The sequence below is a fragment of the Pelobates fuscus genome, chromosome 3, assembly GCF_036172605.1.
Source record: "Pelobates fuscus isolate aPelFus1 chromosome 3, aPelFus1.pri, whole genome shotgun sequence".
Lineage (NCBI taxonomy): Eukaryota > Metazoa > Chordata > Amphibia > Anura > Pelobatidae > Pelobates > Pelobates fuscus.
This window is the reverse complement of record NC_086319.1, coordinates 114,403,251-114,475,339: the sequence shown is the minus strand read 5'-3', so window position 1 is coordinate 114,475,339 and position 72,089 is coordinate 114,403,251.

Genomic DNA, 72,089 nt, shown 5'->3' with positions numbered 1-72,089 from the left:
CTTTCCCTCCTCTCACTAAGCATGCAGCTTCAGAATGAATCGAAAATGGATGCTGGGAGGGAGGTTGGAGGGTGTGGAAGGGAGGGAGTGCTGCTGATTGGCTGGAATGTGTCTGCTGACCGAGAGGCACAGGGTCAAAGTTTGCCCAATGATGACGAATAGGGGGCGGATCGAACTGCGCATGTGTCCGCCCGCCGTGGCGAACGCGAACACGCTAAGTTCGCCGGGAACTGTTCGCCGGCGGACAGTTCGGTACATCACTACCCGGAGTGGCTGAACCATTATTTATTATATAATCATGGAAATTTACTAATGAATCTCTGCTCATATCATGAAAGGGCTACATTTTCATTAAATCTTTTCACATTGTACTTGAAGGGTAACTCCCATATAATGGGTTCCAACTGATCAGTTTTAATGCTGTTTCAAGAGGTACATCCTTGGGAAAAATCCGATGTCAGATATTTGTGAAGTGGCCATGTAATATTTATCCTTTCTTTATTTCACAGTGCTGGAAAATATGGAATTTCTGTTGTGTGTGCCTTTTTTTGACCCATAAAAGAAACTTTGGAATTATTTGTTTACATGTTTCCACACCTAGTCTCTGCAAAAACCTAAGTTTCTGCAAAAAAATCTGTTCTCCCAGCATGGTTTGATGTATGAGACTATATTTTGGAACAGGGGATTATTCATACATGTGATTATTTATATTCAGTTAAGTCATATGTTTACATTCTCACAAATTCACAGTTCACAAAAATCCTAACAAAAGAAAAAGGCCATCACCCTTTTAATCATGGAACAGAATAAAACACATCTCTAACATCTAAAGAATTGACAGTCTTATCTTTAAAGAAGAAAAATAAAAAAATACATGAAATAGTACCTAATTATAGATTGTATTATATAATATATCTCAAAGGGAGAAACTAGTATAAGTTACTAAAAGTTATGGAATTTGAATTCTCTGCGGTAAGAATGACTGACTATATTTAGGAAACTCAAGTTATGCCTGGGAGCAGGAAAGAGAAAAAAAACAAACGATGCTGAGCTTTGATTAGCTACTTCTCCGAGCTACAGTAGAAGTAGAAGAGAAAGAAATGCGTAAATAAAAATAAACTAATAGCAACTTACTACTACCAAAAATATGAGATCTACACTGATCATTCACATCATTAAAACCACTGACAGGTGAAATGAATAACACTGATTATATCATTCCAATGACACCAGTCCGGATATGGGATATATGAGGCAGCAAGTGAAAAGTAAATTCTTGAATTTTATCTGTTTGAAGCAGTAAAAATGGGCAAGGTCTGAGTGACTTTGACAAGGGCCAAATAATGATGGATAGACAACTGGGTTAGAGAAACTCCAAAACGGCTAGTCTTGTGGGTCCCGGTTTGCAATTGTTAGTACCTACCGAAATTGGTACAAGGAAGGACAACCAGTGAACCAGCATTATGTCAAGTATGGACAACATATGAACCGGCCTAAGCCTGATTGATGCATGTGGGGAGCGAAGGTTAGCCCATCTGGTTAGATCACGCAGAAGAGCTACTGTAGCTACTGTAGAACATACAGTGCATTGCAGTTTCAGAGTGTCCATAATAACCCCTGCTCACCGCTGAAAGTACCTTCAATGGCAATGTGAGGATCAGAATTGGACCTTGAATCACATTTTCTTTCAGATCAGGTGGATGGGCGAGTGCGTGTGCATCGTTTACCTGGGGAAGAGATGGCAGCAGGATGCACTATGGCAAGAAGGAAGGCCAGCAAAGGAAATGTTCTGCTGGGAAAATTTATATGGATGTTACTTTGACACTGACCACATACCTAGAAATTGCTGCAGACCAACCATTCATGGCAATGGTGTTCACTGATGGCAGTGGTCTCTTTCAGCAGTATAGTGCAGCCTGCCACACTGTAAACATTGTTCAAGAGTGGTTTAAGGGACCTAATAAGGAATTAAAGGTGTTTTATTGGCCTTCACATTCCCCGGGTCCCAGATATCCAATTGACAGAGCCGCTTGAAGGACACTGACTGGCTGCTATTAGCTTACACTGGAAACCTTTTTTTCTTTGTAAAAGCACGCTATAGAGACACCAGATATGAGTGGCAATTGTCAAAGTACGCTGGCAGGGTTGTGCAGGGCACACGCTGAAGGAAGGCCTGACAGAGCCGCTTGAAGGACACTGACTGGCTGCTATTAGCTTACACTGGAAACCTTTTTTCTTTGTAAAAGCACGCTAAAGAGACACCAGATATGATTGGCAACTGTCAAAGCACGCTGGCACAGGTCTGCAGAGCACACGCTGAAGTAGGCCTGACACCCAGACGCTTGCAGACAACTAACTGATCTTCTATTACAGTGAAAAAAAATGATTTCTTTAAAATCTAAAGCTTAAGCTATTGTTAAAACAGATATGAGTGGTGGCACTGACTGTGCAAATGGGCAAGGCATCCAACCTGACACAGAAGCTGGCAGGCAGGCAACTGCTCTTCTATTACAGTGAAAACAAATTATTTATTTAAAATCTAAAGCTTAACCAATTGTTAAAACAGATATGAGTGGTGGCACTGACTGTGCAAATGGGCAAGGCATCCAACCTGACACAGAAGCTGGCAGGCAGGCAACTGCTCTTCTATTACAGTGAAAACAAATAATTTATTTTAAATCTAAAGCTTAACCAATTGTTAAAACAGATATGAGTGGTGGCACTGGGCAAGTAGGCACAGTATCCAATGTGAACCTCACACAGAAGCTGGCAGGCAGGCACCTGCAATTACATTACACAGGAAAAAAAAAAAAAAAGCAGCCTGATGTTATAGCCCTAAAAAGGGCTTTTTGGGGTTCTGTCCTTACAGCAGAGATCAGATGAGTCCTTCAGGATTGTAGTGGACACTGAATACCCTAGCCTAGCTATCAATTTCCCTATCTAATCAGCAGCAGCTAAACTTTCCCTCCTCTCACTAAGCATGCAGCTTCAGAATGAATCGAAAATGGATGCTGGGAGGGAGGTTGGAGGGTGTGGAAGGGAGGGAGTGCTGCTGATTGGCTGGAATGTGTCTGCTGACCGAGAGGCACAGGGTCAAAGTTTGCCCAATGATGACGAATAGGGGGCGGATCGAACTGCGCATGTGTCCGCCCGCCGTGGCGAACGCGAACACGCTAAGTTCGCCGGGAACTGTTCGCCGGCGGACAGTTCGGTACATCACTACCCGGAGTGGCTGAACCATTATTTATTATATAATCATGGAAATTTACTAATGAATCTCTGCTCATATCATGAAAGGGCTACATTTTCATTAAATCTTTTCACATTGTACTTGAAGGGTAACTCCCATATAATGGGTTCCAACTGATCAGTTTTAATGCTGTTTCAAGAGGTACATCCTTGGGAAAAATCCGATGTCAGATATTTGTGAAGTGGCCATGTAATATTTATCCTTTCTTTATTTCACAGTGCTGGAAAATATGGAATTTCTGTTGTGTGTGCCTTTTTTTGACCCATAAAAGAAACTTTGGAATTATTTGTTTACATGTTTCCACACCTAGTCTCTGCAAAAACCTAAGTTTCTGCAAAAAAATCTGTTCTCCCAGCATGGTTTGATGTATGAGACTATATTTTGGAACAGGGGATTATTCATACATGTGATTATTTATATTCAGTTAAGTCATATGTTTACATTCTCACAAATTCACAGTTCACAAAAATCCTAACAAAAGAAAAAGGCCATCACCCTTTTAATCATGGAACAGAATAAAACACATCTCTAACATCTAAAGAATTGACAGTCTTATCTTTAAAGAAGAAAAATAAAAAAATACATGAAATAGTACCTAATTATAGATTGTATTATATAATATATCTCAAAGGGAGAAACTAGTATAAGTTACTAAAAGTTATGGAATTTGAATTCTCTGCGGTAAGAATGACTGACTATATTTAGGAAACTCAAGTTATGCCTGGGAGCAGGAAAGAGAAAAAAAACAAACGATGCTGAGCTTTGATTAGCTACTTCTCCGAGCTACAGTAGAAGTAGAAGAGAAAGAAATGCGTAAATAAAAATAAACTAATAGCAACTTACTACTACCAAAAATATGAGATCTACACTGATCATTCACATCATTAAAACCACTGACAGGTGAAATGAATAACACTGATTATATCATTCCAATGACACCAGTCCGGATATGGGATATATGAGGCAGCAAGTGAAAAGTAAATTCTTGAATTTTATCTGTTTGAAGCAGTAAAAATGGGCAAGGTCTGAGTGACTTTGACAAGGGCCAAATAATGATGGATAGACAACTGGGTTAGAGAAACTCCAAAACGGCTAGTCTTGTGGGTCCCGGTTTGCAATTGTTAGTACCTACCGAAATTGGTACAAGGAAGGACAACCAGTGAACCAGCATTATGTCAAGTATGGACAACATATGAACCGGCCTAAGCCTGATTGATGCATGTGGGGAGCGAAGGTTAGCCCATCTGGTTAGATCACGCAGAAGAGCTACTGTAGCTACTGTAGAACATACAGTGCATTGCAGTTTCAGAGTGTCCATAATAACCCCTGCTCACCGCTGAAAGTACCTTCAATGGCAATGTGAGGATCAGAATTGGACCTTGAATCACATTTTCTTTCAGATCAGGTGGATGGGCGAGTGCGTGTGCATCGTTTACCTGGGGAAGAGATGGCAGCAGGATGCACTATGGCAAGAAGGAAGGCCAGCAAAGGAAATGTTCTGCTGGGAAAATTTATATGGATGTTACTTTGACACTGACCACATACCTAGAAATTGCTGCAGACCAACCATTCATGGCAATGGTGTTCACTGATGGCAGTGGTCTCTTTCAGCAGTATAGTGCAGCCTGCCACACTGTAAACATTGTTCAAGAGTGGTTTAAGGGACCTAATAAGGAATTAAAGGTGTTTTATTGGCCTTCACATTCCCCGGGTCCCAGATATCCAATTGAGTATCTGGGAAATGTGTTGGAACAACAATTCCATGTAGACCCTACCTCGCAACTTGCAGGACTTAAAGGATCTATTGCTAATATCTTGGTGCCAGATATCACAAGATACATTCAGAGGTCTTGTGGAGTTGAAGCCTCAGTGCATGAGATGTCACAATAAAGTGACCACAACACGCAGAGTGAAATCTAAAATAAAGAGAACGTATTACTAGACCCTAGAATGACTGTTCTTAGCAAAAGAATAGTCAGGGGATAGCGAAAGACAAGTAAACCAGATATCAAGATAACGATAAGAAGTTGCCGAGTCAGGAAACCAGAAGACAGGATAAACATATAAACAAGCCAATTCAGAGATACCAGAGAAGCAGGATAGTCAAATTACAAAGTCAAGTTGAAGTACCAGTAAGGAACTCTCAGAAAACACAATAGCACTAAAGAACAAGTGAACCACAATAGGGCACTGACCAAAGGCAAAAGATGCTCTATTTATAGGGCAGCAACTTTTGCTTTAAAACCATTGATTATCTGCGGCATTGCCACTATGAAGTCGGCCTATGACGTTGGCGCCTAGTGAAGTCGACAACAGGAGTCTCTCCACGTGGGCGCATGGTACTTAGCTAAGGTTTCGTGACATCAGAGCTATTTTCCCAGCACAAGGGGCACCTACAGTCATGGGAAAAAGAAAGTATACCCTCTTTGAATTCTATGGTTTTACATATCAGAACAAAACAATCATCTGTTACTTAGCAGGTCTTAAAATCAGGTAAACAAAACCTCAGATGAACAACACATAACATATTAGACTGTGTCAGGATTTATTTGACAAAAATAAAGCCAAAATGGAGAAGCCATGTGAGAAAAACATAGTACTTCTTATGATTCAATAGCTTGTAAAACCAGCTCGAGCAGCAATAACTTGAAGTACCGTATATACTCGAGTATAAGCCAACCCGAATATAAGCCGAGGCCCCTAATTTTACCCCAAAAAACTGGGGAAACTTATTGACTCGAGTATAAGACTAGGGTGGGAAATGCAGCAGCTACTGGTAAATTTCTAAATAAAATTAGATCCTAAAAAAATTATATTAATTGAATATTTATTTCCAGTGTGTGAATATAATGAATGCAGTGTGTGTGTATGAATGCAGTGTGTGTGTATGAGTGCAGCGTGTGTATGAATGCAGTGTGTGTGTATGAGTGCAGTGTGTGTGTGTATGTGTATGAGTGCAGTGTGTGTGTGTGTGTGTATGAATGCAGTGTGTGTGTGTATGAATGCAGTGTGTGTATGGGTGCAGTGTGTGTGTATATGAGTGCAGCGTGTGTATGAGTGCAGTGTGTGTATGAGTGCAGTGTGTGTGTATGAGTGCAGTGTGTGTGTATGAATGCAGTGTGTGTGTATGAATGCAGTGTGTGTGTATGAGTGCAGTGTGTGTGTGTATGTGTATGAGTGCAGTGTGTGTGTGTGTATGTGTATGAGTGCAGTGTGTGTGTGTATGAATGCAGTGTGTGTGTATGAATGCAGTGTGTGTATGAGTGCAGTGTGTGTATATGAGTGCAGCGTGTGTATGCGTGCAGTGTGTGTATGAGTGCAGTGTGTGTGTATGAATGCAGTGTGTGTATGAATGCAGTGTGTGTATGAATGCAGTGTGTGTGTGTGTGTGTATAAGTGCAGTGTGTATGAATGCAGTGTGTGTATAAGTGCAGTGTGTGTGTATATGAGTGCAGCGTGTGTATGAGTGCAGTGTGTGTGTATGAGTGCAGTGTGTGTGTATGAGTGCAGTGTGTGTGTATGAATGCAGTGTGTGTATGAATGCAGTGTGTGTATGAATGCAGTGTGTGTGTGTGTATGAGTGCAGTGTGTATGAATGCAGTGTGTATGAATGCAGTGTGTGTATGAATGCAGTGTGTATGAATGCAGTGTGTGTGTGTATGAGTGCAGTGTGTGTGTATGAGTGCAGTGTGTATGAATGCAGTGTGTGTGTATGAGTGCAGTGTGTATGAGTGCAGTGTGTGTATGAATGCAGTGTGTGTATGAATGCAGTGTGTGTGTGTGTATGAGTGCAGTGTGTATGAATGCAGTGTGTATGAATGCAGTGTGTGTATGAATGCAGTGTGTATGAATGCAGTGTGTGTGTGTATGAGTGCAGTGTGTGTGTATGAGTGCAGTGTGTATGAATGCAGTGTGTATGAGTGCAGTGTGTGTATGAATGCAGTGTGTGTGTGTTTATGAGTGCAGTGTGTATGAATGCAGTGTGTATGAATGCAGTGTGTGTATGAATGCAGTGTGTATGAATGCAGTGTGTGTGTATGAGTGCAGTGTGTATGAGTGCAGTGTGTATGAGTGCAGTGTGTATGAATGCAGTGTGTGTGTATGAGTGCAGTGTGTATTAGTGCAGTGTGTGTATGAGTGCAGTGTGTGTATGAGTGCAGTGTGTGTATGAGTGCAGTGTGTGCATGAATGCAGTGTGTGTGTATGAGTGCAGTGTGTATGAGTGCAGTGTGTGTGTATGTGTGTGTGTGTGTGTGTATGTGTGTGATGCAGAGCCTTGGGGGGGGTGGGCAATTTTATTATTATTTTTTTACATTATTTTAATATTTTTTTTCATTATTTTTTTTTATTTACTTATTATTTTTTTAATTATTTTCATATTTTTTATTATTATTTATTATTTGTAATGTTATTTTTTTTATTATTATTTTATTATTAATTTCTTTTTGTTTCGTCCCCCCTCCCTGCTTGCTAGCTGGCCAGGGAGGGGGGCTCCTTCCCTGGTGGTCCAGTGGGGTTGGTAGTTCAGTGGGGGGGGCTGTGGGGGCTGCAGAGATGCTACTTACCTGTCCTGCAGCTCCTGTCAACTCTCTCCTCCTCCGCGCGGTCTGTGCAGCTCCCTCTGTCAGCTCCCAGTGTAAGTCTCGCGAGAGACACTGGGAGCTGACCGAGGTGCTGAACGGACGGCGCGGAGGAGGAGAGAGCTGACAGGAGCTGCAGGAGAGGTAAGTAACATCTCTGCAGCCCCCAGTCTGTATTATGGCAATGCAAATTGCCATAATACAGACTATTGACTCGAGTATAAGCCGAGTTGAGGTTTTTCAGCAGAAAAAATGTGCTGAAAAACTCGGCTTATACTCGAGTATATACGGTAATTGTTTTCTGTATGACTTTATCAGTCTCTCACATCATTGTGAAGGAATTTTGGCCTACTCATCTTTACAATGCTGCTCTATTTCATTGAAGTTTGCTGGCATTAGTGTATGCACAGCTCTCTTAAGGTCCACCAACAGGATTTCAATTGGTTTGAGGTCTGGACTTTGACTGAGCCATTGTAACACTTTGATTCTTTCTTATTTCAGCCATTGTAAATTTGCTGGTGTGCTTGGGTCATTTTCCTGTTACATGGCCAAATTTTGGCCAAGCTTGATCTGACAGACACATTTGACTCTAGAGTACTTTGGTATACAGATGAGTACATTATCGACTCCATAACTGCAAAACAAGCGGAAATCACCACACCTCCACCACCGTGCTTAACAGTTTGTTATGAGGTCTGTGTGATATGCTGTGTTTGGTTGTCATCAAACATGATGCTGTACATTATGGCCAAACACGTTTCTGTCCTAAGTCATGTGGTTTGTTCAGAAGCAACTTTGCAAACCTAAGCCATGTTCTTTTAAGAGATAAGAGGCTTTCTGAGATGCAACTCGTGGGTTTTTTACAATTTCTCTGAGCATTATAAGGTTTGACCTTGGGGTGAATTTCCTGGAACGGCCACTCCTGGGAAGATTGGCAACTGTCATGAATGTTTTCCACTCTTGAATAGTCTTTCTCACTGTAGAAAGATGGCTTTGTGTCAAAACACACCTGAATGCTCCAGACCAGCAAACTGCAAAAACATTGGCTTTTATAGAGTTGGTCACACTTGCTGATGATTGATGAATAAAGGGAATTTGAACTTTGTGTCTTAGTTCCTAATGGAAGAAGTAAGGGTGTACTTAATTTTTCACACATGGTTTCTCCATTTTGGCTTTATTTTTGATAAATAAATCATGACACAGTGCATTATGTCATATGTTGTTGTTCATCTGAGGTTGTATTTAACTAATTTTAAAACCTGTTAAGGAACAGATGATTGTTATTATGTTCTGATATGTAAAACCATAGAATTCAAAGAGGGTGCACTTTTTTCCCCATGACTGTACATGATATTAGGCAGGTGGTTTTACTATATGTGTGGTGTGTATGAGTATATCAAAAATATTCACAGCAATAAGGGTCACAGTAATGGACAGAGACAAATTTTGAGATTACTTGGAAAAGACTAAACTAGAGCATAAGTGGAAGACAGAATAGGGACAGAGTAAGATCAATTAGAAAATGTGGAATACAGGGGAAAGGCCTGACTGCCAAGGGATGCATGGTGGCAGAGCTCCTCTAACAATTCATGGAATTTAAAATACAACTTTTGGGTGATTCCACAAAATAAATAGTCCAATTCCAGTTGATAATCACTTAAGAAAGACTCTCCATCCTTTAATCATGTATTGTCTGAAGTGGATTTCTCTGTTGCACTCTGGGCAATTATTGACAGTTAAAGTGGCCGACTCCTTGTTCGGAGGTGCCCACTCTCTCATTTTTGCTATATCCCCCTCCCCCAAACACCATGGGCTGCCTACACCGATACACTGACATGTGGCTAGTTCCCGAAGGCACTAAAATAATCTGTCACAGCGCTTACCTAACAGTCACAGAATACTGCAAAATACATGAAAATAAAAATGTCTCTACTCAAAATTGCTATTGAAGTGGTTAATGTGGCTTGTATGAGTGGGAGTTAGTAGATTTGGTGAGGTTTATATCCCTGACTAATGCGTATCTGAGTTTCAGTTTTAGCTCCTGAAAAGAGATGAAAAGAATACATGTGGGCCTTATTATATACTATCCATTAGATTTTGGTACTTCTAGAAACAAAGCATAAGTCATGTTAACATTAAGAAATAGTGCTATCTATAGTCTTTAAAGTCATTTTATGATATGTCATTGTTTTTAGTTAGGATTTCTGTACTTGTACTCATACTATATAGTGACATATCTGTATTTTTATATTCATTTATGTTCCAAGTATAAATGATTAGAATAGCACATGATCACACATTGTGTCAAATGTGTTATGTATGTTAATATTGTAAAAAAATTTTATGGAATCAGCCTAAACACATTAGGAACATTCCACAAGGAGAACTATTTGTTTAGTTTGGCTCGTACTAGCAAACATTTTATGCTAGCTTTAAAAGGACATCTAGAGGCCAATACCAAATATATCAGATGTTGTTTGTAGCTAGCACATCTAATATATTTCCAGCATTCTAAATGTAAAAAGATTCAGGTAAAACAAAATAATCAGTAAAATCTGTAATGATAAAGAATTCACTACCTGAGTGCTGAAAAAGGAATTCCCTCCAAAATAATGATATAACACACAACATAATACAATGCATAATATGAGGGGGGGAGGTGGGAAAACCATTTTGCGAGTATTTATCAATATATATGATTACATAATAAGGAATAAAAAATGGATTGCATATACAGCTTTAATGGTAGATATATTAATTCTCAGATGTTTTCTACCCTCCTTTAACTCCTATCCATGTTTTACTCAGTCCCACACTGCCCTTCTTCAAATCTGTCCCTGAGCCTGAGCCAAATTATGGCCAAAGTCAAATTTCAGGGGTGGAATCCAGCAACCCAACAACTTAAAAAACTTCTCCAGATGCCAAATGTAGGGGAGTGCCAATGTGATGTGACGCATGCATCTACACCAAAAGTCTAAACAGGACAACAAAACTCAATAGGCAAAAATGTTGATGAGGGGAGCAAATGTTGGCACAAAGTACTGGAGAATTAAAGTAACCTGTTTGGCAGAGAAAATAAGAAATCGACAACCTGATGGCACTGAGAGGCATGAGAGAAGGATGATTATGCAGTCAACACTTTGGGTGTCATGAAGGAAATTATGAGCTGACTGCAAGAGAACCGATAAAATCAAGTTATGAAAAGTTGTACAGTAAATATTAGAACAAGAAATTGAGCTGAGTCATGTGGGTTTAAGGAAAAAGATGGGGGGTAACCACAAAATGAAGACACATCATGAAAGAGAAAAGTTTTTTCTTAGAACATGTACCTATTTATATTAAAACAACTTTTATTTGTATAACAGTTATAAAAGGGATATGTCAAAGTAATGTTAAAAACAAAGTAAATAGAAATGTTAATAGCACAACTAGAAAAAGCAGATATGTTGATACATTAGTCATAAAAAATATTTTGCAAGTGGGATTAAGGTAATGTGGCCAATATGTGACGTCTCTGCAGCAATGTCACTGGTGCAGTATCAAATGTCAAGGATTATTTACAACGATAAATCTGGTGCCAGCATAAGAAATGACTGTTGTGACAATCAGAGGGGGAGGACAAAGGAGAGGCCAACTCTATGCTTAAAAATGTATCTAGACTCCCTTAACGTGGTTTCAAAGGCACCTGAACTTTCAGACTAAGTACCAAATACCAGCTGAAAACTGAAAACCAAAGAAAACTAGCTGGACTCAAGTAATTGCTATAAACCTATAGCTGTATACACTGAGTATCAAAGAGCTCTAATGTCTGATCGCGAATCAAAATCAACAATTTAACTAGGATATAGATGAAGCTCTGACATGCATTTAACGAGTGAAGCAACTGTTCATGGGGGAATGAGCATCTGATCTTGTTGCCTTATAACAGGTGCCCTTAGAGGCAATTGGGTCATAGTGTTCACCAATCAGAAAGTAGTAAGTTGATCAGCGTTGGAATGGACCAATTAATATAGTAAGAGGGAGGTGGCCGGAGGAAAGGAGGAAGAAATGGGGTATGGTCCACCATGTGTGCCCCCCCAGCTGTCGGACCCACAATGTCAAATTTAACCAAAGACTGATCAATGAATATAATAACAGAGGACATAGGGACAGAGGTATGTAACTATATTGGAATTATTGTAAATCCTTCGTCTAAACTGACGAGTTATTTTGGCCTTGTATTGCAGTCCACTGCTATAAGTAATCAGGTACATTAGTTGTGTGGAGCTGCAGTTGATAATGTAATTAATCTGATCTATTGCTCCTGTTTGGGAGCATAAAATAGACATGCATGGTTTGATGTATTTACATGCTTTATTGTATCCACAACGGTAGACACCTTAAAGGTGTACTAACCACTCCAAATTTAAATTGTGTGGTTCAAGATGACTATGAGATTACAGAAACTTCTAGACCTCCGAACCAAAAAGGTTAGTGCTGGGGTAGGGACTTCTTTGAGGTCCTGATTGTGTGATAGAATTGGCCAGTTATGTGCCATAATGTGTTTGACAGGATTCCATTCTTGGTCAAATGTGCCAATGCATGTTTGTTTTAGTTTATTTGGTCTGGAAGTTCTAAGGCAGCTGGCACAGACCTTTTGAAATGCCCACTTTATGACCATACTTGGGTAGCCCTGAACTGTAAACCTAGACCTTAACTCATTAGACTCTTAGGAAAAGCCACCCAAGCAATTTCTTCCCACCATTGAAAATGAAAAGGTTATTCATTAAAACATAGTACAGAAGAGCCAAAATGAAATCTTTTTCTTGATCATTGTAATGCTTCATCTAAGATGGAGGAACACACCAGGAGTCATTTGTCAAGAGGTATAGTACTGTATAGTGATAACACATCCAGGGTGGACAACATAGTGTATGGGTGTACCAGTAGGTCCTACATGAGGTTTGTTAAGTGTCCTGAATAAATGATGGTAACTTAATTGCCGAAGGGTATACATTTGTTCCTTATATTAACTGGCTCTCTCAGTCAAACAATGATTCCCAGAAACAAGTGGTCTGCCTGGAGGATTCTGCATCTCATGAGTTTTGGCTAGGTAATAGAAAGTAACTATGGAAGGATTGTTATGTGAGAGAAGGAATTTATATTCTTCAGATAAATCACCTTCTACTGCATGGCCAGAATTAGTAATGATTTAAGTTCACTCGAAAAATTCCAAAGTAGCTAAGGGCAGTGGTTGGTAACAGGAGGTATTATTGAAGTGTGATGTGCACATATTGACATATGCTGAATGGTATTGCCCCCCTTATCCGATGGTTTGATAACCCCATTGGTGAGAGTGTTTAGTTCAGGTAGGGCTCTGTGTTCATTGGTGTTCAGGTTGGATTTGGAATGGTGCATAAGAGGTGAGTTTTTAATTTTATTGGTCATCATCTGTATGAAGAGATGCACATTAGGGAGCTCTTTAAGTTAGGTGTGTACCAGCTAAAGGGTTTAGAATCAGTCAAGGAGTACATGGATATGCAGATGTCCATATTCTTGCAGAGATAAATCCAGGTATTTTGCTAATCTATGGTCTTTTCTTATATGAAAAACATTTAAAGCCAGTTTGCAACTAAAATGATTGACAACTTTAACCAAATTGAAGTTATTCATGTTGACAGCGGAAACAAATGATAGGCCTTTGTTTAATAATGTCAAGTAGGAACTAGTGTAACATCAGATAAGTTGATAAACTTATTATGTGAACCTAGGGTCAATTCTTTTGAGTCATTTGATTTTTGTATGCCCATTTCCCCATGTCTCTTAATCTTTCTGTCTGAAGGTGAGGCCAGTTTTGATCTAAAGAAGTTTGGATAGTGTTGGGGTCGGGGATGTTTCCAAGAATGACATCAGTAACCCAGATAATGTAATTATAATCAAGAACTATCTGTACCTGGAAGTTTAATTTCCTCCATTAGAATTCACCAACAAAGTTGTTTTACTGCACTTGCAAAAGCATCTTGAGTTAATTCTGCTGAAATAATGTTGAGCATATAAGAAACCACTGCGCTTCCTGGTTCCTATGCTGTTACTATGATGCTCTGTGGTGCACTAGGAGACCACTAATATGTTGTCAAGATTAACTTGCAATGCTTTTACAAATACAGTACAATAATCATGCTAGCAAAATCTATTGGGGGAACATAAACTTGCAGAATGTAGCCCAAGGAGCAGCGCAGCTAAGTGGAACAGGCCTTGACATGGATAGGAGGGGTTAGAGTGGGTGTTTGGTTGTAGAAAGTGGGGGTGGGGTTTGAGACCTGGAGATGGACCCCCGGTGCAGAGGGGGGTGAGCCAGAGGCTGTGGATATCGATGGGAAGCCCAGGAGGTCGCGACTGGTGTCGTTGTATGGCTGCTCGCACTGTGCATACGCCTGGCTGTCCATTTGGGCCGTGCCTGCAGGACTTCTAAGGCGGACGGGAGAAGCACTGGTACAGCATTCTCTGCAGCAGGTGGGAGAGGAGCTGGGAGTGATGTTGATTGCAGAGGAGCTACGGATTTGGCTGGCATACTACCAGCCAGATCCGTAGCTCCTCCGCAACCAACAGCACTGACTTGTCCCCCATACTGAGGTGTCACCAGTCACGGGGCTGCGGATGGGGAGCTCACAGCTCAGCATTAGGTGCAGAGGCGATGGCGGGGTCCCCTGTTACTAGTAGATGGGTCTCCCTTCCACCTGGCAGGTCACGGGAGCGGAGCATGTCCCCAGGGTCACCTCCCGGATCGCTGTCACGGTCACCAGGTGGAAGCTGGGGTAGCCCGCACTGGGATAGGAGGGCAGGGGACCTGAGCTAGGACACGGGTAGATGGGCTTCTACGCCTCATACCATGCAGAACTGGTGGTCAAGCCCGCATGGGTGGGCTAAAAGGGTCGCACTCAGCACAGGCACATTCAGCCCATGGGGGCGCTGACAGGCACGGGATGCAGGATAGGTCTCGGAGTGGTTGTAGTGACCGAAGGTGCAGCCACGGCAGGGGATCACCCAGGGACCCTAGTCAGGGATGTCGCCAGGGTTCCCCTGTTATGACAACGGGAGGCAGGTGGAGCAGGTCGTGATCATCTGGCGGGAGTTCCACCGGGGCGCAGGGAGGGGCGGTCAAGGCCCTAGGGGTCAGGATGATGGGGATGGTTGAGCAGGGCAAGGTGTGAGAGCAGGCAGGTCAGGAACCAGTCACACGGCCTACCCACTGTGCTTTCTCATTCCAGGTCACCTAGACGGTCGCCCTCAGTTCGGGGGAGACATTGGGAAGTGGACCTACAGCTGGGCTTGGACATCGGACACAGGGATGCAGCCTTGCGGCCTTCAACGGCCAGAAGTTCACATGGTGAGCTGTCTTTCATTAAACAGTCTGGGGATCTTTATGAAGGTCTTAAATCTTTGCTGGAGTCTTGGAATGGGGGTTCAAGCAGGAGTGCATTTGGGAATTGGTTGCAGGCTTTTTGCATCTTGGTAAGTGTCATGGGGGAAAAAGCCCCCGACCGTTGCTCGCAGTTGTTTTGTTATTTGGACGGTGTTTGGGAAGCGGATCGCACGTACAGGGGCTTGGTGTGGTGGTGGTACGATGAGCAAATGGACCTGCCATTGTGGATAAAACTCATGATGGTTTCTTCGTCCGAATTAGAAACTATTCAATGATGATGGCATTTGGTTTTCAGTGTTTGAGGTTTTGCTGTTTTCTGTGGCATTTAGTTGGGCTTCCTATGGGGCATTCCGAATTAGTGAGTTGGTCAGCAGCAACCGTGCGGGTGAGCAGCATCTACGGTGGTCGGAGGTGGAGCTTTATAATCTGGTTGTTATTCACTTACGTCGGATCTGTCATATCCACGCCCCCAAAACATGAGTGTATGGGAAATGTGGAATGACAGGGGCCAATGGGAGACCGTTTTACTTTTCAGCTCCCACTGTCCCCGATACGTGCGGCACGCTCTTAGAGCTAGGCGGGACACGTGAACTTCAGGCAAGCCGCGCGCGGCTCGTGCAGGACCGCGGGCGGCGGGAACAGAGGACCTCGGCCGGCCCCCGGATAAGGTAAGTACCGCTACACACACATGCAGATAAACAGAAAAACACACACTGACATACATGCAGATACACACCATATAACACATATAGATACATACATGGAGACACACATGTTGATACACAGACACATACAGATACAGACGCACAGATACACACACTGACACACATGGAAATACACAGACACACAAACTAACACACATATACACTACTTGCACTTACAGAGACCTGGCTGTCCCCCTCTGATAGTGCTACTCCTGCCTCTTTATGTTTTGGTGGGCTACAATTCTATCACACTCGCAGACTCAACAGTAAAGGAGGTGGTGTAGGCATCCTTCTCTCCCCTCAATGTACCTTTCAACCAATCATAACTCCCCCTGTTCTAGCTTTTTCTTCTTTTGAAGTTCACACTGTCCGCCTATTTAAACCCACTCCTTTAAGAATTGCTATCATCTACTGCCCCCCTGCCTCCCCCCCTGCCTACTAATACTCGCTAGAGCTAGAAATCCTTTATTTGTTTTATTGACATTATACTACACATTTTGTCTGTCAAAGTAATAAAATAAAAACCATATCCTGAACAAATGTATTCCTAACTGTATTTTAAAAATACTATCATATCTTTTCAGATGGCTATTCTTATCTTTTGAATACTGTGTTTAATACATGCATAGTTATGGCAGATGCAAATATAGTGTGCATCTAGTTGTTGGTTGAGTACATTTATCACTCCATATTTTAAAATAAATCCTTGGAAATATTACTTGATTTATGAATATTTCACATAATGAATGAAAAATAATATACATTTGAATACCTTTTAATTATGTTCTTTAATTTTTTTAAAGTAAGCCTGCTTAGAAGCATTTTTGATTAAAGCATGTTTATGTATGTGCTATGGTTTTAGGAGCACTTAAACCTTGGTTTGACATTTTGATTGCATAATAACAACTCATGTGTTTGATCCATAAACATTTTATGTATTCATTTTATAAGAAACATTGCCTACACAGAAGGCAAGCTGTCATGTATTTGTTTTAATAAAGCATGCAGAGATAATTTTAAAAACATTTACAAAAACAATCTCATGTAAAACACATGAAATTAAACACAAAATGCAAATAAAATATCAGTTATGTTCAATTGATGTATTAACCAGTTCGCTACCTAAATTAAGTTTATTTTACTTTATCTGCTCAAATGCAGGCATTTTTTACAATCTGTTGCTTTGTTTAATTAACTATTTTGCTAGTAATACCTTCATGGCCCTTATGCATACAGCTGCAAGAAAAAAATTGTGAACCCTTTGGAATTAGTTGGTTTTCTGTATGAAATTGCAATAAAATCTAATTTCATCTTCATAAAAGTCACAAGTATAGACAAACTCAATGTGCCTCAGCTAACAGCACACAACCTACTATAATAATCCATGTCTTTATTGTACACATGCCATTAAACATTCACAGTGTGTGTAAAAAGTAAGTGAATATTGGAATTAGTAGCTAGTTAATCCTCTTCTGGCAGTATTAACCTCAACAAAGCTTTTCTGGTAGCTGTGGAGTAGACCGGCATAACATTTAAGATGAATTTTGGACCACTCTTTCTTACAGAACTTCAGCTTGAACCTATTCCACAGTATCTGTATGGGCTTAACATCTGGGCTCTGACTAGGACACTCCAAAAGGTAGACTTTCTTCTTTTGAAGCCATTCTGTACTGGATGTATTTCGAAGTTTAGGATCATTGTCATGCTTCATCATCCAATGTGTACTGAGCTTCATCTGGTGCACAGTCACCATGAAATTACCCTGTAGGATATCTTGATGCTCGCGTCTCCATACTTAAAAGGACACCCAGGACCCCTTTTATGTCTAAAGATTGTGTTCTTTTTTTCATTTTACATAAAGTGCAGATTTCAAGAAATTGGCACTTTTATAAATTAACTGGTTTTAAATCATACAACAAGTCCTGTTACTTCCTGTTGTGTTTTGCTCAGTGGAGCACCTACCTTGTAAAGACTTCTCATTGAGCTGCACTGGGAAGTCTGTGCTTGGACAGTTACAGAAAGTCAAGATGAAGGCTTGCAAAGGCTGCAGTTTTTTAAAGCTATATTTAAGATATGCCTAAAAAAAAAATTAATAAAAAAAAAAAGCATAATTAAATATGCTGCCGCCCAGGAGTAGTGGAAGTTTGTGTATATGTACAATACTAAATTGACTCAATTTATAGACAATTTGTATAACATTGGACAGATGAATATCTAAACTATGGGGATAGACAGCCTTCGGCACTCCAGATGTTGTGGACTACATCTCCCATCATACTCTTACAGCCATAATGCTGTCAATGCTGTCAAGGAAGATGAAGTCCATAACATCTGGAAACCTTTCTAGCTGCAGGGCAATAATCCTTGATTACAGGTCTTCTGAGAGCTCTTTTTTTAGTGGCATGGTTCATATCAATAGAGTGTTTGATTGCTTTTTATAATTCAAAGTACAGTGGTACCTCGGTTTACAAACACCTTGGTTAACATAATTTTTGGTTTACAAATGAGAACCCATTGAAAATAATGCCTCGGTTTACAGTTTTTTTTCGCAATACAAAGCAAGTTTCCCCAGGATGCATTGCGCCTGGGAGGTTTATAGCGTCGCCCCATATATGCCGGAGTCTGTGGGTAGCACGTGACGTCGAGTGTGGTGTTGGAGGTGTCGAAGTGGCTTTTGCATCGCGTTTTGGAGCCATTCTTGAAATAGTTTGAAGCAGTTTTGGGATTTTTATAAATTTTTTGGTGCGTTTCTCTAGTGGTGTAAAGGTAGGGAGCTGAGCTTAGTCGTTTGCATGCCTTTTACTGTGTGTCCTGCATTGTGGGTTGGTTTCCATGCCAGCTTATTGACTTTTTTTTGACCTCCAGAATGGATTAATTGGTTTTCAATTGTCACTGTACCTATGAGAAAGGTATTTTGCCCTTTACTGTATGTGACAAAAATTGCAGTTTTGCTTTATACTAACATGACATGAGTTGTTTCTGCTGCATGGGCACTAACCTTACCCTGAACCCCGTTAAAACAATGACAGGTTTTATTGCTGGAAATATTATTCCACAGCTTTATTCAAATATTAAATAATATATAACAAAATAGGGTCATTGCCAACAAATCTTTTAATAAAACCAACATCCCCCCATACATAAAATACCCCTGGCAATGACTGACCAACATTAACAATAAATAACAATATAAATAACTTTTGTATCACACACAGCTATGTTACAATGCTGCTGCCACCCCGTGTGTTCCCTATTAAGGGTTAATAAGCATGTAAGGGTTCAGAAAAATACCACTCTCTGTCTCATTAGAGATATCTTTGCCAGAAGCTCAAGGAAGCAAGTCTAGGACCCACCTAAGAGGTTTGCCCTGACGTGGAAGGTGGGCATCCTCTCTAACTAAATGACTTCCATTTGTTTAAATATGCATAGGGATTTGGGAAGAGCGCATGTAACTTTTTTCCTTTGGTTTCTACTGTATGTATTGGGGCTGGTGTGTACTTTGGTCATTGCTGCTACCCAAGGGTAGTGGGAGTTTGAGCACAGGACTGGTGTATGTGTATTAATATAAATAACAGATAAAACATAACATGGCCATCGAAATGGCCACATTTTCACCAGACTAAACTGTTTGAACCTACAAACCAAGTGTAACACTGCTTAACCCACACTAAACCTAAACATGCCCACTTCCACCTCCAACTCCATCTACCCCCTGATTTAACCTGCCTGTTCCCTATCTCTGCTCAGGGCTTGACTCCTAAAGCTCCTGAGCACCCCCATCACACAAAAACAGGGTCTCTTCTGAAGATCCAGAATAAGGAGATCATAACCAACAAAAATGTACATCATCCCGCCAGACATACCCAGGAAGAATGCCTTCAAATTCCCAATGCCTCACTGCCACATTTCCTATTCGCCTAACAAAAAAACGCCATCATCTTATTGATTTTCCCCCGACACCGTGCTACTGCAGTAGTGTCCCTAGTCTGCCTCCAGAGGAACCATCACGGCCCACACTACCACTACACCAGGAACCAGCTCCCCTCTTCATCCATCTTACTAACTCCCGTTGTGGGAACAGCCCCAAATCAGTACCCCCAGCAAGATTCACCAATATGTCAGGGGCAGAACCCACGGCCACCCTCCGGAAAATCTCCTCACAATGAAAACAAAGTAAGTGAAAAAGCATAAACACGATAACAACATCCCCACTCCTTAATCCCATTTAAACAATGCAAACCAGCTGCAAGTAGGGCCTAAACCGTATTGATTCCCACCTACCTATCATTTTCACCACATCATCCCCAACACCCAGGCGAGATGCCTTTGTTGCCACCCAACTGCTGCAAATCCATCCAAAATACCCTAAAAACAATAAATCTCGACAAAGCAGAACCATTGTCATGTACCAAAAAAAAAATAGCCAGAAACCCCTGCGTGAATCCCCAAATATACAAAAAACAAGTCCTACACTCAAACTCCCACTACTCTTAGGCAGCAGCAACAACCGTAGTACACATCAGCCCCAAAGAAAAAAAGTAAAAACCAAAGAAAAAAGTTACCTGCGCTCTTCCCAAATCCATATGAATATGTACACAAATGGAGGTTATTTAGCTACTCCAATGGCCATTAAAGGGATGCCCATCTGTAACGTCATGGCAATCATCTTAGGTGGGTCCTACACTGACTATTCACCTTGCTTCCTTGAGCTTCTGGCAAAGATATCTCTAATGAGACAGAGAGGGGTATTTTTCTAAACCCCTACCTTCTAAGTAACGCTTAATAGGGAACACATGGGGTGGGCAGCAGCAATGTAACATAGCTGTGTGATATGAAAGTGAATACTAATACACAAAAACAAGTCTTGCACTCAAACTCTCAAACTCAGAATCCACAAATAGCTTAAAGCACAGAAAACTGGGCAAATTCCTGCCCCTGGTAGGTAAAATATTGTCATCCCACAATCTTTGCCAAACACATCTGTCTTGGAATGGCACAACCGAATAGCCACCCTATCTGTACGTAAGTCGACGTCCGCCAGCTATACCCCACCGACACCAGCCTGAATGCTACTTACCAGTTCACCAATCCAGAAGGTCCCAAAAAATGACCATGATAAAGAAACCAAAATATTAATTAGTGAAGAAATATAGTGTGGTTAGAGTTATTGAGAGTTTGTAGGTAAGAGGTATCAGAGAAGTGATGAGGGAAAAACAAACCTGAAAGTAGCACTCGTGTGCTATACATATATTGCTTTACATACATGTTATGCTCATTATTTTTATTTTTTATTATTAAAAAGTGCTCTGTGTTGAATGGGTTAATGGGAAATTGATTTGTGAAAGAAGTCAAATGATTTAAAATTACTATGCATTAAGTGTGCTTCTTTAGGAAAAGATTTACAGCAAACTCTTAGAGATAAACTAGCTTTCGGTATAAGTAATCAAATTGGTAAAAGGATTTGTAAATGTTTACTTCTAAAGTCTTTGGTAAAGAACAAACATTAAAGATGGCCCTAATGAAATGCATAGTCTAATCTGGAAAAAAATGTCCCAGTAAATGTAATTTTTTTAAATGATTTTTGATAATCGGTTATAAAACAAATAGGAGAAAACAAGGATTTGGCTGCACTCACCTAAACATACTTAAATGGGGTGCTGCTGGGGGCCAATAAGTACAGTAAAAATGAAAATCCAGCGCACTCACTTATCTACTAAATAGTTATTTTAGTGCTGAACAATTTTGTTAGTTTTATTAAAAACACCTAGTCTAGGCAAAAAATAATGGGGGTTTAGTTACAGTATATGATCATACATTGCATAAGCCTGCCATAACGCCAATGTACCCCATCTTTGGCAGGTCCTACTCTGTCTGCTAAATGAGCTACTCACTTGGGGAAATCCTTCCATCTCGAGTTCTCTGCCGCGCATGCGCTTTAGATCTCCCCATAGGAAAGCATTGAAAACGAATTTCAATGCTTTCCTATGGGGAAATGAGCGACGCTGGAGGTCCTCACACAGCGTGAGGACGTCCAGCGACGCTCTAGCAAGGAAAATCCTTGCTAGAAATCAGGAAGTGACGTCTAGTGGCTGTCTAGTAGACAGCCAATAGAGGTGGAGTTAACCCTGCAATGTAATTATTGCAGTTTATAAAAAACTGCAATAATTACAGTTGCGGGTTAGGAGTAGTGGGAGTTGGCACCCAGACCACTCCAATGGGCAGAAGTGGTCTGGGTGCCTGGAGTGTCCCTTTAAATAGGGTCCTGAGATGAGGCACCTGTAACAGAGAGGGGTGCAAAACCCAAGGAGCTGGCTAGACTCCTAAATAAATACATATAGAAGAAAACAAGGGTTTGGCTGCACTCACCTAAACATACTTAAATGGGGTGCTGCCGGGGGCCAATAAGTACAGTAAAAATGAAATGAAAAAATAAAACAAATGAGTGACCCTCTCACAAAGACTATCGGGAATTCATCCATTTTGTTTAATGCTCTTACATTATGTAATAAGTAATATATTGTCCATCTCAAAATATAGGGTTCAGTAGACCATTAAAAAAAATTGCTCTGTTCAATATACTTGTTCGCTTCAGAGATAAATAAATAGAAAATAAAATGGTCTATTTAGAGAGTAAACTTACGAGACATGTTCCTAAGCACTTTGTATAGAAGTTCTGTAATTGCTAGATTGTAAATTTACAGCAAGGTTGCCTGTTCCTTTTGTGTCAATTTGTATATATTGTTTGTCTACATTCTGTATAATTACCAATATTATATTTTCACAAATTGTAAAGTGCTCTGCATGAGTGCAAAATAAGAAATGTTAGATAAATAAATACATTTACCGTATATACTCGAGTATAGGTCGAGTTTTTCAGCACATTTTTTGTGCTGAAAAAACCCAACTCGACTTATACTCGAGTCACTGTCTGTATTATGGCAATTTACATTGCCATAATACAGACTGGGGGCTGTGTAGGAGGGGGGCTGGCAAAGAGTGGTTACTTACCTCTCCTGCAGCTCCTGTCAGCTCCCATCTCCTTCGCGCCGGTCTGTTCAGCACCTCTGTCAGCTCCCAGTGTAAGTCTCGCGAGAGCCGCGGGGTCATAGCGCGGCTCTCACGAGACTTACACTGGGTCTTGCAGAGGGAGCTGACCGGACCGGCGCGGAGGAGAAGAGAGCTGACAAGAGCTGCAGGAGAGGTAAGCGCTCTCTGCCAGTCCCCCTCCACTGAACTGCCAATGCCACTGGACCACCAGGGAGTGAGAGCCCCCTCCCTGCCATGTATCAAGCAGGGAGGGGGGACGAAAAAAATAAGAAAATATAAATAATAATAAAAAAATAATACAACAAAAGAATTATTAAAATAATTAAAAAAAATAATAATAATAAAAATTCCCACCCCCCCCACCAAGGCACTGCAACACACACACTGCACTCATACACACACTGCATTCATTATATACACACACTGTAAATAAATATTCAATTAATATATTTTTTTTAGGATCTAATTTTATTTAGAAATTTACCAGTAGCTGCTGCATTTCCCACCCTAGTCTTATACTCGAGTCAATAAGTTTTCCCAGTTTTTTGGGGGTAAAATTAGGGGCCTCGGCTTATATTCGGGTCGGCTTATACTCAAGTATATACGGTACATTATAATCACAAAATAAAATCCAAGACTAGATGTTCTCTGCATGTTCTCACTTTGGTTTTGGCCTAATAGTCATGCAATACTTTTCTCTTTATTCAAAATCTCTTGCTTTATTTAAATATATATGTTTATTCTTTTTGTAGCATAGTTCCACTCCCTGAGTCACTCTCCACCTTTTACAAGATATCTTCCTGATCTATACTATATATATATATACATACTACACTCTATTCTAAGCCAATAAGAGATCATTGAATATTGAGCTGCTGACATAACTCAGCATCACAGCCAATCACTGTCCTCTTATTATCTAACCATTATTCCATTTGTAAGCTAATTGGCTGAGGTACATTATTTACTTTTAAATCAGAAAAAAAATTGTTGAGAGAAGTGTGGTTAGGGGAATTGTGTTATGTAAGCAGCAAAATATTTTCATTTTACAAGATTAAAGATATTTGAATACAGAAAAAATACAGCATGATTATGTGCCCAAAGCCTTAGATGCACTTAGGATATTTTGGTGTCTGGGGAGTTCCTTTGAAGAAGCAAAATGGTGGTCAATTTGAATCACTTTTAGTAATTCGTGACCTTCATGAGATAGCAGATGTTCTAAATAGATGGGTTTTTTTTGTTTTGTTTTTTTAAAAAGAAAATGGCAACAAGGTTGTATCTTAGCAGGAATCTTTAGTCACTAATACTGTATCTACAGCTTTTGTTAATTGCACCTCGCGGCAGACAATTACCTATAAGGATGAAAACAAGTTCTCAGTTGCAGCAAATTGCAAATTGCAAATTGTGGGCTAAAATAGCAGAGTTATGAACATTCTCCAGATATTATATTTTTCCAGGTTAACTATTTTAATGTAAAATTAGCAAACTGGACTTTAGTTCACCAAAATCCATTAATTAAATCACCTTATCTTTATGTTTGCATTTTCATTGTCTCCCCATTAAAAATACCACACAAATGTTTTAATTAGTGGCTACACTGTTAGCAATAACTATGGTTTCTTTTGATATCAAGACTCATTTTGTAAAGATGTATTTTTGTGGCATTATAAAAGATGTTCTTGTGATATTTAGTTGCTTTCTACACCTGTCAGTGACTTCAGTTTGTGACCAGTGTTCCTGTTTGCCAATGCCGTTTGTTTACACATAACATAACATTACATTTTTGAAACTGCTCTTCTTGACATTAAATAATTCTGCAGATTTGTGTTCAATAAACCAGTAGTTAGGACAATAAGTATTGGGCATCGTTTAAAGCTTTGTTAATTGTCTGTTATTGCTGGGAAACAGCCATATTACAATATTTCTGCGTGTATAATTGTTATTTAAATGTTACCTCAAATTTTTTTTTTTAATAATAATCTGTCATTACATATCATAAGGAAATAGATTTGTTTTACAATAAAGTATATGTAAAAACTAATTCCTACAAACAATTTGATGAGACTTATACAGAGGGATGTCCGGAGGGAGCTCTAGACATTTGTGGCTAATAGATATGACCATATTTTACAATGCTCCAAGTATTTCTTCTATGGCAATGCAGATAAATGTGGTAGGTTCTTAGCATGCATGCTTACAGAAAGGAGGAAGACTATACAAGTTCACTGAATCAGTCAGTTTCAGGAAGTAGGACTTCTTTCTCCAATAAGATGCAAGTTGAATTCCATAAATACTACTCCTCCCTTTGCAATATAAAGATGGGGCGTAACATGGATATACCTAGACGCAACAGTGCATGAATTTGTTTCAGCAGATATTGCTGAGTCTCTCGATGCCCAACTCACTGAGGAGGAAATATTCACTGCTCTAAAATCTGTAAAATTGGGAAAAGCCTTGGGGCTGGATGAATTAAGTCCTCTTTATTATAGGATGTTCGCTTCAACCTTGGTTGTTTGCCTGACAGCTGCTCTTAATTCTATCACTGAAGGTGGGAAGTTCCACGTAGATTCTCTCTCCGTACATATAACTATCCTCTCCAAGGAAGGAAAAGACCAGAGCTCTGTGCCAGTTACTTTCCAATATCTCTTTTAAATCTAGTAATTGAATAATCACTGAGGTGCTGGCAACAAAGATACATACTTGTCTCTGAAGGCTAGTTCACCCAGATCATAGTGGCTCTGTACCAGGGAGAGAGGCCAGGGATAATACTCCAAGAGTTTATAATATCCTTCATCTTCCATGGAAGGAAAATAAGCCCCTGTTGCTACTCTCCACTGATGCCAAAAAGCCATTTGATTAGGTGAACTGGTCCTTTCGACAGGCTACTCAGGAGAACATGGGCTTCAGGGAGAAAATTAGGCAACGGGTGTGAATCCAAGTGATTGGATCCCTTGCTGATACAGTTCAGATACAGAATGGGACTCATCAGTGAGGTCACCTGTCCCGATTTCCATTTTCTCTCTCAATTGAGCCACTCTTACAAGCAGTAAAAAATAATGTCAACATAAGTAGGTTCAATCATGGTCGTATGAAACACAAAATAGTGACTTATGCACTTCTTTGTAACACAACCCCAAACTACATTACCCAATAATGTTCTAGTATGGTTGAAGTCTAACTCAGTTCCCAGGCTCATACCCCCCACTCAGTCCAATTCCCTCCATGTTAAAGATCTGGTTCCGGATCAGAAGACTCATGTCAAGAGCACACTCACCCAGTCCACTCATAACCTTTACACACAATATCCTGTATTCCCACATCAGGGTTGGCTTTTCTGGGCCCCAAAGTGGTGATACCAATCCAGCCAGGTAGCGCTTTTTGGTAGATTTGTTTGCACAATCGTTTGTTCGTTTTGGAACTCCTGAAATTTACCGACTGCTACCACTCATTCTATGGAACTAATTTGGGCAGGCAAATTTGTGCGGTTGGTCAGAATTTACCCCGGTGGCGATTCGGCTGTGTTTGTGGGATCTGAGCGTTATTTGGACAACTTAGGGGCTCATATCCAGGCTATCGGGGGATATAATATTTGTGGGGGTTCCTATATGTATTATGTGTATTTTTAATATTTTATGTTTTATGATTTGTAACTCTTGTGCCTGGGAGATAATTAGTTCAAGCAAAGTACGCTAAATTAGCTCCCAGACACAGAGACTCCTGGGCTTGTTGTGGGAGTGCTCTACTATGTTTTTGCTTAAGACCCCCTGCTGGGGGTCTGGGTATAAAAGTGGGCCATCTGGCCATAATAAAACATTCCTGTTGTACCCTTCATCAAGTCTCGACTGATGTTTGGGTATGTGACCGACGAACCGCTGGATTTACTCTTACAAAAAAATTGGATTTCGGGAATGTATGAATCAATGTTCTATGCGAATGGGTGATAATCACAAAGTCCCTAGCATTTTGGGGGCATACGATTGGACGCAATATACAAACGACAGGGTGAGCATTACACTAGCTCCCTCTAATTGAAGGGAAGCCATGCAATTTACAAAGCATCTCTTTTTACCTTTGTTCTTCCTTTGGTAGAATAATAACCACATCTCAAGGTTGAGATATACCATACTCTCTTATGGTATATCTCATTAGCTTCCTTCCTTGGTCCAGGAAGGAAGCTAATGAGAGACCTTGGATCGAAAGGGTTTCCTGAACCTTAGGTCTTGAAGTAGACAAGCTTTCCTGCCTGTAACGGATCGCCTGGCACCCCGACTGGGTACCTCTGTTAATGGATGCTCCTAGCGTTTCCTGAGGACTCCAAGCACTGCAGCAGACACCACAACCACCGAATCGGAGAAGCATATGAATGCTCTCAGGCGTATGAATGCTGTATACAGCCGAATAGGAAAAACCATGCGAATAGGTTTACACTCCTAGCAGTCAAACTGGAACAGCATACAATAAATCCTCCCCCAATAATGAGACAACACTTCACTTTGAGGGTTAAGCAGGAACTCTGGACTGGCCCATCCAGCCTGGCTTTTATTTCCATCTCACACATATAAGACCGCCCAGAGGGGAGGTGTAAAATATCCAATAGCATCACGGGTGCAACCCACACATCCCCTCCCCTTAGTGTGACACATAATCCCATTATTCATACAGTTTAAAATATACTTTTTACACAATATTTATAACTTCAAAACCATACATCACGTTCACATAAAATTGAATATCCACAATCAATCCATTCAGGGGAACAACATATTAAAAAATGGCATGGATCAGACCAGGGGTTCAAAGTTAGTAACGTATCTTTTACAGAGCCTTCTCTCCTGGAGAAGTAATCCAATTACCTCCCAGCACAGAGACAGACTCCATTGAGCACATGGGGACACAAAGACAGTAAAACACTTTAAAATACATAAATTCACCTTTTACACATAACACACAGACATTTCACATATCCCCAGATAGCTGGGATCTGAGAGCACAAAACTACCGAATAGCGCGCAGATCCTATTCACACAGTTCACTTGCCATGGAGCCGAAGTCTTTAACTACATGAATGGGCTCCATGGCATAGCTATCTGGGTTAACACATTCACATAAAGTCTGGTCCATAGTCCAAAGGCAAGAGGCGGGCAAGCAGCCCCCTCCAAGGACACGTGGTGAGGTCGGTTTCGCCACACTGCCCTCTACGGTTCTCTTGATCCATTCATTTAGGAGGATGCATCTGAAGACCAGGTACTAAGCCAAGGAGCCCGGCTAGTAGACACAGAGACAGACATATTTCGTGCTAGACTATAATGCAACCTACATCTTCTTCTTAGCTGAAGACTATTTCCGTCTTAATCCGAAACATCCGAAACAGCCTGATTCACTGGAACTGTTTTGGGCATGAAAATGTGCTTGCGGTCGGTGATAAAGGACTTCCAGCTAACTTTTTAACCCCTGGATAGAATTGGCTGAATTTTGACTATGTTTACAATTAAAGTGTGCTAAATAATATGTCATTTTTATGAAGATTGAATGCATATTTTTAAAGTTACAGTACATGTGTAAAAACTGTATTTCTCTGCCTGTGATAATTACTTTAACCCATTGTGTAAGGTAATTGTATCACAGGCAGAAGGGAGTATTTTGTGTGGGAGTGTCTGAGTGTATTGTACGTATTGATTGGTTGTACTTCAAAACTCTGTGGGCAGTACTATGGTTGTATAATGGGCATAAAAGCAGAGTGCTTGAATAAAAGTTCAGTTCTACTTCACCCTCAATTTGAAGTTCCGTTTCTTATTGGGGGAATCTGCTACAAGGGATTGCTATGCTCTGCATATTCCCTTGCTATAATCACTCCTAAGCTCTTTTAAGAGCTTGTTCCTGTCTTGCTCTCTGAAGGAGTCTACAGTGGTTGTGGTGTCTGCTGGAGTGCTTGGAGCCCTCAGGAAGCACTCGGAGCATCCTTCAACGGAGGTACCCAGTCGGGGTGCCAGGTGATCCGTGGTTTTCTCTCTTTTAAATCTACAAAATACCTGCTGGAAAAAGACTCTTCCTTATTAGATTCTTTGAGGCTTACGTACTCTGAAAATTAGGTGATTAATACTGCATGGGTCCAGTTAGTCAGCTGAGGGCAGAGTTTCAAGGTGTCTTGAAAGGATTCTACTTCCATATCTGAACTGAATGAATCATCTCTATGCCAAACCGGATCTTGGTATCTAGGTCTTTTCCGTGACTGATTGGCCTCCATCATACCCTGGGACACTGCTTGTTTGATAAACCCATTATATCCTATGAAGAGGTTGAAGGAACTGCTGCTGCTGGCAGGCAGGCTACGCATAGATGCTTTCCTTGTATGGCCTCAAAATCACATGCTTCACATTGATATTTCCTGGGAGGCTTCCCTTTAGACTCTCTTGATTTTTTCCCTGTTGAGTTAAAAATTATCCTGATTCCTGAAAAGAAGAATGCTTTATGGCTTACCTGTTACTCTTAGAGTGTGACCTTTAATCTGAAATGGAGGAGTCCAACTCCGTGATGGATGTCCTGAAGAATGAGACCAAATGAGACCCAAAAAGAGACCCAATGAAGGACTCATATGGAATTAGAAAAGGAATAAAAGGCAAATATAACCCAAAAGTTATAACTCAATACTTACAGGATATAGAAGAAACAACACAGAGGAAACTGAATAGAGATTTCCAATTCACAGAAGGATAGGACAATAGTAGCCTTCAAAATTAAACAAATACAATGTACTGCTTTAAATTGGCGAGTGACATCATAGGCAACTTCAACCAAACTGATTCAGATTTATAACTGGTAAGCATGCGAAAAGTACTGAATTTCATGCGTGCGCAGAAATATTTAAGCGCATTCATGAAAAAATGAATATGAACAGTGCATGCAAACTTTAATTCATTTGGTTGTACATGTGCCATTCACGGAATGAACGCCAAATTTTGGCCCGAACGCCCGAGCAGTAAAACTACCGAACACTAAAATAAATGAACAGAATTAGGCGAACGGAGATGAATGAAACTCTTTTTTAGCTAAATAGGAGACATTCTCCAAATGAAAGAACATTAAAAATCAAAGAAAAAGATTGTAAAAAGGCATGAACAACGGAGAAGTCGCCATTCTCCAGAGCTCTGGAGAAAAAATGACTAAATCGGCTAAAATACTCAGAACCCAACAAAAATCTTACATCCTACCGAGGGTACCGGCTCCAACGCAGCGTGCTGAGCCCACAGATGCCCTTTTTTTCAACACCGGGAAGAAAAACCCGAAAACGAGGCCCTAAGGCCTACCCCGGGAGCGGACACACGGCTGAACTAGCTTGGGGATTCAGCCCGCATTACACACCGGACTACTCCGAAATAACTCCGAAATAAGCAGCCCCCACACGACCCAAAAACGCAGAGGGACATAAGCTTAATGCTGCAGACCCCACCTTCACCAGTAAACCTGGCACCACCGGCCTGTCCGTTGGAGGGAGACCACACAGACAACCTCCCCTCTAATACTCACCTTGCAAAGGCAATACTGAGAACAGGAGACCACACAGACTCTCTCCCGTACACTACTCACCCTCCGGAGGCAATGCCGAAGGCAGGAGACCACACTCCTGCCTCCAAAAGCGACATCCGTGAAATGCTCACGAGCTTGCAGGACAACCTTAAACGCATGCGGGAGAAGGATCTGGCAGTACTCACCGCAGACATACAGTCTGTAACAGCCCGCACACAAGCAACAGAAATAGGCCTAGCAGACTTGAAGCAACAGAAATAGGCCTGGCAGACTTGAAGAAGGACCTACAAACCCTTGGGGAAACTGTACTCACTCTGAAAACATCACAGGCCCTGATGGGCAGGCAACTCAATGTAATAGACGACAGGGGCAGGAGGAAAAACATAAAAATACGGGGAGTCCAAGAAAACCTGCAACTGGAAGAGCTGCCCCACTTTGTCAGGTGCTTGGTGGCAACAATCCTGCCATCCAAGCAAGCCAAGCAATTTCAGTTTGATGGTGTATATAGGATTGCAAAATCACCCAAGGCCCCCACCTCAGCACCACAAGATATTATGTTGCGCTGCTGCACTATGACCGACAAGCTGGGATTAATGGCAGCATTTCAAGGACAAACCCCCTTCGAGTTTGAAAACTGCCAACTTTCCCTATTCCAAGACTTGAGTAGAGACACACTCATCTAGCGCAAGACCATGAGACCACTCACTGTAACCCTCCAGGAAGCAGGTATCAACTACCGGTGGGCGACACCACAGACTTTATGGATAACCAAAGAGGGAAAACATTACAAAATCTCGGACCCTGCAGAAGGACCGGCACTGCTGAACACATTGGGACTAAAGAACCAACGCACAAATGTAACCTCAAGCCCCAGGCGAGGGTCAGCGAGGAGCGGAGAAGCTCCTGATCATGGGGAAATACAAGAAGCGACGACCTAACTGGAAGCCAACTTCAATCAACCCCAGTTGAAAAATGGGACAATACTAGTTCTACAGGACATTCCACAATACCTCAGACTGCCCAAACCCCAACCAAAGGAAGGGTTCCACACACTCCGGAGCTCGAACACCCCTTCTTCCCCCTCCAGCCCCTGGGTTACAGGGGAATAGCAATTGATGGAGCCCACATATCACCCAAGCGGTCCTGCACTCACTAGTGCCTAACACTAGCAAAGTCACAACCAGACGGAACAGATAGGCTGCCTCCACAGGCTTCTCAATGGGCATATACGGACTCATTTTAGCCATACCCTTTTTAGCTCGGACCTAACACACACAACTAGACCACCCACGAATAGACCTCACCTAGCGAGTCACCACATGACGGAAGCCTACACGACCATTCCATAGGAACACACACTAAGCCCTGTTCCACACACGGGGAAATACCCCAGGAATATTGCCTGGTAGAGGACACAAACGAACACCAGTCTCAATAGACCCGGTGCTTAATGCACACCAATACGACCAGGCCAAGATAGTGGTGACAACGTCTACAGAGTGACTCACACACTCCTTTTAGATAGCGACTACACACCGTTACAACCCAATAGCCCTGTCATAACTAAAAACATGTGCCAAACTGTATCTTCAATATACTTCACCTGTACCATGTTATACCGTTGATTTTTTGCTATGGCCATTGCGGCAAAAGTTTGTAAAATCAATACATTTTGCACAGAAAATAAAGAATTAAAAAAAAAGGCATGAACATATACTGGAGATAGGATTGAGAACAGATAGACTCAGAAAAGAGTAATTCTTATGGTCCAATTCTTAAAGTAAAACCTTACTCATCTGTAGATTTCTTGATAGGAGGAGGTTGTCCCAGGGTATTATGTTACTTGCTACCCCCAGGGTCACAGAAAGTAGCCCCCAGTCACTAAAAGGGTTCCTTCAGGGGTTCACCTTTGCACAGGGCCATTAAACTGAGGCCTCCTGAGGAAGAGAGGCTGAACTTCCTTAGGGCAAAGGTTAATGACCCCTAGATAAGCCAAAAAAGAAAATACATTGAGATGCCAAGGTAGGTCCCAAATTCGTGTCCTAGGGATATGACAGGAACAAAAAGACTGAGGACCGGGAGGTAGGAGGGGGTCTGCCTAGGGATGGGAGGAGCTAGCCATTGTTTTGCTGCCATGGATATGGCCAAGAAATATATATATTGAGAACTGCACAGTTTTAATGTACGGTTTCAAACAATCTACAATGTTAAAAAAAAATTACAGTAAGGCTTAAAGATGCTTATGTTTTTCTTCCCGTTGCATGTAAGGCCTACATTTGTAATTTTTTTTTTTTATCTCTATTAAAGTTTGTTTCCGTTTTTCAACATTAAATACGCATACGTATAGACAACATTTATAAACATATATAAAGATATATTTCTTTCTTTCTATTTTTCGTTTTTGTTTTCTCAATATTTGAATTTGGTAGAGGAGAGAGTGAGAGACCCAATGTGAATGTAAATAATGTGCTTGTTTTGCCTTTAGGGTCTATTTGTTGCTTTCATATAGGTTGTTATAGTTTCTATTTGATTGACCTTGATATTTTATTTAACCTTCTATAGCTTCTATAGCCACTTGTACCATGTTGTTTTGGAGAATTTAATATAGTTATACTAATCTCTCTTTCCATTTGGATTTGGGATATTAATTGAGTATTTACTTTATTCTTATGTAATTACCCCTGGATGTTGGTCTAAAGTAACATCCCCAGGACGTACTTGAAAATCAAAGTAATCTGAATGTACCTTTCCTAGTTAAATACTTTGTTATTATTCCAAATGGGTTTATTATTAGATTTCCAATTTTGAGCTATAATTAGTTTTACAGCTATTAACAAATGGGTGAGTAGCATATTGCTGATTAAGACATATTAGGCCAATATATAGGTAACAAGACCTCTTTTGGTGTCCAATTTAATTGTGTTTCGGATATATTACAAAACCATTCATAAGCTTTTAACCACATTTCTTTGACCAGGGCACAATCCCACCATATATGTACATACATTCCTTCTTTTTTATTGCATCTCCAACATAGATTTGATTGATATGGGATATGAGATTTTTGATGGTCTAGTTGGGACCCAGTACCATCTATTGGCTATTTTGTATTGCATTTCAATTACATTTAAGCAATTAATTATTGAAGATCAATTAATGATTTTATCCATTCTTCATCTATCCTTATTCCCAGATCTTTTTCCCACTTAAGTATAGCTGGAATTTTTCTGGAATATCTATATTTGCTACCAGCTATGATGATTTTGATAATCGTTTTTCAGTTTTTGTATAATTAAATAATTTTTCCAATTTAAAAATTGGAGTTGTATATTCTTGGATTAGGTATTTATTTTAAAGGGGTTTGACTCTTAAATAGTTAAAGATCTGGGAACTTGGGAGATTATAGTCTTCCTTAAGTTTTGCAAAAGGTTTAACTTTTTATATAACCACACACGAGAAGGATTTGGGAATTGTTATAGACAACAAATTAGGCAGCAATATGCAATGTCAATCTGCAGTTGCTATGGTCAACTTGTCATGTATAAATAGGGGCATAAATTCTCAGGATGAAAATATAATTTTGCCTCTTTGTAAATCGCTAGTAAGACCACACCTTGAATATGCTGTGCAATATTGGGCACCCGTTCTAAAGAAAGATATCATGGCACTAGAAAAAGTCCAGAGACGAGCTACAAAATTGATAAAAGGAATGGAGCGTTTTAGTTATGAAGAAAGGTTAAAATAAATTAAATCTGTTTAGTTTGGAAAAAAAACTGCGCCTGAGAGGGGATATGATAACTTTATACAAATATATTCGGGGCCAGTACAAACCTTTATCTGGAAATCTATTCATAAAACAGGGCTATACATTATACAAGGTCACACATTTAGGCTGGAAGAAAGAAGATTTCATCTAAGGCAAAGAAAAGGTTTTTTTTTACAGTAAGAGCAATAAGGATATGGAATTATCTGCCTGAAGAGGTGGTTTTGTCAGAATCATTACAGATTTTTAAACTGCAATTGGATAAATACTTACAAAAACATACCATACAGGGATATAATTTCAAATTAGTGAGGTAATAGCTGCTTGATCCAAGGAGACATCTGACTGCTATTTTGGGGTCAAGAAGGAATTTTTTCCTAGTTTGTGGCAAAATTGGAAGCGCTTCAGACTAGGTTTTTTGCCTTCTTTTGGATCAACAGCAAAAACATATGTGAGGAAGGCTGAACTTGATGGACGCAAGTCTCTTTCCAGCTATGTAACTATGTAACTATGTAACTTGACCTTGGACAACAAAATTAAATATGAACACAATTCCTTTCTGTTTCCATAGTTTTAAATCTAAATCTTGTGTTGTTAGTTGTAGAGTGTAGATTTTCAATGTTATAATTTACTTCTTTTTTTTTTTTAAATATTAATCCATGCTTCTATTATTTGACTTAGAATTATAATCTTTTTACTTAAATCTAGTATCAGCTGTTTTTCTTTTATATTCCATATAATTAAGATACATCTGTACCTCCTATAGCCTTTTTATCTAACTCCTGCCAACCTTCTAACTCTGGGGAACAAATTTATATTCTGTAAATATGTTTTAACATACTAACTTGATATAATTTTCTTATGTCCGGGAATCCAAGACCTCCTTTATTCTTTTTCAAAGATAATACTTTCTGACTTATTCTTGGGGTCTTAGCTTTCCACACAAAGTTTATAGGAAAGCATGTATAATACATATATAATGCTTTCCTATGGGGTTTTGTGTGACGCTGGAGTCCCCATGCATATCGTAAGGACGTCCAGCGTCAGTAAGGCGACCAAAGTTGTCTAACAGCCCTGAAGTCACGAAGGCGACCAAAGTTGCAGTGGCAAGATGGCAGCCATTGGCACAGCATGCAGAAGGGATTGGGAGGCTTGGAGACACAGAGGGGAGGAACTGTGAAATAGCCAAGGTGACGCCAAGTCGCATCCCCTCCTTTATAGTTACAGGGTGCTCTGTCTGCAGGTGGGTGGATGCCAGTCATGTGTTCAGTTATACCTATAAATACTCAATCATTGCACTTGGTCAGTGCTTGCTTGTTCTTGTGCCTGCCATAATATACTTGTCCCGGATTCGTATCCTGTTCCTGTTCCTTCTTTCTAAATCTTGTTTCTGGTCCCTGATCCTGGTTCCTGGTTCATGATTTCTTATTAACATCCTAAACAAATAAATTCATTTAGGTACAATGTAGAATTTCACTGCATTTACTCTGCCTTACCCTGACATTTCCTTACAGCTCAATTCTTTTAATGTTTATTCATAGATGTTATATTATCCAGGAAATTAACTGCAACTATTTCATTTATATCCAATGGAATTATAATACAAAGACAGGTATATTCCTTCATGGAAGAGTAAAAGCAGAAACATTTCTATATTATTTCTTTTATTGCTTTCTTGATTTGAGATTTTGCTATAATACATTATCTCATTCATGAGAAATTAAAAGACGTTTACCAGGCCTGATAAGGAAAAAAATACATCATCCACATAAAGACAAATTTTAAACTCATCCTCTGGGGTTGAGTAACCTCTCATTTTAACATCCAACGTTTATAGTGAATGGTTCCATTCACATAGTTACAGGATAGCAGATAGCGGTCATTCTTTCCATATGTAATTTCCTAACTTGTACCAGTAAGGTCTGTAAAACGTTTAATATTTTTAAGACGAGACCAATCTCGCCACATTGCATTGGAGGAGCCTGGTTGCCCGCCTGCTGCCTTTGGATTATGGACCGGCAGTTAAAGGGTTAAATTTACTGTGCAGAAAGATTTGTTTCTTCCTTGATTCTATCTACCGAACAAAACAGCCTTCTATCAGCCTCCCCAGAGCCGTGGGAAGCCGGCCAGCGCCGTTAATTGGCCACCCAGAAGCTGGCTTGTGCCTCCTATCGACCTCCCTGAAGCCGCGGTTAACCGCGGCTTAACGAGCATGTGCCGGCAATTGACCACCCAGTAGCTGCGGTTAACCACAGCTTAATTGATTGTTACTGGGTGGTCGCGGTTACACCTAGCCGCCACACGATGGCGGTGTTCTGGAGCTCCCCGGGTAGCCAGCGCTTTTCTGCCCGGCTTTCATGCACTAAAAGCGGACACTTTTACGTGCAGGCACCGCTGAACCTCCAGCCCCCTGGTTCCTATTCGGGACAATTTAGCAAACACCTGGAACTTCGGTAGTTCATTTTATGTGAATGTTTTAACTCAGATAGCCATGCCATGGAGCCTGTTCGTGGAATTAAAGACTTTGGCTCCATGGCGATTAAACTGTATTCGTGTGGTCTGAATGCCATTCACCTAATAATGTGCACTCAGACCTGAGCTATCTGGGGATATGTGACATGTCTATGTTTTATGTGTAAAAGGTGACTTTATGTATTTTAAAGTGTTTGCTGTTTTTGTGTCCCCACGTGTGTAATGGAGTTTTGCCTTTGTCCTGGGAGATAATTGAATTACTTCTCAATTATCTCCAGGGCAGAGGGGAGGAGATCAGGATGCATTGTGGGGATGGTTTACTTCTGTATGTCCTGAAATGCTACTTGTCTGTCCGTTGTTACAGTCTTCCATCTGGTCCCCTAGGGGAGTGTCCACCAGGTGGGAGACCTGCATAAATACCGGGGCAGGTAGCCCTCAATAAACAGATCACTGCTTGACCCTCAACACGGAGCCTTGTCTCATTCTTGGGGGGGGATTCACTGTATGCTGATAGAGACTGATTGCCAGGAGTGTAAGCCGCTTGGGAGCTTTTCCTGTTCGTCTGCTAGCAGCTATTCGTGAGGTTTCAGTTCGGGAGTTTGGAGTGCTACCTTATTCCCTTGTATGCAGTTCGGGAGTTTGGTGCATTCACTTATATCCAATTCGTGAGTTTTGGTGATTCTACAGTAGCTGTGCCTGTCTTTGAAAAGGGGATTATCGCCTAAACGATTTTAACCCCTTGTCTGCTGAAACGGTTACAATTTTTTAGACCAATATTTTTTAGACAAAGATTAAATTCTTGTAAAGTTTGAAACATGTACCCCAATCCGACCCTGTCAAACACCTTTTCAGTTTCTAAAGACAGTGTCAAGAGGGGGACTCTATTCTTTACCACTGAATCAAGAATATTTATTATACAACGTATAATGTTACACAATGACCAACCTGGCACGTAATCTTTTTGGTATTGATGAGTGATAGAAGGTGAAATAACTTTAAGCCGCTCCACCAATATAGATGAAAATAATTTTGTATCCACATTAATCAACATTTGCTATCTCTTTTTCTTGTTTTAATATTGGTAAGATGTTAGCTCTTAACATTTCAGCAGGGAAATACTTTATCAAAACAATTTCATTCACCGATAACATGTAAAATAAGTTACCAAAACTATCGGGTTACCTCTTATTACTGATTTGAACACACAGAACACAATAGCATGCGACCTAGTATTAGAAATATTTTCTTGAAAGTGGAAATCAATCATTTCTGAAATACAATCTTGATTAGCTTTACTTCTCAGGATGGAATGAACCATTTGCCAAGTAGATCTAATTACATCAAATTGCTAATTTAATGTAAGAAATTTGTACTTTTAGCAAAGTGTCGAATTATAAAATCAACATGCAAAAATCCACAATTCTATCTAAAAAAAAAATAGATCCAGATATAAAAAATTAAATAAGAAATCAATATAATTTTACATGGATAAAACATGTTTTTTAATATTTGGGTATCAAAATTACAAAAAATCTAAACAATCTGATGGAATTAAATTTTATATAACTTAAAATCTACAAACCACTTACTAAAAGAATGGAGGAAAGTGGAGCTCTCCTGGTGGGGCCGAATAAACGTAATTAATTCACACATCCTCCCAAGATGGTCCTATTTATTCCAAATGATCCCCCTGTCAATTCCTAAAATATGGTTAACAATGGTAAAATCAAGCTTTATAAACTTTGTGTGGAAAGCTAAGACTCCAAGAATAAGTCAGAAAGTATTATCTTTGAAAAAGAATAAAGGAGGTCTTGGATTCCCGGACATAAGAAAATGATATCAAGCTAGTATGTTAACACATATTTACAGAATGCTAATTTGTTCCCCAGAGTTAGAAGGTTGTCAGGAGGTAGAGGAAAAATGACATAGGAGGTACATATTCATCTTTCATTATATGGAATATAAAATAAAGGCTGATACTAAATTTAAGCAAAAAGAGTATAATTCTAAGTCAAATAATAGCAGCATTGATTAATATTTGAAAAAAATCTAAAAATTACCTCAGAGTTAATTATAAAAATTGACATTTTACAACTAACAATACAAGATTTACATTTAAAACTATGGAAACTAAAAGGAATTGTGTTCATATTTAATCTTGTTGAATGAGGTCAAGTTAAACATTTTGCTAGATCTTTAACTATTTAAGAGTCAAAAACATTTTAAATAAATACCTAGTCTAAGAATATACAACTCCATTTTTTTTTATATTGGAAAAATTATTTAATTATACAAAAACTGAAAAACTGTCATCAAAATCATCAGAGCTGATAGCAAATATAGATAGTCCAAAAACAATTCCAGCTATACTTAAGTGGGAAAAGAATCTTGGAATTAGAAGAGATAAAGAAGAATGGATACAATCATTATCTAATTCATCTTCAATAATTAATTGCTTAAATTTAATTGAAATGTAATACAAAATATTAAACAGATGGTACCAGATCCCAATTAGATCATCAATAATCTCCCCTAATCAATCAAATCTATGTTGGAGATGCAATTATACTTGCTTTCCTTTGGGGGAATTCCCATTTCAGTGAAAATCTTTTGCAAGGCAGGTGCTCTGGGCAATTGAGTCTTGAGTTTAGCTGCACTGAGCTAAACAACCAGTAAGTAACAGGACCATTTGTCTGATTCACAGGCACGGGAGTGTAACAAGGTTAATTTTTTAAAAAGTGACAATTTCTGTTAAAAATTGCATTTTGTTTGTAAAGTAAAAAAGGATACACTATTCACCATAATGTGTGTCTTATGCAAGCTAAAGCGCTTTAGGTGTTTGGAATATTCTTTTAAAAATTCCTACAACACTAAAAACATAAGACAGTTTTTACCTAGAGGAAAAATATTTGTTACAGCTATGTTATAAACATAACCACATTTTTTTTTTAAATGAAAATTCATAGGACATTTCTTAACATGAATGGACAATGAGGCCACTTATATAAGGATAAAAAAAAAAAATCTTAATAAATCACTTTTTGGTTGAAGTGTCAAAACAAATGTAGTAATTTCTCAGTCAAATTTAATGCTAACAGAACCAAGGAGATTTGTTCCTAGCAATTTATTTCACGTCAACAGTTTTTAGAAATTCAGACAGGATGGTTTTATCTTATTTTGGACATTGAACTTTTTACATTCTACTTATTTGAAGGCTCTGGATTATAATTAGTTTGAGATAACACTGAGTGGATCATTTACATAAGAGTGTTAGACTTAACCTTTACAATGGTAAAGCAGAACACATCAAATGTCAAATTAAGGCACCTGAAGCTCATCTGCACAATAGATGAACAGGGTCCTTAACAAGTGCATAAAAGGTAATATTAATCATGCACATACTCCTTTCATAATTATCAGAGAATTAAAATTGTTTATGCAGTGAGGAGAGCATATACATTAAAGGGCAAATTTGATTGCTGCTCCAAGATAAACTTATAAATACACTAAAATCTTTAAAATGTAAAAAGCTTATTTGTAAATCTGACCTTGGTAACTATCCTTATACCTCACCTGTTCTTCGTTTATCTATTACATTTTTTACATTGTGCAAAATTCACAAAATAATTAATTGATTTAGTAATTGTTTAAAAACCTACTGTGTTTCCTCAGGTTTCTCTTTTGCTCATTATTTTATTTTAAATATGTCAACATTGAGTAAAAAATTATCAGACATCCAAAGGACCCACACAAAGAAAAGAACCATGAATATATGCCCTTGGATGGGACTACCAATAGGTAGTAAAAGGTAACATGCAAGTTCATAGAAAATATAAAGATAAATAATCTGCAACGAAAATACAAACAAGGTTACAATAGTGTAGTAAACACTGACACCAAAAAAGGCTTATCTATCACAATCTCAGATGGTATATAGGCAAAAGTAAATGTATGAAGGTAGAAGCTCTGTATCTTCTCTTTATATCCAGGTAAACATATAAGGGAAATAAGTAGAGACAGAAAACTGTGCACTACTGTATGTGTATCCAATGACACTTTATTTAATTGCACTCACAAGATAAAAGTGAAAAAGTAAGCCCATCAAAATCCAACTTTAAATCAAGGGGAATTATGAGTCTTTGTTGGGCCTTCTGACACCATAACTACTACAGAATGCTATACTGGCTATGGTGATTGGTGTTTTCTTTTAAATGATGATGTTGTGTGCCTAGTATGACCCTCCCAAAAAAACAAAAGTGATCTAGATAACAATGACAACAACAAAAAATGAAAATACTGTTGAACAAATATAAAAATAAACAAAATGATAGTGTCACTTTAAAGTAGGCTATGAATAGTTTCTGATGTTTAAACAGCCCATATAGTTATACACCAATATAAGCACAGAAATATAATTTGTTTAATAGACTGAAGACAGAACTGAATATGTAAAGAATAAATGCATTATATATACACATAGTATAGAACACGTTATACATTAATATCAACTGAGGGCCTTATTCTATGTGATTAGAAATTGATTGGGATATGACATATCTCTCTGTTAACTAGCACAGCTGTCAGTTTTAGTTAACAGAGCAAAACCGCCTAGTTACTTTTTTCCATTTAGCACATTTACTTAGAGCGATCCGCATACTATGTTTATATCTAACACCCCACAAATACTTGAATGCCTCTGCTTCATGATGTTTATAAAATAAACTTTTAACGACCCAGTGGGAATGGTGAAATATTTGCTTAGCACAGGCAAGCTCCAACACCTTTTTGATTTTATAATTTTTTGTCATTTTGGTTGACTGGAAGCTATAATGGGTGATCTGAAAAATGAAAGTATCCATATATATTGTAGATCAATATTAGTCAACCAATTTCATAACTGCCTTATTATGAAATTGACATTGATAGTCTATGGGCTCAAAATGTGCCTAGACTTCTTTTGGGGCACTTTTTTTGCCATGAATGTAACACAGTATATGTCCTAGAATGATTCTCACAGTAAGCCAATCTGGGGTTTTGCACTAAACTGCAAATGCAAAGTAAATATCCAAACTAAGATAAAAATAGCCAAACTGGAAACATCCTCAAAGTCAGAGATGCTTCCAGTTCGGTTACTTTGGCCTTACATTTGAAGTTCACTTTGAATTCACTTTGAATTCTCATCTTAGTGAATAACCCTGATTCCATTTTTGCCCCTGGGTCTAACTGGTTACTTAGCCTGAAAATGTTCGGACTTTAAATGCTGCAACAGAGTAAAATGAAGACTGAAATGATCAACCGGATTACCTGTATCTCTCGTGTAGGGTGAACTTGCTGGCATTTTGGTTCTGGCCTGCCCTTATGGGCATATCAGCCTGATGCACAATGGTATAGGTTCACTCTGTAATGGCACAAGTAAGAAAACACATTTTTGACACCTGAGCAGGAACTAACCGAAGGACAAGTTATAGAGTTTCTCCAGGCTTTTGCCTGTTTTCACACTTCTTATATTCTCTGTATTTGTTGCAGTGCATTTGCTTGAGCTCTCCCTAAGCTAAAAGGGTAATCCAGACGTGCACCCCATGCTCTCTGTGCTTAGAGAGATATCTGCTAAACATTCAAAAAAGCCCAAAGAAAGCCACTGACTGTTCTTATAGTTCTCATGAAGGGCTTATAAAGGGCTAAAAAAAACAACATTTACTCACCTGATTCCAGCACTAATGTCACTCGGTGCTGGGTCAGCACTCCGACACCTCTGACAAGGGACCTAATGCGCATGTGTGGCGAGTGCCTCAAGCAAATTAGGTCCTTCCCATAGGAAAGCATTGCCTCCAAGCTTTCCTAAGGGGATTTCACTGATGTTGGATGTCCTCATGCAGAGAACATTCAGCGTCGTTTAAGGGACCCAGAGTCCAGTAAACTCCCAGAAGCACTTCTAATGGCTGTCTAGTAGACAGTCATTAGAAGCTGTCTTAGTACTGCAAAAAATGGTTTACTCTGCAGGACTAAGGGGGACCGGACAATCCATCCAGACCACTTCAATGAGATCTTGGTGCCTGTAGTGTCCCTTTAGGTTGGGTTACCATACCTACCTCTCCTAACACTAATAATAGTGTGTGGGGGCATTAAGGGAGTAAAATGTATATATATATATATATATATATATATATATATATATATATATATATATATATATATATATACCATCTGAAGTCTTCTATTTTCTAACTCTCTTTTTTTTTTAGTTTCCAAAAATGTCAAATTAAAATCCATAAGTCTTGCTGCAACTAATAAAGGGGAAAAAAATTGCAAACAAAAAATAAAAATATCAAAAGAGGCTATGCAGTAAAAATAATCCATCTCCTTCTCCCCCTCCCCCTGTGAGGGTTCCCCTCAGACTGAGTTCTCATAGTCCTTGAAAAGGTTTCCCCATGCTATATATGCTATTACATTGTGTGGTTAAGTGCCCCACAATATGCAATACCAGTAAGAGCGCTCTGATTGGTTACCTAGTAAGCCAACCAATCGGAGAGCTCTGACAGGCAAGTCTCAAAAAAGTGAGAGGATGGGAGGGGCATTAGGATGCCCCCCACATTTTTTTTTTATTAAATAACTCCCACGCACAACCCAAGGGGCTGAACAGGTTGGTGGACAGTGATCTGTCGATCCTCCATTATTTATTATAAAGTCCCCCACCTAGTGCCTATGGGTGAAGGCACAGGGGGGATTTATCAAGTTATTTTCTAGTCACTGGGCAGCAGTAAGAAGATATGCCCCCACCTACCCGATATAGTAGTTCTGGTTATATTATCATGGAATTTGTAAAATCTAGAATGTGATCAATCTGGCAGCATTCGATCCAGCTAAAATCCAGACAAAAATTATGCTCCTCAGGTCCTGAATTGCAGATAGCATGAACAATGTCCAGATTTTAAAGTCTGAATGACCCTATATGCAGCTGGATGGTTTCCCCCATTCGGTTTGGTGTCATTCAGACTTTAGTGAATAATGCTATATGTGTGCGAATACATCTTAAGATATAGTTCACTATATGATTATTTTCTTTTCCATTTGCTCTTTTTTAATTTTCTATGTAATTCATTAAAAAGAGGGAGTACATTTAAAAATATATTTTCCTGTTAAATTTTAAATACAGATGGGCAGGATCATCAGTGTAAGACTACCCAGCACTGCATAACACTGTGTTCAAGCAGACTTGTTGTACATTTTAATGAGACACTTTGGTTTGAGTGATTTGTTTTCGCATAGCATTGTAAGAATACACAATTCTATTTACTAATTGTATTAGCAACAAGTCATTTTCAATAAACTGATATTTAGATCAAGCACTGGTTTCTACGAAAAATAAATTGGATTTGTATGGTATGCATTATTCAAGATATTTAGCTCATCAGCTTGCTCAATCAAAGGCAGAAAAAAATACAAATAAAATATTAATCTTAAAATGGGAAATAATAAAATTTCCAAGAGCCAAAGTATCAGTTTATACAAGAGTTAACACTTCAAGGACAGTTAAAGGAGTAAGAGAGAATTAATAAAATTTTTATTTTTCATAGACATTGAAATGTTTTCTAGCAAAATAGGTCTTGGAAAACACACACAAAAAGAAACTATTCCCCAGAGACTCCTTAAAATGTCTTTCTTTTTTACATTATCATAAATAGTTTAGAAAAGAAAAGACCTCTGCACTAAAAATATTATTAAATATTTTATCGTCAAATAAACATTATTTTTATATGGCATTTGATAAAACTAACTTGTTCTTACTATTAATTATGCCACTTCAAAGAAAATTGCATTCAAATAAAATATTTACAAGAGTTTGGACTTAATTATTGGAAAAAGTCATTTTGTACCATCAATCATGTTAATGGTTGCAACAAATATACTGTCTTATCACATTTCAAACATGGTACTCACTAAAGCTGAACGATGGCATTTCACGCTGTGAGAATTCAACAAGGTTCATGTGTTCATGTTTTAAATATACTTCCAAGAATTTGCTTTCCACAAAAGACTTTTGGCCACTGGGGATGAAAAAAGCCAACAGTAGGTGTTTCCACACATTACATTTCAAAATTTTGTTCTGATTTTCGAATCTTTAAAATGAACCGTGTTAGATGTTAGATGGTACATTGGGTTATATGTACTTTTTTATTGAGATGCTCCCCCTGGACCCTTTGAGAAAAAAAAAATAGAAGGCTATGGTAGCAAACATCTTTGATAAGCCTTCTTGTAATTTGGTAGGGGGTTACATAGTTGAAAAGAGACACACATCTATCAAGTTCTTTCTCACATCTATTTTTGCCATTGATCCCAAAGAAATATTTGGAAAAAAAAATGACATCCAAAAGAAGGCAGAAAAATCCAGTTTGAATTGCTTGCAATTTTGCAACAAACTATGAAAATATTACTTCTTGACCCCACAATGGCAGTCAGATCTCTCCTTGGAGCAAGAAGCTATTAACCCACTAATTAAAAATATATATCTCTGAATATTATGTTTTTGCAAGTATTCATCCAATTGATGTTTAAATATCTATATAGATGCTGATAAAACCACATCTTCAGGCAGAGAATTCCACATACGGTAATTAATGTTCTAACTGTAAAAAACTATTTCCTTTGCCTTAAATTAAATTTCATTACTTACCTTCTAAATGTGTAACCAATGTATAGTTCTGTTTATGAATTGATTTCAAGACAATGGTTTGAATTGGCCCTTAATCAATTTTTTATAATGCTATCAGATATGATCTGAGGCGCCATATTTCCAAACTAAAGAGATTTTCCTTATAACTAAAATGTTTAATTCCTTTTTATCAATTTGTAGCCCGCCTCTGCACTTTTACTAGTTGCATAATATCCTTCTTTAGAACAGGTGCCCAAAAGTGCACAGCATATTCAAGCAATGGCGGAACTACTGTCACTCCAGGGGGCCCAGCTGCCCTGCGGACCCCTGCGACCACAGTGCCCGCTGCCATGTGTTGCAGCCCCGGCCAGCGTGGCATAACCACCAGGGCAACATGTTATGGGGCCATAGGGTGGCCAATGCTGTTAGGGCCACCTGATGGCTATGGATATCCAGGGGGCCCGGTCAGCGCTGCAGCACTTTAACAGCACGGCCGGGCCCCCTTTGATGAGGTCAGAGGCTGGGAGAAAGTGTTTGTATGCATGTGGGTGTGTTTGTTTGTGTCTGTATGTGTGTGTTCGTGTGTGTGTCTCTGTATATATGTGTGTGTGTGTCTATGCATGTGTCTGCATGTGTGGGGGGCAACGTATGGGAGTGGGAGGGTAGATGTGAGGAGAGGGGTGGCAGGGGGTAGACGTATGGGGGGGCAGGGCAGTTTTCGCATCGGGGCCCCATGGTTTCTAGTTATGCCGATTGTGAACATTCAATTCACGGACAACAGCTGTTGTGGACATTCCTGCAGTCAGCATTCCAATTGCACGCTCCCTCAAAACTTTGTGCTGTGTGATAAAATTGCACATATTAGAGTGGCCAGCCTAAAGCACACCTATGCAATAATCATGCTGTCTAATCAGCATCTTGATTTGCCACACCTGTGAGGTGGATGGATTATTTCGGCAAAGGAGAAGTGCTCACTAATAGATATTTAGACAGATTTGTGAACAATATTTAAGATAAATAGGCCTTTTGTGTACATAGAAAAAAAGTCTTGGATCTTTGAGTCCAGCCCATGAAAAGTAAGGGCAAAAACAAAAATGTTGCGTTTATAATTTTGTTCATTGTGTGTTAAATAGAAACTGTCCCAGAACAGAACCCTAAGGGACACCACTTACTACCCTTTTCAGCTTGAAAACATATCATTATGATGAGTACACTCTCTGTATCCTATCTTTTAGTCATTTTTTTTAGTGCTTAAAAACAAGAATTTTCATCTAGACCAATGTCTAGTTTTAGTTTGAAAACTAACCTATTGTGAGGAACCATATCAAATGCCTTGGCAAAAGCCAAGTAGATTGCATTCACAGCAACACCCTGATCTAAACTTTTACTTACTTCTTTGTAGAATGCTATTAGGTTACTTTAACATGACCTATGTTTCATGAAACCATGCTGAATAATGCTAATACTAATGTTCTTGCCAATTAATTCATGAAAAGTTTAATTGGTTTCTTTTCACACTTAACCAGATAAGGTTACAAATAAACATAAATATGTTAATACATAGTGATGTCCCAAACGGTTCGCTGGCGAATAGTTCCTGGCGAACATCGCATGTTCGCGTTCGCCACGGATGGCGAACATATGCGATGTTCGGTCCACCCCCTATTCGTCATCATTGAGTAAACTTTGACCCTGTACCTCACAGTCAGCAGACACATTCCAGCCAATCAGCAGCAGACCCTACCTCCCCGACCCTCCCACCTCCTAGACAGCATACAATCTAGATTAATTCTGAAGCTGCATTTTTGTGTGTTTATTATACATTATCCTCCATAGCCAGTAACCTGTGTTTATTATACATTATCCCCCCCATAACCAGTAACCTGTGCTTATTATACATTATCTCCCCCATAGCCAGTAACCTGTGTTTATTATACATTATCCCCCCACAACCAGTAACCTGTGTTTATTATACATTATCCCCCCACAACCAGTAACCTGTGTTTATTATACATTATCCTCCCCATAGCCAGTAACCTGTGTTTATTATACATTATCCTCCATAGCCAGTAACCTGTGTTTATTATACATTATCCCCCCCATAGCCAGTAACCTGTGCTTATTATACATTATCTCCCCCATAGCAAGTAAACTGTGTTTATTATACATTATCCCTCCCATAACCAGTAATCTGTGTTTATTATACATTATCCCCCACAACCAGTAAACTGTGTTTTTTATACATTATCCCCCCATAGCCAGTAAACTGTGTTTATTATACATTATCCCTCCCATAACCAGTAACCTGTGTTTATTATACATTATCCTCCCATAGCCAGTAATCTGTGTTTATTATACATTATCCCCCCATAGCCAGTAACCTGTGTTCATTATACATTATCCCCCACAACCAGTAAACTGTGTTTTTTATACATTATCCTCCCATAGCCAGTAACCTGTGCTTATTATACATTATCCCCCCCATAGCCAGTAACCTGTGTTTATTATACATTATCCTCCCATGGCCAGTAACCTGTGTTTATTACACATTATCCCTCCCATCGCCAGTAACCTGCTTTTATTATACATTATCCCACCATAGCCAGTAACCTGTGTTTATTATACATTATCCCTCCCATAGCCAGTAACCTGTGTTTATTATACATTATCCTCCCATAGACAGTAATCTGTGTTTATTATACATTATCCCCCCATAGCCAGTAACCTGTGTTTAGTATACATTTCCCCCCACAACCAGTAACCGGTGTTTATTATACATTATCCCCCCCCCCCATAGCCAGTAACCTGTGTTTATTATACATTATCCTCCCATAGCCAGTAACCTGTGCTTATTATACATTTTCCCCACCTTAGCCAGTAACCTGTGTTTATAATACATTATCCCTCCCATAGCCAGTAACCTGTGTTTATTATACATTAGCCCCCCATAGCCAGTAACCTGTGTTTATTATACGTTATCCCTCCCATAGCCAGTAACCTGTGTTTATTATACATTATCCTCCCATAGCCAGTAACCTGTGCTTATTATACATTATCCCCCATAGCCAGTGACCTGTGTTTATTATACATTACCCCCCCATAGCCAGTAACCTGTGCTTATTATACATTATCCTCCCATAACCAGTAACCTGTGTTTATTATACATTATCCCTCCCATAGCCAGTAACCTGTGTTTATTATACATTATCCCCCATAGTCATTTATCGTTGGACCTAGGCAGCATGATGTCTTAGGCTGGCCCAGAGAGTGAGTGAGTGAATAATATAATATATATGCTCAGAAACATATTAGTTTCGGGTTTATGCAAAGAGGGTGAAAAGTTCGGAAGTTTGTGTTCGCCGTTTGCGAACGGAAATTTTTTATGTTCGCGACATCACTATTAATACAGTTTATATTAATGTATATAACTATGCCTAGCTTATATAATAATAACATAATAATAATGAGTTATGGCATATATCCAGACTGTGAAGTGTAGTCTGTCTGGAATTTTTCTTTTGTCATTGCATATCTCTCGGTGGAACTACTGGAGACACTCATATGAAATTACATTGACAAGTGGGGATTACACCACTATATGCTGATACTACTGTAGCTTGAGTGAGGCTCCATGACATGTGAGTGAGCATTTGTGTACCTTGCTATATGTTACCCATCACTTTGGAAAAGACTACACTATTATTATTTTTGTATTTATTATTTTTATTGACTGTGCCCATTGAGGAACAGTTTAGTTATATAGGAATCAAGAATCAAGAATCTGAAGAAAACTTGGACTTTATTCTCTTGATCAACTTGGAAGTTGTCTCTACAAGTGTGACCTTCACCTTTATATTAGGTGCAACCTACATGCTACATTTTGTATAAATATAATTATTGTACAATAGATGTAAACATGATCCAGGAGCAGTTCCTGTATAAACTGGATTAGTAGACAGTAAACTAAATTTTATTTCACGTGTTAGAATTATCATATGCTAAACAAATAGCTATCACATTTAATATTATAATGTAATATGATAAATTATATAATACATAGTTGGGTGCAAAGGTTTATGTTTTAAGGTTAATATAGTGCATCCCACAGTGCACTACTCTCAGAAAGGACATGTGAAAAGCCACAAAGTATTTACAAGACATGTTTTATTCACAGCAGAATTCACTTAAGGCCAGTCAAGGTGCAATCCATTTTCTCTTAAAAACAATTTATTTCAAAAACCCTCTATTATAGGATTGTGCTTGGTGAGGCGTGCCTTATTGTTTTGATTAAACTGATCATTGCTGAATCACTTCCCACTGCTATTCTTATTCTTTTATGTGTCACATCAGAAATACATGATTATTCCAGAACAGAATGTACATGAATCAAAAGCTTGTCCGTCTTGTCCATACATTTCACTTTTATTTTTAAAAGCAGGTTTTCTGTTATCCTACTTTTTAACAATGTTTTATTAAACCCATACCCTGCACATATAAATACATCAATAATATGTAATACTTCATAATAATTAATTGAATAATGCATAATCAGAGGCGGCTCTAGACTTTATGAGGCCTTAGGCGAAACGCAAACATGAGGCCCCACTAACAAAAAAGTGTCACATATACACATTGATGCACTGTCTACCTGTGTATGTGCCTGAGAGTGTGTCTGACAGAGAGTATCCTTGTGTGTGCGAATGTATGTCTCTGTGAGCATGTTTGCGTTTTTGTCTGAGACCCTATGTGTATGGGGTAGCTGATGGTGGTGAGAGGGAGCGGGGGGTGTGATGGTGAGAGGGAGCGGGGGGGTGTGATGGTGAGAGGGAGCGGGGGGGTGTGATGGTGAGAGGGAGCGGGGGGGTGTGATGGTGAGAGGGAGCGGGGGGGTGTGATGGTGAGAGGGAGCGGGGGGTGTGATGGTGATACCGGAGAAACTGACGGAAGCGAAGCACAGAGAGATGGACACAGGTTTCTTCAGGAAGGAAGAGATTCTTTATTGGATCACCGATCGGGACTCAGAGGGACTAGCATCACCAAAATACCACAAGTTCTGAGCCCCGGACAATAGTGCAGGCTCCTTATATAGGCACATAACTCCTCCCATATTAAGCTCCACCCGCACATTCTCTTAACCAATCAATACAAATAAGAATTAACTTCCTGCTTGACCGCATGGCTTGTCCAGCACAATGGAGGAGGGGGAATACTACATCCTGTATTCTTGCACATGCTCCGTACACTACTGATCGTATCTTGCCTCGTGCAACCAACTGATCGATATGTCAGCATATGCACGTACACATGCCACGTGGTAATCTCGGCCTACTAAATTTATTTTTACCGAGATTCCACCACATTCCCCCCTTTGATGCCTCTTGATAGTTCACAATTACTTGAGGCATCACTTAACCTTGGTTTGCATACACCGCAAGTTACCTTGAACCAGACCAGACTTATCTTATGATGTGAATCTTCAACACTCATCTTCCTGCATTGGTTCTCCCTGATCTAGAGCCTTATACTTATAAATCGCCATTATCTGTGCAGCAGCCTTCCTCTCTGCTATATTTTCTATTAGGCTTTGCACAGACCTAACTACTAAGGGTATAAGACACGGCAGGAGTAGACACAACATTAAAATCAGTAGGACTCCACCTACCACTGCCTTAAGCCCTCCAAACCACTCATACCAGCTACCAAACCAACTACTTGGATTATACCCTTTCCATACCTGAGTAGGCACATGCGCTAGTTTAACCATATGGCTAGTAAGCTCAGCTATTGCTTGCCCTTCGTCATCTATTTGAAGACAGCAATTGCTCAGGTTAAACTTCCCACATACACCTCCCTCTACTGCCAAAAGGTAATCCAAGGCTAATCTATTTTGGTAGACTGCTGTCCTCATCCTGGTGTTATGCTTCGCTAGAAGATTGAGCGCTTGTGATGTCTCGTTGGTGATAATCTCAACCACCGCCTGTAATCTTATAATTCGGTTGAGCATATAAATAGGGGTTCTATAACCAAAGGTACCATCTTCTGCCCACGTGGCTGGCCCATAATAATCTATGATACGCTGGGGAGGCCATTCATCATCTTCCCAGGCACCTATCTCTATGGGTCCCCTTTTCTTCCTATGGTTCACATCATACACTTTAACACCTAAAGTCTCACCTGTTTCAATCGGTAACAAGAAGAAGGATGGTTTGAGCATACCCAACACACATGCCCCTTCCCAGTCCTGTGGCAACTCCGAATAGGCTTTCTTACCACAGATCCAGTACAAATTTGCTGGGGCTCTCCAGGTAGATGTGATGGATAGGTTAAACCACACATCCTTTAAATTGGCGTATCTAGCAAACGGGTTAGATGGTTCTGAGACATTTGAAGCTGACCACCAAGTTGTATTCTTTGTATCATCATCATAAGCTTTTTGCCCTAGACAAGTTAATTCTCCTACAGAAGTGTTATACATTATTCCTTTCCTTGCTATGCAAACATAACCTATGATGGAGGTCTTTAATCTCCACTCAGATTTACCTCTAACACTCATATGATAATCGGCTTGTGTAGATATTAGTTGGTCAACTGCCTCAGAACCGGACATTACCTCCTTTGCTTCCCAAGGCCATTGGTCTCCCATGTTAGTACCTCCACACACATAGCAGTTGGTAACATTAAGACTACTGGCAATACTTTCGGCTAAATCAATAAACAGGTTTTTAGCATTATGGGGGATCTTATTATCTATACTCATCTCTTCATAAAAGGAATGGTATACTTGATGAGTTTGGGAGGATACCGTATCAGTCTCTATCCCTATAAACAATACTGTCCCAGGATCTAAACCCGTCCCGTATATCTGAAACCCAAATAAATTGCCATACTTGTCTAAGAACTTGTCGGGGTTATTTATAAATATATGGATGGGATTACATTCCATAGACTTACAATATGGGCTGGTAGGCAACTTAGTCACTATCATGTCTTTGTCTACTGTCTGTCCCCAAGTCGCCCACCCCACACAAGACCAATATGGGCAAAAGTTATAGTCTTTATTTGGGCATCTAGGACTCACATATTTATTTTTACTACTGGGACAAATATATTTATCATTAGACCCATACGTCCTCTCCCATCTAAGATCCCCACATACATTCCACGGCTTTCTACCACTCGATATCGCTTTACACGCATCAAATAGCAGAACACCCGAAGAATGTACGGATTCTAACACCGTCTTATTAATTAGGGTCCACTGAGGATCTCCATTCCTGAGAGTCAACCAAATTGTACGAGGTTGATACTCCGGACTGAAGCACTTAGGTTCTCCTACTCCTAAATGGCACACACTATATTCTATATTTAGGTATCTACATCTCGATACATCTCCTTTACACTCGTATTGTGAGTGCCAAATTAGGGTTTGGGAAATATGGTTACCTGTTCTCGTAGTCTTAATGCATACCTCACAGCTAGGAGTGTCGGTACCTCTACCTTCCTGAATATAAAAACACACATAAATAAACACTATCAAAAACACATCTTTCGCCGTCATCCTCAGTCTTCGTCCGTGCGAAGGCACCTCAGCTTCCAGGATGTAAGGGCTGCAGGGAATGGAGTTCTGCTCGTCTTCACAGGAGTCCCTTCGAGACTTTCCCTGGCTTATACACTATGTGCTGGTGAGCGGACAGGCTTTATTATGGCCGTCTAAAAACACTCACTTCACCAAATCCCTGTAACAATAAAATTTGTAATCCACAATAGTTCCTCGTTACTCCGACTGAGTAGTGCGTTTTAACCGGATCTTGCAGGGATTCTCTGGATCTGCTGTAACTTGCCAAGAATCGACTGCTGCTGGTTTAACCCTGGAGTGTTGTATCCACGGAGTCACTTCGGCTACTTTTATTGCTGTAGGGGTAGACAAAAGAACAACATAAGGACCTCTCCACTTGGGCCCTAACGGTACATTATTCCACTCTTTAATCCACACTTGATCTCCTGGATGATAACTATGAACAGGGGGATAAATATTCACAGGTAATCTATCTTGTACCCATTTCTGTACCTCCTCCATAGTCTTACCTAACTCTACAACCTGCTGCCGGGTAATTCCTTCTCCCAACTGACTCAAATCCCCCCTTAAGTTACCAAGTACGGGAGGTGGTCGCCCATACATGATTTCAAAAGGAGAGAGGCCCATCCTTCTGGTAGGGGTACTGCGGATTCGCAATAGAGCTATGGGTAAGAGAACGTTCCACTTAAGTTGGGTTTCCTGACACATTTTAGCCAACTGGTTCTTAATAGTTCTATTCATTCTCTCTACCTTACCAGAACTCTGGGGTCTATATGCTGTATGAAGCCTCCACTTTATACCAAGCATATGAGTCAGTTGTTGTAGGCACTGATGAACAAAAGCTGGACCATTGTCCGATCCTATAGAACAGGGTAGTCCATATCGGGGTATTATTTCTCGTAGCAGGAATCTCACAACTTCTCCTGCTTTCTCTGTACGAGTAGGACATGCTTCTACCCAGCCTGAATAGGTGCACACAATTACCAGCAGGTAACGATGTCTACCCGATTTAGGCATCACTGTAAAGTCAATTTGTAAATCGGACATGGGGAGTCCCCCCATAAACTGGACTCCTGGTGGCTTTACTGGTCCTTGTCTTGCATTATTTTTAGCACACGTTACACATCTTCGTACAATGGCCTGAGTCAAGTTGGACAATCTTGGTATGTAGAAATGTTTTCTGAGAGATTCTTCTGTGCTGTCTCTCCCAGAATGTGTCCCGTTATGATAATTTTGGACAATTTCTACCGCTAGTGATGCTGGTATGACTATTCTTCCATCTTCTAGCTGATACCACTTGTTCTCCAAATACTTTCCCGGTTCAGTCTTTAACCACTCCTCTTCTTGAGCTGTATAAACTGGAGTCCATTGGGACAGTGGAGTTGGTATAAGAGCAGCTATATGCCCCACATACTCCTGTCTTCCTAATTCAGCAGCACGCTTAGCTGCACTATCTGCCATCCGATTTCCCTTAGTTACATCACCATCTCCTCTCAGATGCGCTCGACAATGTATGATACCGACTTCTTTCGGCTCCCACACTGCTTCCAATAGTTGTAGGATTTCAGCTGCGTATTTGATTTCTTTTCCTTCTGAATTCAGTAGTCCTCTTTCTTTATACAAAGCTCCGTGGGCATGAGTGGTTAAAAACGCATATTTGGAGTCCGTGTAGATGTTCACTCTTAAACCTTCAGCCAATTGTAACGCTCGTGTCAGTGCTATCAATTCTGCCTTTTGTGCTGATGTTCCTTTCGCCAGTGGCCGAGCTTCTATCACCTTGTCTATTGTTGTTACTGCATATCCTGCATAGCGGATCCCTTCTTTCACATAACTACTGCCGTCGGTATAATATTGAACATCGGGGTTCTGGATGGGAAAATCACGAAGATCTGGTCTACTTGAGAATACTTCATCCATTACTTCCAAACAATCATGTTGACTTTCAGTAGGTTGTGGCAAAAGGGTAGCTGGATTTAAGGTGTTTACAGTCTCTAAATGCACTCTTGGGTTTTCACACAACATTGCTTGATACTTGGTCATACGGCTGTTACTAAACCAATGATTTCCTTTGTAATCCAACAACGTCTGTACTGCATGTGGGACTCGTACATAAAGTTCTTGACCCAGAGTGAGTTTATCGGCTTCAGCTACTAGCAGGGCGGCTGCAGCTACGGCTCTTAGACAAGGTGGAAGTCCGCTGGCCACTGCATCCAATTGCTTAGACATGTAGGCAACAGGTCTTTGCCATGATCCCAAGTACTGTGTCAATACTCCCACAGCCATTCTTCTTTGCTCATGTACATACAGGTAGAATGGTCGTGTGTGATCAGGTAGACCTAATGCTGGGGCACTCATCAAAGCCTTCTTCACATCTTCAAATGCCGTTTGCTGTTCTTGGGTCCATAAGAAGGGGTCGTGCTCTGTACCTTTGATAGCTGCGTACAGAGGTTTTGCCAGTATCGCGTAGCTGGGAATCCATATCCTACAGAAGCCTGCTGCCCCCAAGAATTCTCGCACTTGTCTTCTATTCTTGGGTATTGGTATTTGGCAGACAGCTTCTTTTCTCTCTGGCCCCATAATTCTTTGACCTTCAGAGATATGGAATCCCAGATATTTGACAGTTGGCAAACACAACTGAGCCTTCTTTCTAGACACCTTGTATCCTGCCTTCCATAGAATGTGTAGTAGATCGTGCGTTGCTTGCTGACAGATTTCTTTTGTAACTGCTGCTATCAACAAGTCATCTACATATTGTAACAATACACACTCTCCTGGGATGGACTCGAAATCCAGTAGATCTTGACTTAGGGCTGAACCAAATAGGGTAGGTGAATTTTTAAACCCTTGGGGCAGTCTTGTCCAAGTCATTTGGCGTTTTGAGCCCGTTACAGCGTTCTCCCATTGGAAAGCGAAAATACATTGACTTTCTGCGGCAATTCGGAGGCAAAAGAAGGCATCTTTGAGGTCTAAGACTGTAAAGTAAGTAGCCCCGCCCGGAATTAAAGCAAGCAGGTTATATGGATTGGGTACAACTGGATGTATACTAACAACCGCATCATTGACTGCTCTCAAGTCCTGCACAGGTCGATACTCATCTGTACCGGGCTTTTGAACAGGCAGCAATGGGGTGTTCCAGGGGGAAGTACAGAATTTTAGGATACCATACCGTATGAACTTATCCAGGTAGGATTGGATGTTCTTCTTAGCCTTCTGCGGGATGTGGTATTGTCTTAGGCTCACTGGATAAACCCCAAGTTTTAGTTCAATTTTTATAGGTGGAATATTGCGGGCCAGTCCTGGTGGGTTGTTCTCTGCCCAAACTCCTGGTATGTTAAATAATGTCTCATCACTCCTAGGGTTTTGGCTAGTCAACGCTGTATAAAGTCGCCACTCTTCTTCCTTTGGTACGGATAATGTCATGATACCTGAAGGTCCATTAAACTTTAAAGATGTTGTTCCATTTGGTAGGAACGTAATCTGCGCTTGTAACTTAGATAGCATATCACGTCCCAGCAATTGGACTGGACATTCAGGCATATAAAGGAATTGATGTTTTACTACGTGGCCTCCCAATGTACAGAGTCGACTTTTAAGAACCGGTTTTTCAGCACTTCTTCCAGTTGCTCCTATCACAGTAATAGTCCTTCCAGATGGAGGAGCAACTAGATTAGTCACCACTGAATGTTCAGCACCAGTGTCGATCATGAACGCACTCCTTTTTCCCCCTATTGATACATCGACCATAGGCTCCGCTCGACCAAGGGGGATGGAGCCCGGTCGGTATCAATAGTCCTCCATGACCGTGTCAGCCAATCCTACAAAGTCCCTACCTTCTCTATCGCGGGACCTTTGCGCTGCTGGAATATACCTGTCTTCCCTAACACTTCCTCTGTTCCCATTACTCCCTCTATTACCATTACTCCCTCCGGGGCCTCCTCTACCTCTCGCTCTGCCTCTAAAGTTTCCGTAACCTGCCCTGGGTTGGTCTCTCTCCTACTGCTCTCTTTGTGGACATTCGTTCCTCCAATGCCCTTCTTCCTTGCAATACGCACATTGATTCCTACTCAAAGGCTCCCTATTCCATCTACTATCGCCTCTATCTGGGCCCCGTCTATCTACGCCTGCGAACGCTACCGCTAGCATATCAGCCTTTTTACGCATCTTGCGCTCTTCCTCTTTCTTACTTTCTGTTTCCCTATTCATATAAACCTTATTCGCTACCTCCATTAGTTGGGTGATTGACATACCTGCAAACCCTTCTAACTTTTGTAGCTTGCGCTTAATATCTCCGTAAGCTTGGCTGACAAAGGCGGAGTTCACCATTCGGGAATTGTCTGCGTCTTCCGGATTAAAGGGGGTATACAAGCGGTATGCCTCCAATAATCGGTCATAAAAGACACTGGGCGCTTCATCACTTTTCTGAATCACCTCAACTGTCTTCGACATGTTAATGGCTTTCTTTCCTCCGGCTTTCATGCCAGCAATTATAGCGTCTCTATAGGCTCTGAGTTGAACCATATCAGCACCGTTTACATTCCAGTCGGGATCGGTATTGGGATAATGTGTTGCGGCCCATGCTGCTGGATTAGCTTGGTTCAAAGTACGGGCTTTATCCTCTAGCGCTTTAATAGCCGCTTGATTTATTCTTGTCCTTTCCTCATTGTTAAATAAAGTCATTAATAACTGCTGGCAATCAGCCCATGTCGGGTTATGTGTCTGTACTATTGAGGTGAACAGATCAGTCATAGCTTGTGGTTTCTCAGTATACGAGGAATTGTGGGTCTTCCAATTTAAGAGATCGGTTGTCGTGAATGGGACATATACAAAGACTGGGTCAGCATGTGCCATTTGGCCTGCGGCATCGATATAGGCTGGCCCAGGATTCAGACGAAGAGGCATCTGATAGTGTTTTAATTGTTGGGCACCGGTCAGCTGTCGGGTCTGTATGGGGCTACGTGGAGGGGCGTCAGTCATAGGTTCCAGTCGGGGAGAAATAGGGTATGGGGATGTGGGAGCTTGGTTTTGGGAAAAGGTTGTAAATAAAACACTTCGAGCCGAGCTAGATGAAGCTTGACCGGAAGTCTGAAGTGGTGCCAAATCAGGATATTCGTTTTTAATGGGGGTTGGTTCTGATTCCGGAAGGGGAGATTTAGTACGAGGGGGGGTGGATCCTGTACTGGAGGAGGAAGCGGAAGTGGATGAGGGTAATGAGGGGAGGGTTGCAGGACTTCCTGCATTTGCGTCACTTCCTCTTAACGGAAAGTAAGGGGGCGGCAAAGGGATCTCGGGCTCAGGGGGCGTGTCCAAAATGGGCCTAACACCAGTCCTAGTGGACAAACAAGTCCTAGCTACCATGAGGCGACACTGCTCCTCGTGGCATGTCTGGAGCCATTTTGGCGAGTCATTTGCGGCCTGTCTCCAACAATCAATATAAGGAAACTAGCCGTAAAGTTCAGGCCTACCTGATACAGCCACGTGTAAGCGCTGTACCAGAGTTGGATCCAAACTGCCACGTGGCGGCCATGCCACAACCAAAGTAGGCCACTCCCTAGTACACAAAGTGACCAAACGTACAGGAGACATTTTAACCCCAAAATCACAAGTTTTGAATCCCTTTTTAAAATTCTTCACCATACAACCTAAGGGATCCGGAATCGTTGACTGCGACGCACCCATACTTAACAATGGAACGTCGTCGACAACGAATACTATACACGCGTACTATTCAACAGTCACACCCGTTTCCTCTGGCAACAGCACCACGTGGTACAGTTACCAAGTGAAACGTACACAATAACACAATAAACACTCAGGGAATTCCCGTACACACACAGCTGTTACACCAGTCACTAGATAATCAATATTATGCCCTTTGGCGTAACTATACAGTCACCCACGCTATAATTCTCTATATACGAATTACCCGTCTATAACACACCCCAGTAACATCGTCTTTTACAAATAGCGGTTACAGTACGGTTAGCATAGGTCAAAGCACAAGTTAAGGTCACAATACAATTATTAGTGGTTATGGTGTTAAACATGCAATGGACGACAATGATTAGTACTTATATACAGTGTCAGTAAATATACAGGGTTATGGTACCGTGCACTATAATACAGCAACACACTATTAACACTCTCGCTAGACGGCTGAGCTCGCGCTATCTAACAAGATATACACTTTACTAAACAATCTTTATCACATTTACAATTCCCAACTAAACTATTGGCCAGTACCTTGAATGGACTACCTAAAACTATATACACCCGTTTTGGTTAGCCACACTGCCCAATCACCACATATAGCGAGCTAGAGAACCGAATTTACACAGGCGCCTCTTAGTCGCACTATCAAAAGTCTAGTGGGTTCCAAATTTACACGCCTTCCCACTTAGCCCAGATAGGTTGAGAGCTAGCGAACCGAATTTACACAGGCGCCGCTTAGTCTCCCGGTCCCTCCGACCTAGCGAACGTAATATACACCCTAGAACGCTAGTCTAGACAAGACACCGGTGTCCGGCTAGGGCTATTTACACCAGGACCCCGCCTGACTAACAAAATCAAACGGTCTGACTAAAGAGCGTTCGATCGAGCGGTGCGCCTTCGCTCCTTCCCTCCGACAGAGGGGGCAGATACACAGATTCAAACCCCTTTGGGCCTACCGCACAATCGGTATACCCCTAGTGGGTCCTGCCGTCTAAAACAGCAGTTGTCTTACCTCCTCGTTCCTGAACCTGAGTTCACACTCATCGACGGGGACACCCCAGCACTTCTCACGTAGAGGCCGATGATCTCCTGGACAACAGACCAGTGGCGCCGAGACGAAGGGAGGTCCACGCAGAAGTTCAGGGGTGCAGCCGTAGAGAACGTGGGCAAAGATAGACCGTCTCACGCCTCTGCCTCTCAGCTACCGTTGAACGATGAGCTTCCCGGCCAATGCACCAAATGATACCGGAGAAACTGACGGAAGCGAAGCACAGAGAGATGGACGCAGGTTTCTTCAGGAAGGAAGAGATTCTTTATTGGATCACCGATCGGGACTCAGAGGGACTAGCGTCACCAAAATACCACAAGTTCTGAGCCCCGGACAATAGTGCAGGCTCCTTATATAGGCACATAACTCCTCCCATATTAAGCTCCACCCGCACATTCTCTTAACCAATCAATACAAATAAGAATTAACTTCCTGCTTGACCGCATGGCTTGTCCAGCACAATGGAGGAGGGGGAATACTACATCCTGTATTCTTGCACATGCTCCGTACACTACTGATCGTATCTTGCCTCGTGCAACCAACTGATCGATACGTCAGCATATGCACGTACACATGCCACGTGGTAATCTCGGCCTACTAAATTTATTTTTACCGAGATTCCACCACAATGGTGAGAGGGAGCGGGGGGGTGTGATGGTGAGAGGGAGCGGGGGGGTGTGATGGTGAGAGGGAGCGGGGGGTGTAATGGTGAGAGGGAGCGGGGGGGTGTAATGGTGAGAGGGAGCGGGGGGTGTGATGGTGAGAGGGAGCGGGGGGTGTGATGGTGAGAGGGAGCGGGGGGTGTGATGGTGAAAGGGAGCAGGGGGTTGATGGTAATGTGAGAGGGAGCGGGGGGTGATGGTAATGTGAGAGGGAGCGGGGGGGTGATGGTAATGTGAGAGGGAGCGGGGGGTGATGGTAATGTGAGAGGGAGCGGGGGGTGATAGTAATGTGAGAGTGAGAGGGAGTAATGTGAGAGTGAGAGGGGGTAATGTGAGAGTGAGAGGGGGTAATGTGAGAGTGAGAGGGGGTAATGTGAGAGTGAGAGGGGGTAATGTGAGAGTGAGGGGGGTAATGTGAGAGTGAGAGGGGGTAATGTGAGAGTGAGAGGGGGGTAATGTGAGAGTGAGAGGGGGGTAATGTGAGAGTGAGAGGGGGGTAATGTGAGAGTGAGAGGGGGTAATGTGAGAGTGAGAGGGGGGTAATGTGAGAGTGAGAGGGGGTAATGTGAGAGTGAGGTAATGTGAGAGTGGGGGGTAATGTGAGAGTGAGAGGGTAATGTGAGAGTGGGTAATGTGAGAGTGAGAGGGGGGGTGATGTGAGAGTGGGTAATGTGAGAGTGAGAGGGGGGTGATGTGAGAAGGAGGGGGTGATGTGAGAAGGAGGGGGTGATGGTGAGTGGGGGGAGGCTGAGGGTGGTGACAGAGGGTTATGCTGAGGGTGGTGATGCTGAGGGTGGTGGGGATTAATGCTGAGGGTGGTGAGGGGCGATGCTGAGGGTGGTGAGGGGTGATGCTGAGGGTGGTGATGCTGAGGGTGGTGGGGGGTGATGCTGAGCGGGGTGATGCTGAGGGGGGTGATGCTGAGGGGGGTGATGCTGAGAGGGGTGATGCTGAGAGGGGTGAAGCTGAGGGGGGTGAGGGGTGATGCTGAGGGTGGTGGGGGGTTATGGGGGATGGTGAGGCTGAGGGTGGTGGGGGTGAGGCTGAGGGTGAAGAGATAATGGTGAGGGTGGTGGGGGTGAGGCTGAAGGTGGAGAGGGGTTATGGGGTATGGTGAGGCTGAGGGTGGTGGGGGTGAGGCTGTGGGTGGGGAGGTGTTATGGGGGATGGTGAGGCTGAGGGTGGTGGGGGTGAGGCTGAGGGTGGGGAGGGGTGATGGTGGTGGGGGTGAAGCTGAGGGTGGTGGGGGGTGATGGTGACTGTGGTGGTGGGTGTAGCTGAGGGTGGTGGGGGTGAGGCTGAGGGTGGTGGGGGGTGATGGTGGGGAGGGGTGATGGTGAGGGGTGATGGTGGTGGGGGTGAAGCTGAGGGTGGTGGGGGATGGCTGATGGTGGTGAGGGTGGTGGGGGGAAGCTGAGGGTGGTGGGGGTGAGGGTGGGGAGGGGTGATGGTGGGGAGGGGTGATGGTGGGGAGGGGTGATGGTGGGGAGGGGTGATGGTGAGGGTGGTGGGGGTGATGGTGGTGAGGCTGAGGGTGGTGATGGTGGGTGATGGTGGTGGGGGTGAGGCTGAGGGTGGTGGGGGGTGAGGCTGAGGGTGGTGGGGGGTGATGGTGAGGAGGGGTGATGGTGGTGGGGGTGAGGCTGAGGAGGGGTGATGGTGGTGGGGGTGAGGCTGAGGGTGGTGGGGGTGATGGTGGTGGGGGGTGAAGCTGAGGGTGATGGTGGTGGGGAGTGAGGCTGAGGGTGGTGGGGGGTGATGGTAGTGGGGTGTGAGGCTGAGGGTGGTGGGGGTTATGGTGGTGGGGGTGAGGGTGGTGGGAGTGATGGTGGTGGGGGTGAAGCTGAGGGTGGTGGGGGTGATGGTGGTGGGGGGGTGAGGCTGAGGGTGGTGGGGGTGATGGTGGTGGGGGTGAGGCTGAGGGTGGTGGGGGTGAGGCTGAGGGTGGTGGGGGTGATGGTGGTGGGGGTGATGGTGGGGAGGGGTGATGGTGGGGAGGGGTGAGGCTGAGGGTGGTGGGGGTGATGGTGGTGGGGGGTGATGGTGGTAGTGGGGGTGAGGCTGAGGGTGGTGGGGGTGATGGTGGGTGATGGTGGGGAGGGGTGATGGTGGGGAGGGGTGATGGTGGGGAGGGGTGAGGCTGAGGGTGGTGGGGGGTGATGGTGGTAGTGGGGGTGAGACTGAGGGTGATGGGGGTGATGGTGGTAGTGGGGGTGAGGCTGAGGGTGATGGGGGTTATGGTGGTGGGGGGTGGGGGGTGAAGCTGGGGGTGGGAGAGCCTACCTTTCCCTGGTGGTCCAGTGGGCTCCCTGGTGGTCCGGTGGCCACTGCTCACGGTCTGCAGCTCCTCAGAGCTGCAGACCGTGTAATCTCGCGAGATTTCAGAGCGTTGCCGTGGTAACCCGCGGCAACGCTCTGATTGGCCAATTCTCGCGAGTCACATGGTCTGCAGCTCTGCACACTGCGGAGCTGCAGACCAGTGTCTGCGATGGTGGCCGGGCAGCCAGGAGGGGCCTCGCACCCGGCGGCATACCGGGCAAGCCGCCGGGCCCCCTCCTGGTGTCAGGTCCTCGGTCACTGACCGAGGACCTGACACACTCTGCCAACAGGCGGTTTAGGCGGCCGCGAGGCCCCCGCCAGCGCGAGGCCTTAGGCGGCCGCCTAAACCGCCTAATTAGAGAGCCGCCTCTGTGCATAATATTCAGGAAATGTAAAAGTACTTCCTTGCTAGTTTCCCTCAACACTCTTTTCCTTCTTAGTCATCTACATACCCCTTTCACACTGGGACTTGTCTATACACAATTTCCGTGATATGCACCCATACTCCGGAATCGTTTAAACATGATTTTGACAATTGCAAATTAAATTAATTTATTGCAAATTAATTTTGTTTGTAATAACTGCTCAGATAGCAAAGTCGGTGCTGCTGTTTTACAGATCTCCTTGCCCATCCCTTCACTGCTCACTGTGAAGTACACCACGTCCAGCTGGGTGCAGAGTCTGGCTCTAGACTACCAGTTTTTGTATTTAGCGCCATATAGAGGTTGAACCGGGGCATTTAGATTTTATTTTGTTAGCAAAATTGATTTGGATTAGCAAAACATTTGGATATTACAGTTTCTATAAAAAAAAAAAAACACTACTAAGGTTCTCATCAATGCTTCCAAATTTGCCTAACCTTCATCACTGTTAATTTTCGGTGAAAAATATTACAGAAAAAAAAAATAAAACAATTTAGCAAACAAAGCTGTTTGCTCATTTTGAGCTATTTGATTTACTTTCCACAAAATAAATCAGTACAGTTGGGACATACATTTGCACAAATATTGCACATTCAAAACATAGAACTTAAAATTCAGACTCAAGTTTGAAATTAATTTGATTATTATCAAGGTTTCGGTGCAATCCAGCTTGTAGTCAATTTTCTAATTCAGTGCACTTTCAATGATAAACTATTTCTAGACTTGTGCATGTTATAATTGTTCAGCTCGGCCAAACAATTTCTCCAAAATGTACATTTTGTTGGGAAATCTGGCGCTTGTCCATGTGATGAATCAGCTCAGCCAAACGGCATTCATTAAAAATATTAATGGAAACACTTGGACAAATCAAAAAAGTAGGACGAAAGGTGCCTACTAGCGTGCTGCAATTAAATAATTGTTACAATATTGCCCAATGTAATGACTATGCAATATCAGCCATTTAGCAATGCCAATTCTGAGTTGTCAGCTTGTCATAATTATATTATATCTCTATTTAAAAAATTAAGGTTGGAGGCTTATATAATAATTATTGATTATTTTAATTCTTTTTATTGACTTTTTCAAACATAATATAAAATAAACCATAGCACAGTGATATTAATATTATAACACTAATTGTAATTACATCATTTTTAATTTTAATAATAATATGAATTAAAATAATAATGAACATACTAATAAAGAAAAAAAATAAAGTGGTAATATAAGTGATAATGCAAGTAATATTACATCATAATCGTTAATTGGAGTAATGCTGTGCTCTAAAAGTGTGTCATCAAGTGTGTCTACCTCATCTAATACATCCTCTAATGTGCTACAATAATTTAAACACAGGAAAGAAACTTGAGAATTTTACAGAAACAGTTATAGTAAGTACGTTTTGCAAATGTCATCTTTCCAAGTAATCCACAAAATATTCAGCTCATCATTCACAGGTGAGTATTGTCTAAGCATTAGCACAATATTTATTTTCTGACGCTAATTTCAAAACTTCCAGTATTTAGGGATACAAGATGCAGCCACGAGAACGTGACCTACCATAAAACCTATCATTCTGTGACATATTGTTCTGAAATCTTTTTAAGAAACATACTTCTGTTAATAATTACACTGATCTATGTTCCTGTTTATATGATGTATAGCATTCCATTTTTTAAAAAAAAATTGGGATAAAACCAAAATGTATGATACAATTAGTCAATCAGGCAGCACCCTCTCCAGCATTTATTTAATGTGGTTAATATTATTTAGTCTAGATGGGGGTGAGATACCATCTGTATAAAACATTTTAGTGGTTCTCTAGGTTTTTGGCATATTGTAAAACTCCTTTTAAATTCACCAAAAAAAATCAGCCAGTCTTCAACGTTGTAGTCTTTAATATCCCTCTGCCACGCTGTTATAAAATCCATGTTAACAGTAGACTTGGAATTTTCAGTTAAATAACAAAATTTTCAGTTCAAAAATATATTTTTTCTAAGTTGGTCATCTCCAATTTACTAAATCTATGATCCTGTGTGGAAACTGAAAAGCGTTCTTGAAGCATGGAAGAGATAAAATCTCCAATATTCATTTTCCTCTATCTGACCACCATCTGCTGACTTTTGACATTGGCATACCTAAGACCCAATTGACACCACCATCTGAACATCACTCTCACAGAAACCTCCAATGTCTTGACCTAGAGCATTTCTCCACTAATCTCCAAACTCTCCTTTTACCTATCTCAAACCTCACTTGTCCTAGTTCTGCAACCTCCTTCTACAATTCCACCCTCTCTTCTCAACTAGACATCATGTCACCTTGTACATTTAAATGCCGCAGGCCCCCCCAACAACAACCCTGGCACACCAAGCTCACTCGATACCTCCAAAAATGCTCCAGAACTGCTGAACACTGTTGAAGAAAGTCTCACTGTGCATCTGACTTTCTCCACTATAAATTTATGCTGAGCTCATACAGCTTGGCTCTTTCCTCTGCAAAAGTTAATTACTTCAATACCCTCATAACCACACTCTCCCGCGAACCCAAACGACTATTTCACACATTTAACTCTCTTCTTCGCCCTGCTGTACCTCCTCCACCTACTAACTTGACTGCCTCAGACTTTGCAACTCACTTCACTGACAAGATCTCTACAATCTCATCTTTCTCCTCCCCCTTGCAATACTTCCCCTAACTTCACTCCCTCTGCTGTTCTATGTTCATTCGCACCCGCTACATTGGAAGAGGTTTCTGCTCTGCTCCAGTCCTCCCGCCCCACCACCTGCTCCCTAGATCCAATTCCCTCGCATCTCATCCGTACTCTGTCTTCTTCTCTTTCTCCACCTCTCACTAAAATTCTCAATCTCTCTCTCTCGTCTGGTATATTTCCATCGCCCTTCAAACATGCAACTGTAACCCCAATTCTAAAGAAGCCCAATCTTAACCCTAACTCCCCATCCAACTATCGTCCTATCTCGTCCTACTGCCTTTTGCATTCAAGATCCTTGAAAGAATTGTGTATGCGAGATTGACAGACTTCCTCGAATCAAACTCTCTGCTAGACCCGCTTCAGTCTGGTTTCTGCGCTAAGCACTCTGTGGAAACTGCACTGACCAAAGTATCCAATGATCTACTTTCTGCAAAATCTCGTGGTCACTACTCTATACTAATTCTCCTTGACCTGTCTGCGGCTTTTGACACTGTTGATCATCAACAGCTTCTTCGCATCCTTAGCAATATCGGTCTACAAGATATTGCTCTCTCCTGGTGCTCCTCCTACCTCTCCCAGCGTTCTTTCAGTGTTTCTTTCTCTGGCTCCCACCTATCTATCCTCCCTTATACACAAGTATGTCCCGTCTAGGCCCTTACGATCTGCTGAAGACTTACGTCTATCTTCTGTCCGTACTCCCAACTCTAATGCTCGCCTTCAAGACTTCTCAAGGACTGCACCGTTCCTGTGGAACTCGCTTCCCTCCTCCGTTAGATGCTCACCCAGTCTCCACTCCTTCAAAAAATCATTAAAAACCCACTTCTTCATAAAAGCGTATCAATTAAACTCTTAATAGCTCCCAACTGATTCCTCTTCTACAACTGTCACTAGTCTAATACTATCCTTACCTTTTGTGTCATTTTACCCCACTCCCTCTAGCATGTAAGCTCATTGAGCAGGGCCCTCAACCCCTCTGTTCCTGTGTGTCCAACTTGTCTGGTTACAACTACATGTCTGTTTGTCCACCCATTGTAAAGCGCTGCGGAATTTGACGGCGCTCTATAAATAATATAATAATAATAATAATAATAATATTCTTCCACAGCAGTATCATTTAAGTTGTATTTATCTTTCAATTTATTGAAATAAAGTAGACAATTGCCATCAAAAATATTGTCTAGAGTTATATTATAACCGTAAAATTATTATAGCCATCATAAAATTAATAGACCATTTTTCGGTCTATGCAAAACAAGTGTAATAATATTTTGATTAAGCAGATCGACAGATGTAAAATACAATTAGCACAAAAATCGTAAGTCGTTGTGAATAAAATAAAAAATAAAGTATTTTAAATAGTCTTTTAAAATTCATTAGTGTTCAGGTAATCCATAATTACAGGTTGCTTCCACAGCTTAGATTCCGGTATATAAAAAAATAAATGAAACATAAAAATATGTTAAAAAGTATCTGTCTTACTTAATTAAAAGCAGAGATTCAATATTAAAATGTTTGACTTTCATTGAAACATACAGTTGCAAGAAAAAGTATGTGAACCCTTTTGGAATGATATGGATTTCTGCACAAATTGGTCATAAAATGTGATCTGATCATCATCTAAGTCACAACAATAGACAATCAGTCTGTTTAAACTAATAACACACAAAGAATGAAATGTTGCCATGTTTTTATTGAACACACCATGTAAACATTCACAGTGCAGGTGGAAAAAGTATGTGAACCCTTGGATTTAATAAATGGTTGAACCTCCTTTGGCAGCAATAACTTCAACCGAACATTTCCTGTAGTTGCAGATCAAACGTGCACAACGGTCAGGAGTAATTCTTGACCATACCTCTTTACAGAACTGTTTCAGTTCAGCAATATTCTTGGGATGTCTGGTGTGAATCACTTTCTTGAGGTCATGCCACTGGGCCACTTCAGAAGGCATATTTTCTTCTGTTTAAGCCATTCTGTTGTTGATTTATTTCTATGCTTTGGGTCATTGTCCTGTTGCAACATCCATCTTCTGTTGAGCTTCAGCTGGTAGACAGATGGCCTTAAGTTCTCCTGCAAAATGTCTTGATAAACTTGGGAATTAATTTTTCCTTCGATGATAGCAATCCGTCCAGGCCCTGACTCAGCAAAGCAGCCCCAAACCATGATGCCCCCGCCACCATACTTCACAGTTGGGATGAGGTTTTGATGTTGGTGTGCTGTGCCTCTTTTTCGCCACACATAGTGTTGTGTGTTTCTTCCAAACAACTCAACTTTGGTTTCATCTGTCCACAGAATATTTTGCCAGTACTGCTGTGGAACATCCAGGTGCTCTTGTGCAAACTGTAAATGTGCAGCAATGTTTTGTTTGGACAGCAGTGGCTTCCTCTGTGGTATCCTCCCATGATATCCATTCTTGTTTAGTGTTTTACGTATTCGCTAACAGGGATGTTAGCATTTGCCAGTAGTGATGTCGCGAACATAAAACTTTCCGTTCGAGAATGGCGAACGCGAACTTCCGCAAATGTTCGTGAACGGGCGAACCGGGCGACCCGTCATAGACTTCAATAGGCAGGCGAATTTTAAAACCCACAGGGACTCTTTCTGGCCACAATAGTGATGGAAACGTTGTTTCAAGGGGACTAACACCTGGACTGTGGCATGCCGGAGGGGGATCCATGGCAAAACTCCCATGGAAAATTACATAGTTGATGCAGAGTCTGGTTTTAATCCATAAAGGGCATAAATCACCTAACATTCCTAAATTGTTTGGAATAACGTGCTTTAAAACATCAGGTATGATGTTGTATCGATCAGGTAGTGTAAGGGTTACGCCCGCTTCACAGTGACAGACCAAACTCCCCATTTAATGAACCGCAAACAACCGCAAACAGTCCATTTGCACAACCGCAAACTCCCCATTTGCACAAGGTTGGATACCGATCGATCGTTCGATATTCTGAGCCCTCTCTGATTTACTGTACACGACTATTCAATATTCCCACAAATTTTATATAGCATTTTATGTTTGTTTGAGACCAGCTTAAAAATATTGGATATCGCTAAAAATCATGATCACTATATACTTTCTCTACAAACCTCTTAAACGAACCAAACTACTCATCCATCCGCTTTACCACTTTATCCCACCTAGAACTAGTGCCCAGTTAAAATACTTGACTCTTACTTACCCACACTCAGTCATGCCACACACATTTCACCACTACTCTCACTGAATCCCTCTGACTACGGCTAAATTCATCTTCTACATCAGAACACTACTCCTAAGATTGGGTTGTATCCATGTCTCGGGTCTTTCATTAGGAATAGAGGCAGCTTCGGTCTCCTTCAACACTGACACTCCAGTGCATATTATTAAAAGATTGGGCAGATGGAAATCCTCAGTCAACAACCGATATATTCCTCATCCCGAGAAAGAAATGAGGAAAGCTTTTAAAAGCTTTTAAAAGTTTGGCTTTGTAAATTTGATGCAATAAGTGTGTTTTTCTTTAATAGCTTTTCACCCTCTTTGCATGAACCCGATTTACATCTATTACTAATATGTTTCTGAACATATATATTATATTATTCACTCACTCACTCACTCTCTGGGCCGGCCTAAGACATCATGCTGCCTAGGTCCAACGATAAATGACTATGGGGGATAATGTATAATAAACACAGGTTACTGGCTATGGGGGGGATAATGTATAATAAACACAGGTTACTGGCTATGGGAGGATAATGTATAATAAGCACAGGTTACTGGCTATGGGGGGATAATGTATAATAAACAAAGGTTACTGGCTATGGGAGGATAATGTATAATAAACACAGGTTACTCGCTATGGGGGGTAATGTATAATAAACACAGGTTACTGGCTATGGGGGATAATGTATAATAAACACAGGTTACTGGCTATGGGAGGGATAATGTATAATAAACACAGGGTACTGGCTATGGAGGGATAATGTATAATAAACACAGGTTACTGTCTATGGGAGGATAATGTATAATAAACACAGGTTACTGGCTATGGGAGGATAATGTATAATAAACACAGGTTACTGGCTATGGGGGGATAATGTATAATAAACACAGGTTACTGACTATGGGGAGGATAATGTATAATAAGCACAGGTTACTGGCTATGGGAGGGATAATGCTTAATAAACACAGGTTACTGGCTATGGGAGGGATAATGTATAATACACACAGGTTACTGGCTATGGGAGGATAATGTATAATAAACACAGGTTACTGGCTATGGGGGATAATGTATAATAAACACAGGTTACTGGCTATGGGAGGGATAATGTATAATAAACACAGGTTACTGGCTATGGGAGGATAATGTATAATAAGCACAGGTTACTGGCTATGGGAGGATAATGTATAATAAACACAGGGTACTGGCATTGGGAGGGATAATGTATAATAAACACAGGTTACTGGCTATGGGGGGATAATGTATAATAAACACAGGTTACTGGCTATGGGTGGGATAATGTATAATAAACACAGGTTACTGGCTATGACGTGGGGATAATGTATAATAAACACAGGTTACTGGCTATGGGGGGATAATGTATAATAAACACAGGTTACTGGCTATGGGGTGGGGATAATGTATAATAAACACAGGTTACTGGCTATGGGAGGATAATGTATAATAAACACAGGTTACTGGCATTGGGAGGGATAATGTATAATAAACACAGGTTACTGGCTATGGGTGGGATAATGTTTAATAAACACAGGTTACTGGCTATGGGTTGGGGATAATGTATAATAAACACAGGTTACTGGCTATGGGAGGATAATGTATAATAAACACAGGTTACTGGCTATGGGAGGATAATGTATAATAAACACAGGTTACTGTCTATGGGAGGATAATGTATAATAAACACAGGTTACTGGCTATGGGGGGATAATGTATAATAAACACAGGTTACTGGCTATGGGGAGGATAATGTATAATAAGCACAGGTTACTGGCTATGGGAGTGATAATGTATAATAAACACAGGTTACTGGCTATGGGAGGGATAATGTATAATAAACACAGGTTACTGGCTATGGGGGGATAATGTATAATAAACACAGGTTATTTGCTATGGGTGGGATAATGTATAATAAACACAGGTTACTGGCTATGGGGTGGGGATAATGTATAATAAACACAGGTTACTGGTTGGGGGGTTAATACACAATAAACACAGGTTACTTGCTATGGGGGGATAATGTATAATAAACACAGGTTACTGGTTGTGGGGGGATAATGTATAATAAACACAGGTTACTGGTTGTGGGCCGGATAATGTATAATAAACACAGGTTACTGGCTATGGGTGATATAATGTATAATAAGCACAGGTTACTGGCTATGGGGAGGATAATGTATAATAAATAGTGATGTACCGAACTGTCCGCCGGCGAACAGTTCCCGGCGAACTTAGCGTGTTCGCGTTCGCCACCGCGGGCGAACACATGGGCGGTTCGATCCGCCCCCTATTCGTCATCATTGGGCAAACTTTGACCCTGTGCCTCTCGGTCAGCAGACACATTCCAGCCAATCAGCAGCACTCCCTCCCTTCCACACCCTCCAACCTCCCTCCCAGCATCCATTTTCGATTCATTCTGAAGCTGCATGCTTAGTGAGAGGAGGGAAAGTTTAGCTGCTGCTGATTAGATAGGGAAATTGATAGCTAGGCTAGGGTATTCAGTGTCCACTACAATCCTGAAGGACTCATCTGATCTCTGCTGTAAGGACAGCACCCCAAAAAGCCCTTTTTAGGGCTATAACATCAGGCTGCTTTTTTTTTTTTTTTTTCCTGTGTAATGTAATTGCAGGTGCCTGCCAGCTTCTGTGTGAGGTTCACATTGGATACTGTGCCTACTTGCCCAGTGCCACCACTCATATCTGTTTTAACAATTGGTTAAGCTTTAGATTTAAAATAAATAATTTGTTTTCACTGTAATAGAAGAGCAGTTGCCTGCCTGCCAGCTTCTGTGTCAGGTTGGATGCCTTGCCCATTTGCACAGTCAGTGCCACCACTCATATCTGTTTTAACAATAGCTTAAGCTTTAGATTTTAAAGAAATCATTTTTTTTCACTGTAATAGAAGAGCAGTTGCCTGCCTGCCAGCTTCTGTGTCAGGTTGGATGCCTTGCCCATTTGCACAGTCAGTGCCACCACTCATATCTGTTTTAACAATAGCTTAAGCTTTAGATTTTAAAGAAATAAT